This window comes from Oryctolagus cuniculus, chromosome 1, assembly GCF_051225735.1.
Source record: "Oryctolagus cuniculus isolate XC-2025 breed Fujian yellow rabbit chromosome 1, ASM5122573v1, whole genome shotgun sequence".
Classification (NCBI taxonomy): Eukaryota; Metazoa; Chordata; class Mammalia; order Lagomorpha; family Leporidae; genus Oryctolagus; species Oryctolagus cuniculus.
This window is the reverse complement of record NC_142867.1, coordinates 209,076,473-209,139,763: the sequence shown is the minus strand read 5'-3', so window position 1 is coordinate 209,139,763 and position 63,291 is coordinate 209,076,473. Positions and strand designations below refer to the sequence as shown.

General features: G+C 43.2%; 1 long non-coding RNA gene across 1 annotated transcript; it reads right to left on the bottom strand.

Moving 5' to 3' along the window:
• Positions 1-2,693: 2,693 nt before the first annotated feature.
• Positions 2,694-37,855, bottom strand: LOC138847438 (uncharacterized). Its single transcript, XR_011385268.2, has 2 exons — positions 37,491-37,855; positions 2,694-3,044 (listed from the first exon to the last, which is right to left on the bottom strand). It is a non-coding gene; the product is annotated as an uncharacterized LOC138847438 (long non-coding RNA).
• Between the last annotated feature and the right edge of the window lie 25,436 nt (positions 37,856-63,291).

The window sequence follows — 63,291 nt, the reverse complement described above, 5'->3', positions numbered from 1 at the left end:
CGGGTCTCACTGCCTCCTGTGGGGACTGAGACTGAGTTCTCGGCTCCTGGTTTCAGGCTGCTCCATCCCTGGCTGTTGCAGACAACTGGGGAGTGAACCTGTGGACCGGAGATACCTCTGTCTGTCTCTCTGCCTTTCAAACAAATAATCCTCATCAAAGAAAAAAGAAGTGACCACAGCTCAAAACTATTTTATTTCCCATTGCGGAGTATCCCATAGAAAATAGACTGTCCTATAACTTCCTCTTGTTCTTGTTCAACGCTAGGAGGAAAGAGGTTCACAGAACTGGTTTCTTTGGGCTCCGTGGAGAACACAAAACAAGATCCTCTCCCAAGGCTGAGATGCTAAACGGCGTGGGTGTGGGGCTGCACTGCTGCAGCCAAGGTGTTTTCCTCAGGGACAGGGAGGGGCTCTTTCTCATTGGGCTTCAGCCTTTGCTCTCTGCCATTTTTTTTTTTTTTTTAAACTTAACTTTGATTTGTTTTCCTGGAGGGAAAAAGAAAACCTCCCCAAACCAGACTTTTCTTACACCAAGGACTGGAGGCTGGGCTGCCAGGAGGGAAGTTCAGTGACCAGATTTTTCAGAACAAGTGTTAGCATTAATGGAGCCCCAGTCCTCCCTGTGGATTTGTAAGCCAACCTCTGACATCCATTCAGCAAAACAACTTCACCTTTCACCTCCTTTCTTTGTTTCCCAGCTGTTTGGTCCATGCTCTTTGGGCATGTGAGCGATTCTTGATTGTTTGCTTATACCTTACAACAGTTCTTCCTCTTCACAGAGAAGTAACAGAGGCTCTTGATGAGCCTGTAGAAGCCAGAGGACAAAATGTGTTGCTGTTGGAAGGGACCCCAAAGGGAATTAGAGATTGTGACCCAGTGTCAGATGGCAGCCCCGGCTTCATACAAAGCCCCTTCATTTCACAGATGAAAAAACAAGCTAGGGAAGGAGATCTTTTTAATGATTTCAATTATAATTCAGAATCTTAACAATTATATATCCCACCTCAAGCAGATACTTGAATTCTGGTCTCTGTGTCCTTGGACAGTGGCCATATGACCACGACTGGCCTCCTTGGGTAATGGGGAGATCAACACTGTCCCACCCACGGGGATTCCCTTGGTGATTTTTCATGAATGTTGAATATGTTTGGACCAGAAAGTGTTTTGAACTCTGCTTTTGAATACATTAATTTCAGCTAGAATTATACAAATATTGGTGAATTTCCTGGAGCTAAGTTCACTTACATTTGTCAATTATAGACCACCTGGACATTTTTAATTTACAAAGGGACAGCAGTCTTTCCTAAACATAACCCTCTTATTTGGGTCAGAATATTTTATAACTGGAACTGCTTTATACAACAAATTTAGGAAAATGCTAATTTGAGCTATGGAATAAAATTCTAAAAAAGGTATGTGGAAAATTTAGGCTTTCTGTGAGCCAAATACTGTAAATGTAATAGGAGGCATTTGCCACTCAAGAGCAACCAAAGAGAAATATGCTAGGGCAGTATTTATGTGGTATGAATCAATTTTTGGTGTTAATATGTATTATAAATCATTCTGGAATGATGTATAGAAATAGCTTATATGTTAAACTTGGGGGGAAATTTAACTTTTTGTATTTTTAAATTTTCTGTATTGAACACAACTGATTTTTTTAAAGTTTTTTTTTATTTAAAATTTTTTATTTATTTATTTGAAAGTCAGAGTTACACAGAGAGAGGAGAGGCAGAGAGAGAGGTCTTCCATCTGATGGTTCACTCCCCAGTTGGCTGCAATGGCTGGAACTGCACCAATCTGAAGCCAGGAGCCAGGAGCTTCTTCCGGGTCTCCCAAGTGGGTGCAGGGACCCAAGGACTTGGGCCATCTTCCACTGCTTTCCAACTCCACAGCAGAGAGCTGGATCGGAAGAGGAGCAGCCAGGACTAGAACTGGCACCTATTTAGGATGCCGGCACTTCAGGCCAGGACGTTAACCCACTGAGCCACAGCTCAGGCCCCTGGTTTTTTTTTTTTTTTTTTTTTTTTAACAAAGATTTATTTTATTTGAAAGGCAGAGTTACAGAGGGAAAGGGAGAGACAGAGAGAGTGAGATCTTTCACCAACTGGTTCACTCCCCGAATGACCAGAAGAGCCATGTCTAGGCCAGGGCAAAGCCGGGAGCCAGGAGCTTCCTCCAGGTCTCTGACATCAGTGGTAAGGCCCAAGCACTTGGACCATCTTCAGCTGCTTTCCCAGGTATATTAGCAGGGAGCTGGATTGGAAGTACAGTAGCTGGGACTCGAAACAGAGCCATTATGGGATGCTGGCATTGAGGATGTCAGCTTAATCCACTGCACCACATCACTGTCCCTGAACACAACTGATGATTTTTTAAAAAAGATTTCTTTATATATTTGAAAGGCAGAGTTACAGAGGGGCAGAAGTAGAAAGAGGGAGAGAGAGATCTTTCATCCGCTGGTTCACTCCCTACATGGCCAACTTGTAGCCAGGAGCTTCTTCCAGCTCTCTTATGTAGGTGCAAGGGCCCAAGGACTTGGGCCATCTTCCCCTGCTTTCCCAGACCATAACAGGGAGCTGGATTGGAAGATGAGCAGCTGGAACTTGAACCAGTGCCCATATGGGATGCTGTCACTGTAGGCAGCAGCTTTACCCACTACGCCACAGCATCAGCCCCACAACTGATTATTATTTTTTTAAAGATTTATTTATTTATTTGAAAGAGTTACACAGAGAGAGAGGAGAGGCAGAGAGAAAGAAAGAGTCTTCCACCCGATGGTTCACTCCCCAGTTGGCTGCAATGGCTGGAGCTGTGCCGATCTGAAGCCAGGAGCCAGGAGCCAGGAGCTTCTTCTGGGTCTCCCACACAGGTGCAGGGGCCCAAGGACTTGGGTCATCTTCTGCTTTCCCAGGCCAGAGCTTAGAGCTGGATCGGAAGTGGAGCAGCCAGGTCTTGAACCAGCGCCCATATGGGATGCCAGGGCATTAATCCACTGTGCTACTGCACCAGCCCCACAACTGATTATTTTTAAAGCAGCATCGCTAAAAACAAAAATATTCAAGCAGTTAATGACAAATCCTCTAGGAAAATGAAGATTGGTTTTGGCAGAGAAAATAAGCATTATCTCTTGTGTAATCCAGAGAGATACTTTCTTTGTCTCTCATCTTCTGTAAGAAGCATATAGCTAAAATATTACTTTCTTTTTTTTTAAAGATTTATTTTATTTATTTGAAAGACAGAATTACAGAAGAGGCAGAGCCAGAGAGGGAGAGAGGTCTTCAATTCACTGATTCACTCCCCAGATGGCCACATCAGCCGGAGCTGGGACGATCTGAAGCCAGGAGCCAGGAGTTTCTCCAGGTCTCCAATGTGGGTGGCAGGGGCCCAAGGACCTGGATCATCTTCCACTGCTTTCCCAGGCCATTAGCAAGGAGTTGGATTGGAAGTGGAGCAGCTGGGTCTTGAATGGGCATCCATATGGGATGCCAGTGTTGCAGGCCAGGGCTTTAACCCGCTGCACCATAGTGCTGGCCCCTAAAATATTACTTCCTAATGTCATTGCTCTGCTCAGTCACCTATCATGACAGCAGCCTATATATCAGTATAACCTCCTCTGCCTGATAGTTAAGACCCTGTGAAATCTGATTCCATTTTATTGCTCATCTTTACCTTATGCTGCTCCCTTTCTGACAACACTGTAGCCTAGCCTGGATTATTTCTTGTTTCCAGTCTTCTTGTCTATGCTTTTTTCTGCTTCAGTGTTTTTGTCTATTCCTTTTTCTTTCTTTTTTTCTGGTTGGAATGTCCTTTCTGTTTCTCCAAATTCATGACCATTTCTTCCCCCACATTAATTTTGTCTCTTTTTTTTTTTTTTGACAGGCAGAGTGGACAGTGAGAGAGAGAGACAGAGAGAAAGGTCTTCCTTTGCCGTTGGTTCACCCTCCAATGGCTGCTGCGGCTGGCGTGCTGTGGCCGGCGCACCGCGCTGATCCGATGGCAGGAGCCAGGTACTTATCCTGGTCTCCCATGGGGTGCAGGGCCCAAGTACTTGGGCCATCCTCCACTGCACTCCCTGGCCACAGCAGAGAGCTGGCCTGGAAGAGGGGTAACCGGGACAGAATCCGGCGCCCTGACCGGGACTGGAACCCGGTATGCTGGCGCCGCAAGGCGGAGGATTAGCCTAGTGAGCTGCGGTGCCGGCATTAATTTTGTCTTTTTCAGTGCTCCTGTGAGTGTTCTAGATGATCCCAAACCATTTAAGACTTACTGACTCACTGTGTTTACCAGGCTTGGTCCTGGATGCTGACAAGCAGAGACAAGCTTAGGTTGCTGGCTAGAAGATTTGAACACCTGGAAGATAAGCTAAAAGGAGAGAAATAGCCTGGAGTGGAGCAGTGAGTTGGAATCTAGAGAGAGAGAGAGAGAGAGACAGACAGACAGACACACCATGTAGACACGAGTTGGAGTGGCCAAACAAATGAGAAGCCAGAGATGCTGGAGCCAGCAGAGAGGCAGGAAGGTGGGGATAAAGATGGAGAAGGAGGTGACTGTTCCTTTCTTGCTGGACTTGGTGTGCTGGGGACAGACTGCACCTGGCACTTTCCTTTAGTGTGCCCTGACAACGAGAGCAAAGCTGGGAGTTCTCTGAGGGCATTCTGTAGAACTCTGCTTTTTCCCATACCATCGGTTAGTCAGTAGCATCAGAGGTAGAGGAGAAACTAGACACCAGGTTAATACTTAAGCTGGAAGCAACTTAAATAACACCTATAGTACTGATAGTACTTCCTCACAGAATCCAATAAACAACTGAGTAACCAAATTGCAGGAAGTATGCCTGCAGCTTGGCTTCAGGCACAACCGGATTCTTGACTTGGAAGCTGCCAAGACTCTTTTTCACCTCAGTAACACCTGGTACTATGTCTACCTTCATCTTCTCTAACTGCCGCTTTCCTAATTTTTCCAGCTGGTTGTTTATACAGCAACTAAAAGCTCTTTTCAACTTTTTCAACTTCTACCATCAAAGAGAGACTGATTCTCTAATTTCACTTGGAAGGATCCCAAGGAAGGGCCTTGATTGGCTCACCATGGGTCCACTGCCAACCTTGACCCAACAATCATGGTGGGAGAAGACAAGGCCACCAAAGAACATACCTGTCAGGTGGAGGGTGCAGGGTGAGTTGTTCTCAGGAAGAGGGAGTTCTGGGTAAGCAGTTAATGGACATGCAACATAGTTGCACAGCAGCACCTGTGTCCCAGGTGTCCCAGGTAATACTCAGGACTTGCCTGTCAATGGTTATGCTGGAAACCAGGAAGGAAGAACTAAATCTAACATACTACTCTTCCTATTGTCAGAAAAAAAATCATTGAGTCTTTGAGCGTTACTCCTGGGGACATGATAATGATTGGAATAGCCTGCAACTCTGTCAACTGTTAGTTTTCCCTGCTATGTAAACCGTAAGACTTCCAGTTTCACTCAGACACCCAACAACCTTGACATCTCTCTGCAAGAACTGTTGACTACTTGTGCTGCTATCTTTGCCTTTGTGACTGCTGAGATATTTCTTAGAGGAAGAATGGTGAAGTCACCAACACCAGCAGATTGTGGATGGTAGTTTTCTGGGGGGAAATTTGAATATGAATAGGAAGCTGACACCATTCCTTGTAGAGGAATGCCATGAGCTCATTCTGGAAAGGTCAGGTGGCAGGCAGGGGGAGGGGATAGGAGAACATTGGTGTAAACATTGGCAGCATCTTTTCACTCCTAGGGGGTGTCAGTGTCAGTAGGTTCAAGTTTATGAAATTGTTGGAAATAAGATGATGGATGAAGCTATGAGGGGTGGAGAAGGCCATGTGGCCTAAAGACCCAAACAAACCTGCCTGGATCCCCTCCTTCCATTTCTGCTTGCTTGCTTCTGGCTTCTGCTGGCTGACCTGGGCTTGCCAGCTGCTTACCATTCCATTTCTAAGCCACTTGGCCTTTTCTCTGGCTTTCTTCAGGACGTAGCCTTTGCCTCTCGTCACATTGAGGTGTGTTGGGCACACCAGGTGTTTGCTTTGTCACCTACTCCAGAGGGTGGTTCATCCAGGTGGTGGTAGGCAGCCTGAGCCCCACATCCTTCCCTGACACCTGGCTCCAAGCTTACAGGTGCAGCTCCCAGGATGAGCCTTAACAGTGCTCTACAGGGCTTAATCCAGACTGCATTAGCATGGCCTGGTTACTCACAACTGCCCACCCACTTCAGACCCAGTCTGGCTCATCTCCGTACCACAGCCTCCAGCACCAAGCCTGGCAGCGAGAGAGCTCAGTCATGTCTGCCACAGGATCGGGCATGTTCACAATGCTGTTGTCTGACTATGGCCTGACACCTGCTTTTCTCTGCTGGCTTTTGGGTTTGCAAGCAGCTTATCACCACACTCCTTCCTACTGTCCTTCCTCTACTGGTCTGTGGTTAAGCACATGATGGTCAGGCAATCTGTTTTTAAATCCTGGCCTGGCTACTTGGTAGCTGTGGGTCTTGGCAAGTCCCTTCACTGCTCTGTATCTCAGTTTCCCCATCTGCCAACTGGAAAGACTATAGCCAACTTCACAGAGCCGCTGGGAGGATTAAGCGTGTTGGTGTATGAGACATGCTTGGAACGTGTGGAACACAGCAGATGTTCTGGAGGCCTCAGCTGCTATTGTTGTGTCCTCTGACTTTGTTTCCTCATGTATCTCTGGGCTAACCGCTGACTTATCTTCTCCTTGTATTCTACTTGAGCCCCAACCTCGTCCTCTGGTCCACCCAGGCAAATATTCACAAATAGACATTTCTAATTGGTAACTTTGAGAGTCCCAGCTTCACTCCTTCTGTGTCAGTGTCACCTCACCTACTCCTGCTTCTTTCCTCGAGCCAAGTCCTATCTCACACTTGGCCCATTAAATGGCCAATTAGGGTGGCTGTACAGAAGTAAGGTCTATCCAGTTTGATAGAGCAATAGTAAGCAAATTTTTTCCTGTGGTAACCATCCAGAGAGTAAATATTTTAGGCTTTGTGACCATATGTGGTCTCTGTAACTTCTTCCTCTTCTCCTATTTTCTCCACATCTCTTTCTTCCCCTTCTTCCTTCCTTCCTTTCTTCTTCTTTACAACCCTTTAAAAATATAAAAACCACCCTTAATTTGAGTGCTGTACTAAAGGCAGTCATGAACTACATTTAGACCACAGGCCGTAATTTTTGGACTCCTGTATTAGTACGTTCTGTAAAGGCAAGAATAAGTCTGCTCATCTCTATTGTCCACCGGCTCACCTGGCACCAAAAGGCCCTCTATTAGTACTTGTTAAACGAACGAATACATGAATTCAAATGAGTCTCTGGCTTCCAAATGTAAAAGAAAGATCTCTACATAATTTCTATAGTGAATAAAAGAACCCCAGGGAAGGGTTCTGTTAAGTTTGGTTCTTTGCTGTATGTGCAGTTGCCCAATTGTGCAGGTGTCTTTCCACACAGTATGACTCAGCCTAACTGCCTACCTGTCATTCCAGTCCCTTCTTTCAGCCAAGAACAGAGTCTCCCTGCAACCTCGGTTCTATAATAAACTATACCAGTGGTAAGCTGGTAAGGGTTTAACAACCAGCTGCTTAATGAACAAGGAAACAATCCCTGATTTATGACATTTGCCAATTTCCAGGGTGTAAATAGTTCCACTACAGACAACTTCAAGCTATAAACATGGGACCACTAAACCTGAAACTTGGAAGAGACATGTACCATCAGCTCGCTCTCTCTCTCTCTCTGTAGCATATTTCTGTGCTCACTTATGCAGCCCTAAGGACCACACACCTGGGAAACAACATGAAAGGAACGTTAGGCCCCTCTCTGTGTTGTGGTGCATGGGTACCATTATCTTGCTCACTCAGACTTCCTGGACTTCAGTCTTTGCCTGCTTTGATCCTCAACCCCCAACTGCTCCTCTGACCCCCTGGCTCTGTGAGCTTCTGGCAGAACACAGATGGCCACACATCTCCTGATCCGCCCTTGCTTCCTGGCAGTCAGGTGGCTGACATGCTTCTGAGCACAAAGAATAGACATCTTCCTCCTGCAGCGTCTTCTGTTTTCCAAGCTATGGCCTACTTGGCCCTCTCCCAGTTCTCACAGCACCCCTCTCTGGACTTCCAGGAGGTCAACGCCTATGCGGCATTGGTGGGAACTTGAGCTTCCAGCTCACTTCTGTTTTTCCTGTCCTTTACTCCTAGCTAAGTAGCATCATCTGTCTGCTAAACCTGTACATAGCTACATACTCACTGATTCACACAAACAATGATTATTGAGTATTTTCTATAGGCCAGGCTGTCTAGGCACAGGGGATATATCAGTAAACAAAAGAAATAAGGATTCCCTCGGGGGAATTTACACTAAAGTGTGAGGAACTTCAAAAAGTTCATAAACATTGAGTTAAAAGATAAGCTTATTTTGGTGCAAAAATTTTTGAAATCCATGCATATGAGGGATCCTGAAAAAGTTCTGATGGTATGTGTTATAAAAAAATCCATGGATTTAAAAAATTTTTGCACCAAAATAAGTTTTTAAAATATTTATTTGTTTGAAAGGCAGAGTTACAGATAGAGGAAGATGGAGAGAGAGGAGAGATCTTCTATCCACTGGTTCACCCCCCAAGTGGCCACAGCATCTGTGGCTGGGCCAGGCCAAAGCCTGGAACCCAGAACTCCATCTGGGTCTTCGATTTGGGTGCAGGGGCCCTAGTATTTGGGCCATCTCCCACTGCTTTCCCAGGTGCCTTAGCAGGGATCTGGATTGGAATGAAGTAGCGGAAACTTGAATTGGTACCCATATAGAATGCTGGCATTGAAGGTGATGGCTTAACCCACTATACCCCAATGCCGGCCCCCAGATTATTTACTTATTATTTTTTCCACAAACCTTTTGACATATACTTGTACTAAACAATAGACACAATAATATTTTAGTACAAAAAAAAAAAATGAGCAGGGTAAGATGAGTTTACTGTGCTGATAGGGAGGCAGGTGGTTAGAGTGACCTTAGTGAAAAAGTGACATTGAAGAAAAGTCTTGGGGCCAATGCTGTGGCATAGTAGGTTAAACCTCTGCCTGCAGTGCCACCATCCCATCTGGGCACCTGTTGGAATCCAAGTTGCTCCTCCTCTGCTTCTTCCTCTTCCTCTTCTTTTAGATTTATTTTATTTATTTGAAAGACAGAGTTACAGAAAGAGGTAGAGACAGGGAGGTACCCATCCGCTGGTTCACTCCCCAGATGACTGCAACAGCCACAGCTGCACCAATTCAGAGCCAGAGCTTTTTCCGGGTCTCCCACGTGGGTGTAGGGGCTTAAGGACTTGGGCCATCTTCCACCGCTTTCCAGGGCTCCACTTCTGACCCAGCTCCCTACTAATGTGTCTGGGAAAGCGGTGGAAGATGGTCCAAGTACTTGGGCCCCTGCATGCATGTGGAAGACCCACAGGAAGCTCCTAGCTCTTTGCTTTGGCCTGGCCCAGCCCTGGCTGTTACGGCCATCTGGGGAGTGAACCAGTGGATAGAAGATTCTCTCTCTTTCCTTCTTTGTTTGTAGTTCTTCCTTTCAAATAAAGAAGTCTTTATGAAGAAAAGTCTTAGGTTCCATGAGTCCAGTACTCTGATTCTTAGCATCTATACCTATGTACAACATCTGCTCAACATCAATACCTAGTCATACAGGCAGGCAGCTTGACCTCAGCCTGAGAACTTCCAAGACTTTATGTTGCTCAAGAGCGACTAATTTCCAGAAAGAGTGGGGTAGAAAGTATTGTGTTTAAGCTTTGGCATAGGAAACATGAGTTTGAATCGGCTCTATGGCAGCAAAAGAGGCCTGTGGGTTGCCTAATCTTGGCAATAGGCTTCTGGAGGACGGGGACTGGGTCTGTCTTGTTCACCACTATAACTAGTGCCATGCTAGTGATGTAACTCTAGTGTGTGATAGGGGCTCTGTTAATGTAAGACTTGCTAAGAGGATGAGTTCAAATTTATATCTTTGATTTATTTGTTCTCCCCATTGTCCTACTTTTCTGAGCTCTTAATTCCTTGTATGTAAATTGGTATGTTAATCGTGGCAATACTGGTACCCATGTCGTGGGATTGCTGTGTGGATTAAATTGTAATAATTTGTGGTGCATGTAGAGGACTTGGCATGGTAACTAGAATACAGTGAGTGCTCACTCAGTAATTGTTGGAGGTGGTCACTGTTGTAATTAAAGTCAGTATGCAGAGTCTCTAACTTGAAGAGACACTATTTGGAACAATTCCTTCTTTCCTGAATAACTAGGTCCTGCCCAGTGCTTATGGTGACCTCTGGGGGAGTGAGAGGTGTGTGCGAGGATAGATAGGTAAAGTGGGGGCTGGAGGAACATGGGGCACAGGAGAAAGCCCAGGTATCAGGACTAAGAGAGCCTCTGAGAACCATAGCCTTGGGAAGAGGCAGTTGTATAAACAGCCAGGGTTGAGAGGTGAAGTTGCAGCATCCAGGTAATACAGGGTAAGGGCCAAATGGCACACTTAACTGGGGTCAAGGAGAACAGCTGTTATTAAGAGGTGGGGATCCCTGGGTGGGGGGGCAGTCCAGAGACAAGACCCAGATCCTGTATCCAATGGCAGGATCTTTCTCCATCTTAAAGTGTCTCTATTTTTTCTGATGATTCCAAAAGCCAGTACCTGGCATTTTTCAGCCAAGGCCCTTCTGGCTGCAGAGCAGTCTGTGTCTTTTCTCTCTTGACTGCCAAACCAAGCTGTGCTATCTTCCTGAATCCCCTGGTCTCCTTAGAAATCAAGTTTCACCTGAATCTGCCATTGTAGGCTGAGCTCATGCCAGGAAGCCTCTCAGTCCAAATCCCCTGGCTTTCCCAGCAGTCTTTGGTGTCTTCAGAACCGACTCCCTGGCCTGTTTTGCTCTCATGAAGTAGTCTACAGGCATGGCAAGGAATGTCACTTGCTAACGCCTTAGGAATACAATGTTTGTTGTTCATAGTGAGTGTAGATAGCTGTTGAATGCTGTTACACAAAGGGCAGCATCCTGACCAAACATGCCCAAGGGATAGAAGCTTCTCTTCCTACCAGGCTCCTGGCTGGAGGCAGACATTTTATGGGAGTTAATTGCCTTACAGATCGTTGGCAATAATTATTTTGGACCCATTGTGTTGTCAGTCTCTGTGATGAAGGAGACAGAATTTCAATGCAGACAAGACAACTATCTTCACCAGAGTCTGGTTATTTCATGAGAGTTGATTCCTAGAAGTGGCTTTATTTTCCAATAAGTAAGAGCACTTAATGCTTTTGAGATACATTGTCTTCCAGAAAACCCATACCAATTCACATGTCCCCTCCTTACATTTCATTGTGCGCGCTCTCTCTCTCTCTCTCTCTCTCAAGATTTATTTATTTATGTGAAAGGCAGAGTTAAAGGGAGGGAGAGACAGACCTTCTGTCCATTGGTTCACTCCTTTAATGGCCACAATGGTCAGAGCTGGGCTGATCCAAAGCCAGGCCCAGGAACTTCTTTTGGATCTCCCACATGGGTGCAGGGGCCCAAGCTCTTGGGCCATCTTCTGTTCCTTTCCCAGGTGCCTTAGCAGGGAGCTGGATGGGAAATGGAGCAGCCAGGACTCAAACCTGCACTATATGGAATGCTGGTGTTGCAGATGGTTGCTTTACCTCTTATGCCACAATGCTGACCCCAGTTGTGATCACTTTATCATGCCTTTCTCAACACTGGGTACTACTGAAACAAGTAAACAAAACTCATACAAACACAAATAATGGAGAGGCAGTTGTTTGATTAAATTATCATTTTTTAGTGGAGGTTTTTAACATTTAAAAATATTTGGTGTGGGAATAATAGCATATTTTCTCTAGGTGTGCATTTGGAGGAATGCTGACTAAATTTTGGGGACTAAGTTTTATTTTAAATTTCAATACAGTAGGCCAGCTCCATGGCTCACTAGCCTAATCCTCTGCCTGTGGCACTGGCACCCCGGGTTCTAGTCCCAGTCAGGGTGCCAGATTCTGTCCCGGTTGCTCCTCTTCCAGTCCAGCTCTCTGCTGTGGCCCGGGAGTGCAGTGGAGGATGGCCCAAGTGCTTGGGCCCTGCACCCGCATGGGAGACCAGGAGGAAGCACCTGGCTCCTGGCTTCGGATTGGCAAAGCACGCCGGCCGCAACATGCCGGTTGTAGCGGCCACTTTGGGGGTGAACCAATGGAAAAAGGAAGACCTTTCTTTCTGTCTCTCTCGCACTAACTCTGCCTGTCAAAAAAAAAAAAAAATCAATACAGTAAAATTTCTTTTTTCTGTTGTATAGTTTTGTGATTTTGACACATACATATAGGATGGTATAACTACTAATAAAATCAGAATAGAAATAGTGCTGTCATTCCATCAAATTCCCTTTTGCTACTTTTTTGTAGTCAAACCCTCTGCCAACTCTTAATCCTGGCAAATTTTGATCTATTCTATGTCACTCTATTTTTATCTTTTCCCAAATGATATAATAGAGTATAAATTTTAAACTTTGTCTAATTTATCTATATTTTCTTTTATATTTTGTTTTTGTTGGCCTATTAAGAACAATCAAAGATTGTAATTATTTTCTCCTAAAAGTTTTCTAATTTTTCTTTTTACACTTAATTCTATAATCTATTTTGTTACATTTTGTATAAGTGTCAGTTCTAAGTGAAAGTTTATGTTTTTGCATATGGATGTCCATTTGTTTCAATACCACTTACAAACAAGTCTACCTTTTTTTCCGTTTAATTTTTTGAACTTTGATAAGAATTGATGTATTAACTTTATCAAATTTTTCTATCTATGAATGTGGTGTATCTTTCCATTTACCTAACTCTTAAAATTTCTTTCGCCAGTATTTTATGAGTTTTAGCTTCTAAGTATTTCATGTTTTAGAACTATTAGTGGTACTTTTAAAAACATTTCCGTTTCAAATTATTCATTGCTGACATGAAGAGGTGCAGCTGATTCTTTGCCTATTGACCTGATGCTGTTTTACCCGATAGCATCACCTGCTATGTCAGACTTTCCTAGTAGAGAGACTACGTGGAGAGGGGTCCTGGAGAATGAGAAGCTCTGTGGCAGAGAACTGAGGTGTCCTTGCCATAGCCAGTACCAACTGCCAGACTTGTGAGTGGAATCGTCTTTGATGTTCTAGTCTAGCTGACGCCTAGCTGAATGTAGCCTTATGAGTGGACCCAGCTGGCCTTACATGGACCTGAAAAATTGCCTATGTCAGCTCAGCAAACCTAAAAAACTGTGAGAAATAGTACAACTTGGTTGTTCTAAACCTCCAAGCTTTGGGGTGGTTTGTCTTAGAACAACAGACAACTGGTCCAGGGCTTAGCAGTGTTCACTTACCCAGCCATGAGTTGGGTCATGAGTCCTGGGCTCTAATATTTCTTCCTGAGGCTCCTTGTGGCTTGTCAGACTCAGGCCTTGTGCTCCCAGGGACTGCCAAGGCAGAACTTTCCCTCTTCCCCACTTGTTCCACTGTGGTATAGTTCAAATAGCTTGCATCTCTGCTGGAATACACACTTGGCCTTTGAGCCTCTGCAGCCCTGTTTATGCTGACCACCAGCTCTGGGCTACTTGCTCCCTGGGCTGACAATTGCCTGTCTTCCTGCTCGCTGGGGCCCCACCACAATACCCTCTGTCTGCCCTGATTGAAAGTGCCAGGAAAGACTGTTTCTAGCTTCTCTTTCCCACCTCCTGCTAGGAGATTGTATTTTCCCTGGGGCCTGTTTCACAGGACTATGAGTGAACCAATATTTCTCAGGTCTGAAAACCCAGTTACAGTTCAAGCATTGATAAGTCTTTAAACTTTTCTTGGAACCTGTAGAATGATTTGATTTTATTACTGTTCAGTAAGAAGACTCAGAACTCTGGGACTTTATAACTTGGTTTAAAAAGAAGTTAATCTAGACAAACACTTCTCCTCCTCCTCCCCCTCCCCCTCCCCCTCCCCCTCCCCCTCCTCCTCCTCCTCCTTCTTCTTCTTCTTCTTTTTTTTTTTTTTTTTTTTTTTTTTTTTAAGATTTATTTACTTGAAAGGTAGAGTTACAGGGAGGCAGGGAGGCAGGGAGGCAGGGAGGCAGGGAGGCAGGGAGGCAGGGAGGCAGGGAGAGATTGGTCTTCCATCTGCTGGTTCACTCCCCAAATGGCTACAAAGGTCAGAGCTGGGCTGATCCAAAGCCAGTAGCCTGGAGCATCTTCCGGGTCTCTCACTCGGATGCAGGGGCCCAAGGTCTTGGACCATCTTCTGCTTTCCCAGGCCAGAGCTGGATTGGAAGTGGAGTAGCTAGGACTTAAACCGACACCCATATGGGATGCTGGCACTGCAGACCTGCTGAGCCACAGCACTGGCCCCATGGACAAACACTTCTTCATCTGCCTTTTCTGGCTGGGCAATCTGGGACAAGTTCCTAAGATGCCATAAGGCTCATTTTCTCATAAAACAAGAATAATAATATTTGTAAAATAATGCATGTGCATTGCTGAGCAACGTGCCTATGCATAACAACTACCTAATAGTCAGAATTAATATTGAGAATCAGAAGTGGGAGGGATCCTCAGAGATTATTTAACCCAAGACCTGCTGTTTTCAGTGGAGGAAAGGGAGGCCAGATAGACTGAGTGACTTGCCCAAGGTCACACAGAGTTGAATCAGGAATAGAACATTACTTTCCCAGCCTCTAATCTCATGCCTTTCCCACTGCACCACAATTCTTTGGCTTAAGAGGCCTTGGAGAAAGGAAGGGAAAGGAAGGAGCTACTAACTACTAAGTGTTTATTTTGTTGTTGCTTTACAAACATCATGTCATTGTGTTCCCATAATAATGCTATTATCTATATTTTATAGGGGTAATGTACTGGGACTCAGCAAAGTTAAAAATCTTGCCTAAAGGCCCCTTGAGTAGTACAATGGGGCCTCCAACCCAGGCCGGCCCAAGTCCAAAGCCAGCCCACGCTCCTGCTCCATCTCATGCCCTTCCTGGGTCAGGCCGGGGAGCCTGAGAACCCCAGGGAGGAAGCTTTTCTGCAGAACTTGGCACCACCCTGGCTGCATTTCTTCCTAGACCTCAGAGGCAGTAGCTGGGCTGTACGCAAGGGCCTTTTATCCTTCCTTCCACACAATCCTTTTAACTGAAACCGAGTGGCCAAAGCTTAACTGTAATTCTGCAGAACTGGCAGCCAGAGGCCTGGCTGGGGCCTGGGCTGTTCACCCCAAACGTGATGTGCACAGAGAGTGGGGCAGACATTGTTCAGCTCCCTGCTCAGCAGTGCCCAGCCAAGCCTCCTGATCTAAATTGAGCCCTTAATCGTTTTCCTGGCATTTACTCAGACAGGATTTTATTTTCTAGTAATAAAAGATCCTACATTGTGGAAAAAAAAATCTGCTTTTTTTTTTTTCTAGCTTCTGTGAATACTTTGTCACCTGTCCTCTTTCCCCCTTGTTTTTGTGCTTGGTGCTGAGCCAGGTTGTTTTGTGCCTGCTGTCAATTTATGGGGAGCTCTGAGTGGGCAGAGAAATGCATCACATGGACTGTGCCTCTTTGCTCATGACCGGCAGCCTCCTATCTCATGGGACTGGAAGTTTAATCCTATAGCCTTGACTTCAGGGACTGCAGGTAGCATGAAGTTGGTTCCTGGGAAGCAGGAATTGAAGTGAGTCACCAAGGGCCTTTCTACTTCAGCAGCCCTCAATAGCTCACACATAGTTTTTTAGGTCTTCTCAAGAATTTTCAGTGGCTTTCCAGTACCTGCAGAAAGTACACAGAAAGTATTTGTAGATACCTCTTTTTCCTCTTTTCTTTTTGTTGGAAAAAAATCATAGATACATAGAAATTGTAGATAGAAAAAAATCATAGATACATAAAGAGTAAAAATAAAACTCACTAAAATCTTCACCATTATAACCAATGCTAGTATATTGATATGTTATCTTTCCAGACCTATGAGTCTATATATATATATATATATATATATAAACTTTTGATGTCTTCTCAATGTTGACTTACCTTTCTAGCCTTATCTTTTGACAACTGTCACAATACATTCCTATATTTATGTGGAATTTACATTCTGTCCATATACCATAACATGTACAAGTCTAAGACTGTACCTGTTCTTATCTCTCCATGAAACACCACTCACACACTCACACACTGCCTGGCACACAGTAAGCACTAACAAAATTACTATTCCTTTTTATTTCCTTTTCTGCCTGGTGAGCTCCTACTTCCTATTTTTTTTTTAATTTTTAAAGATGTATTTATTTATTTGAAAGGCAGAGTTACAGGGAGGCAGAGGCAGAGAGAAAGAGAAGCTTTCCATCCACAGGTTCTCTCCCCAAATGGCTGCAAGGGCTGGAGCTGGGCAGATCTGAAGCCAGGAGCCTGGAGCTTCTTCCAGGTCTCCCACACGGGTCCAGGGGCTGCTTTCCCAGGCCCTAACAGAGAGCTGGGTCAGAGTGGAGCAGCTGGGCTTGAACCAGCGATAGGATACCAGCAGTGAGGCAGCTTTACCAGCTACCACAGCACTGGCTTCTGCCTCCTTCCTGTTCAAACTCCACTGAAATCACTCCGCCTCTAGGATGCGGCACCCTCTCCCCAGACCCATACCTGCTCGCTCACTGCGGACTATGGGACTCACGGCTCTATTGTCCTTCCACCCCAGCTGATTCTAAGACTGAGCTCTTCCACAGCAGTCAGGGCCAAGTCTCTTTCCCTCGGAGCCATGATTGGAAGGCAGTATGGGCTAAGAAACGGGTGTTCAGACTCTGTCAGAGGCAGAATTTGCCAGGTGAAGCTGACTTGAGGATATGCAAGGGCCCGGGGCACTGTTAGGCTGGATGGAGCGGTCTGAGAGCTGGCATTTGTGCACAGATTTCAGATCGCCCAGGAGACCCAGACCCCTGTTTCTTGCTGGACTCCGCCCTGTCTGGCAAAAGCCAACCTTCAACCTCTGAGAGCATCAGAGGGCCAGAAAGCTGTCTTGGCAGAGCTTGGATGAATTATTTCCTCTCTCCTTGTTGAGTGAGTGCAGGCGTCTGTGTGGCATGTCCAATGCTGGGCACGTCCACAGCTTTTCTCAAGATGCCTCGGCCAGAATTCTAGACTTAACAGCAGTGGGCTGAGAGAAAGGAAAAATCTGACATTCTCACCATTGGCCAGACCTCCTGCTATATCTTTGGAGGTGGGAGGGGTGTGCATTTTCTTCTCACTGCCTCATCTTTGCCTCACCTCCAATTAAAAGGGCCATTTTGCATTTTCTTGGTGTACAGATGTTGGGCCTCTCCTGCTTCCCTGCCTCACCATGTTGCTCCTATATCGTAACCTTGCACATCCTTCTCTTCACCCCTCCCTCCCCCTCCAGGCTTGGAAAACACCGAGAGAGATGAGAGCCAAGAGAGTGAGTTTACTGGCCACTGCTGCTCATTTGAGCAGCCTTTGTTGAAATCTCGTGTCAGGTGCTTTCCAATGCCTCCACTCGCCTCTGGGTGGTCTTTGTCAAGAGGAGGACTTTTGCCTTGTGGGGTGACAGAGTTCCCTTCTCAGACTTGCTGAGAACATGAAGCAACTGAAGCAAATGGAAATAGCAACTAATGGCGTCTGGACTCACACGACATCTGAAACTCACCCTGATTTCATAATAATGCGACTTGAGTTTGTCCAGGCGTCCCCCACACCACCCCCACTGCTGGACTCACGTGAGGAGCAATGACCAGTCACTGCTATCACGTGCCCTTGAGACTTGGCCCCAGGAGCGTTTCCCATCCACTCTGTCTCACACTCCATACTGACAGAGTCTCCAGGCCCCCTGGCCTGCTGAGGGTGAGGTGCAGCAGGCACCTCCTGTGGTTGTGCCTGCACAAAGAACACTTTCCCCCAGATTAGGAACTTTGCTCTGGAGTTCCGCCTGTTCTGGGAAGAGCATGTGCCTTTCTGCATCCTAGTTTCTCATCAGGCAACTAAAGTGGCAATGCCATGTCCCCTTCTGCTCCCTCAGCTTGTGTGTGGAGCCTCTCTCTCTGCTTAGTTCTGACTCCCAGCAGGGGGTCTGGGTGGGGCACGGACACAGACATCTGAAGCTTCCCACATGCTTCCCACTGGTCTTTGTCTCTTTTTCTGGCACATGAGCACAACGACTCCCTCATCCTCACATGGACTGACTCCCAGAGGCCCCTGTACCAGCTTGTCACACACACCCAGGTATAGCTGAAAGCAACAATTTGAACTCACATTGGGACTCCATGAAAATAATGTCTTTCCAACTCTTGAAAGTTTATACCCCCGATTTATGTACATTACTTCATTTAGTCCCTGAAACAGCCCTGTGAAGTATGCTTTGACTTTATTCTCATCTTATGGTGAGTAAAATGGAAGTGCATTCAAGGTCAGAAAATGTCTGTGTGCCTACTTATTGAGTGACTAACAGACCTAGGGACTTTCAGTCCTGGCCTGTGAAATCCTAGGCTAACTCTGTTATATTACACACAACACTCAAGACAGAGAGTTGAGGGAAGGGTCACCGGCTCCAGTGCCAGCATCCCATATGGGCACCAGTTCAAGTCCTGGCTGCTCAACTTCAGATCGAGCTCTCTGCTAAGGCCTGAAAAAGCAGTAGAAGTTCTTGGGCCCCTGCACCCACATGGGAGACCTGGAAGAAGCCGCTGGCTCCTGGCTTCGGATCACCCCAGCTCTAACCTCTTTCTCTCTCTCTCTCTCTCTCTCTCGCCTCTGCCTCTGCCCCTGCCTCTCTATAACTCTGACTTTCAAATACATAAATCTTTAAAAAAATAAAAAGAGAGAGTTGAGGGAGATGTGGATAAACTAACAATGGCTGTTGTGCCAGACCTGGAGTTGAAGCAGGTGGTGCCACACGGAAGTGGTTAAGTCTCTGATAATGGTGTCTAGGTAGAAAATGGCTGTGGTCTCTTCTCAAAAAATGATGCTGAAATTCATATGGAGACACAGGAGACCTCAAATAGCTAAAGCAATCTTGTACAACAAAAACAAAGCTGGAGGCATCACAATACCAGATTTCAGGACATACTACAGGGCAGTTGTAATCAAAACAGCATGGTACTGGTACAGAAACAGATGGATAGACCAATGGAACAGAATTGAAACACCAGAAATCAACCCAAACATCTACAGCCAACTCATATTTGATCAAGGATACAAAACCAATCCCTGGAGTAAAGAGAGTCTATTCAATAAATGGTGCTGGGAAAACTGGATTTCCACATGCAGAATCATGAAGCAAGACCCCTACCTTTCACCTTACACAAAAATTCACTCAACATGGATTAAAGACTTAAATCTACGACCCGACACTATCAAATGATTAGAGAGCATTGGAAAAACCCTGCAAGATATAGGTACCGGCAATGACTTCTTGGAAAAGACCCCAGAAGCACAGGCAGTCAAAGCCAAAATCAACTATTGGGATTGCATCAAATTGAGAAGTTTCTGTACTGCAAAAGAAACAGCCAGGAAAGTGAAGAGGCAACCAACAGAATGGGAAAAAATATTTGCAAACTATGCAACTGATAAAGGGTTGATAACCAGAATCTACAAAGAAATCATGAAACTCCACAACATCAAAACCAACAACCCACTTAAGAGATGGGCCAAGGACCTCAATAGACATTTTTCAAAAGAGGAAATCCAAATGGCCAACAGACACATGAAAAAATGTTCAAGATCACTAGCAATCAGGGAAATGCAAATCAAAACCACAATGAGGTTTCACCTCACGCCAGTTATAATGGCTCACATTCAGAAATCTACTAACAATAGATGTTGGAGAGGATGTGGGGGAAAAGGGACACTAACCCACTGTTGGTGGGAATGCAAACTGGTCAAGCCACTATGGAAGTCAGTCTGGAGATTCCTCAGAAGCCTGAATATAACCCTACCATTCAACCCAGCCATCCCACTCCTTGGAATTTACCCAAAGGAAATGAAATTGGCAAACAAAAAAGCTGTCTGCACATTAATGTTTATTGCAGCTCAATTCACAATAGCTAAGACCTGGAACCAACCCAAATGCCCATCAACAGTAGACTGGATAAAGAAATTATGGGACATGTACTCTATAGAATACTATACAGCAGTCAAAAACAGCAAAACCCGGTCATTTGCAACAAGATGGAGGAATGTGGAAAACATCATGCTGAGTGAATTAAGCCAGTCCCAAAGGGACAAATATCATATGTTCTCCCTGATCAGCGACAACTAACTGAGCACCAAAGGGGAAACTTGTTGAAGTGAAATGGACACTATGAGAAACAGTGACTTGATCAGCTCTTGTCCTGACGGTTGATGTACAATGTAATACTTTATCCATTTTAGTACTTTTTTTTTGTTCTAGTACCATTGATTGAACTCTGTAATTAACACACAATTATTCTTAGGTATTTAAATTTTAACTGAAAAGTGATCCCTGTTAGGAATTTGGAAAACAATATGCTGAGTGAAATAAGCCAATCCCAAAGGGACAAATACCACTTGTTCTCCTTGATAGGTGACAACTAACTGAGCACCAAAAAGGAAACCTGTTAAAGTGAAATGAACACTATGAGAAACGGTGACTTGATCAGCCCTCACCCTGACTGTTGATGAGCAATTAATATGTTATCCCTCTTAGTATTTCTTTTGTTTGTTCTACTTAATACTTTTGGTTGAATACTGTAATCAATACACAATTCTTCTTAAGTGCTGAAACTTAACTGAAAAGTGATCGCTGTTAAATATAAGAGTGGGAATAAGAGAGGGGAGAGATGTGCAATTCGGGACATGCTCAAGCTGACTTACCTCAAATGGTAGAGTTAGAAACATACCAGGGATTCCAATTCAATCCCATCAAGGTGGCATGTACCAATGCCATCTCACTAGTCCCAGTGATCAATTTCTGTTCACAATTGATCATAATGATAGGACTAAGAACCAAAGGGAGCACATAAACAAGGATAGTGTCTGCAAATACTAGCTGATAGAATAAAAAAGGGAAAGAATGATCCAACATGGGAAGTGAGATACACAGCAGACCCATAGAATGGCAGATGTCCTAAACAGCACTCTGGCCTCAGAATCAGCCCTTAAGGCATGCGGATCCGGCTGAAAAGCCCATGAGACTATTTCAGGCATGGAAAGCCAAGACACTCTGGGGAAAAAAAAAAAAAACCTAAATGAAAGATCTCCGCAAGTGAGATCCCAGTGGAAAGAACGGGTCATCAAAGAAGGAGGTACCTTTCCCCGAAGGGAGGAGAGAACTTCCACTTTGACCATGGTCTTGTCTAAATATGATCAGAGTCGGTGAACTCAGGGGGCTTCCATAGCCTTGGCAGCTCATGACAAGAGCCTAGGGTGATTACTGATGCCATAAACAAGAGTGTCAATTTGTTAAGTCAACAACAGGAGTCACTGTGCACTTACTCCTCATGTAGGATCTTTGTCCTTAGTGTGCTGTACATTGTGATTTAATGCTATAACTAGTACTCAAACAGTATTTTTCACTTTATGTTTCTGTGTGGGAGCAAACTGTTGAAATCTTTACTTAATGTATGCTAAACTGATCTTCTGTATATAAATAGAATCGAAAATGAATCTTGATGTGAATGGAAGGGGCGAGGGAGTGGGAAAGGGGAGGGTTGCGGGTGGGAGGGACGTTATGGGGGGGAAGCCATTGTAATCCATAAGCTGTGCTTTGGAAATTTATATTCATTAAATAAAAGCTAAAAAAAATAAAAATAAATAAAGTCTTTGTTTTTAAAGTTCTTTAAAAAGATGTATTTATTTATTTATTTGAAAGGCAGAATTACAGAGAGACAGGGAGAGACAGAAATCTTCCATCTGCTTGTTTACTCCCCAAATGGCCTCAGTGCTCAGGGCTGGGCCAGACAGAAGTCACGGGCCAGGAGCTTCATCCAGGTCTCCCACGTGAGTGGTCTGGGCCCAAACACCTGGGCCATCTTCCATTGCCTTTCCCAGGCCTTTAGCAGGGAGCTAGTTTGAAGTGGAGCAGCCAGAACATGAACCGGTAGCCATATGGGGTGCTGGCATGAATGTCAGGTGACAACTTTACCTGCTATGCCACAACACCAGCCCTTCTTCTCAAAAACCTTCCGAGACTTTTTTGTTCTTCATTTATCCTCTCCGCTCCACTGCATTTGACTGGGCTTTCTCACAGTTATTTGTGAGTCTCCCATCATGCTTGTTCCACTGCAGAATACTTGAAGGCAGAGACTATGATGAATTTGGCATCTTAGTATGCTCCAAAGCAAGAGCTAGGAACACACCAAGTGCTCCATAAATGTTGATAGAATGCAAGACTGTTTCTTAACATTACCCCCTTAGACCTCCAACCTGGCAATTCTGCTATAACTATGTCTTCTTCATGAGCATCTATATCAGAGGAGGACATAGTGCACAGGCAAGCACAACAATTTAGACCTATTGGCCTGCTCCCTCAGTTCCCATGGCTTTATGTTGCCCAGATACTCTCCTTTGGACACCTGACTTTCAGTTGCCCTCTCACTCATGCCCTGGGTTTCTGAGTCAAAACCAAGTCAGCAAGGAAGTAGATCAATTACCTTAATGCCACTGGTGAAGCTTGGTGGCCAGTCATCCGCCTGCATTTATGGTTTTATTTAGTGTCATGCTGTGACACTGTTTCTCAAGTGACGTCTGCTCTCTCCCTTGGCCACTGTTAGCACAACTCATAGATCTGACTTTAGGGCTGTACTCAGCCTGGTACCAGGCCCTGTTCCTATGTGGCAATTGCCAGCACATCTCCCTAAGACAGAAAGCTGGATCTTTGTTCTAGTCCATTGCTGCCTATGGACACTTGTCTACAAATAACTTCCTACCTGTCTGCTGGCCAGTTCGCCTGATGGGAGGGAAATGAGATGCTTGGATTCTTCTCTATTGTGCTCCACTCATTTGATTGGGACAGTTGGGTCAACCATGCATGGGCTTGCTTTGTCCTTTGGCCATACCTCGCCCATGTGCCTACCAGTCTGATATTTGCCAGCATAGCCAGGCTTATTTTCCTGCTGCTGAAAATACAGCTGTGTACATAAAGGGTCAGGATTTTGTTTTGTCCTCTCTGTCTGCTCTGTACAACTGTGAGATGCCTATGGTGCCTTGTGCATGCCTAAACTGAAAATCCATTTGATTTTATCTTAATGTACTCTGTTTACGTCTCTCCATCTTCATTGCCACTACTATGGTTTAGGCCACCATTATCTGTCACTTAGGTTAGTACAATGGCCTTTCATTGTTCTCTAGTCTCGACTCTCTCCCAGAATACATGATGTGATCACATTATTTTCTACTGGAAACCTTTCAGTCGTGTCCCATTGCCTGTGGGTATGTTCTCCTTCTTGATATATACCTGAAGGAGGACATTCATATTATGGGCATATCACACGGTACTTGGTTTCCTGTGTGATAGCTGTCACTCCACCTCCTTTTTCCCATCATTATAAGGTAGATGAGAAAATGATGTGATTTGTAGGCATATAATAGGATATAATCTAATTTAGATTAATCAAATGACTGCAGAGTGATGGGACACTCTTTGGAGATGGCATTGGAGGGCTGCTGGTCTACAAGACAAATGCCATCCTTAGTATGCCAATAAAGTCCCTCCTGACCTATTCCTTGTATATTTGCACAGCCTCACTTCTTGTCGTGACCACTACCGCCACTTGGATTCTACAGTGGTCCCCAGATAGCAGCACGATTTCTTTGACATCCAGGCTGCAACAAATGTTGTCCCTCTGTTTGGAGTTGTCTTTCCTGTGCATCCAACTTCACCATCGGGGTCTTAGATTGGAGGCCACTTCTCCAGCAAGGATTTCTTTGATTTCCCAGGTTGAGATAAGGGTCTCCTATCTGAATCTCCGTGTTTCTAAATTCTTTTACCACACTAAGCTTCAAGTATCTGTCTCCCACACTAGACCATGATTCTCTAACTGCAAGGACTAGGATTGCCGGTAAATACAAATGTGTCAAACACAGGGAAGATTCTCAGTGAATGAATGAATGAGGTTTAGTGTTTTATGGATTGATGTGTGTCCCCTCAGAAAGATATGTTGAAGTCTTAAGCTCTGCTACCCATGATAGTGATCTTACTTGGAAATAAAGTCTTTGCAAATATAATGAGTTTAAACGGAGGTCATATTGGACTAGGGCAGGCCCTAAGTCTGATGACTGGCATTGTAAGATGGGGAGATTTGGATGCAGACACACAGAGAAGAAAATGCCATGTAAGGACACAAACACACAGGGGAGAAGGGCAAAGAATCCCCTCCTGGGAACTTCAAAGAGAGTGTTGTACTGTTAACACCTTGATTTTGGATTTAGAACTTCCTGAACTGACAGAGAATAAATTCCTGTTGTCTTAAGCCACAAAGTTTATGGTGTTTTGTTGTAGTAGCCCTAGGCAATGAACACAGATGTGGCAACATATGTCAGATATAACACAGTCATAGGGTCCGGTTTCCTTTGAGGGGTGTCATGATTCATTTAGCAGAAATTCCTGCACAGTCTGGGAAAACACACCTTTGTAATCATCATTTGTGGATTCTTTTTAATATAAATTTTGGAAAATATTTAACCTTTGTTTTCTTAAAAAATATCGAAGTACAGTAGCATCTTTTTTTAAAGAGTGGTAAATATTGCCTGAAATAAATTAATATTCTTATCTGAGAAAACAAGTGAAGGGATTCAAAGTGAATCATGTCACAGTTTCAGAATAGAACAAGGTAAGGACCTCACTTTTCAGGGAAAAATAAAACACTGGATTTGACAGATACTGGTATAATTAAATGTTATTGCTTTGAAGAGAGGCCCAGGGACTGGAGAGCTCAATACTTCTGAAAATCCCCTTAATTTTAGGAGCTATCTCACTTGGTTTTCTAATAGATATTTTAGGGGTGGTGCCATGGCTCACTTGGTTAATCCTTCGCCTGCAGCGCCGGCATCCCATTTGGGCGCCAGGTTCTAGTCCCAGCTGCTCCTCTTCCTGTCCAGCTCTGTGCTGTGGCCCGGAAAGGCAGTGGAGGATGGCCCAGGTGCTTGGGTGCCTGCGCCTGCATGGGAGACCAGGAAGAAGCACCTGGCTCGGGATCGGTGCAGCGCTGGCTGTAGCAGCCATTTGGGGAGTGAACCAATGAAAGGAACACCTTTTTCTGTGTCTCTCGCTCACTGTCTATAACTCTGTCAAATAAAATAAAAAAAAAATAGATATTTTAAATTCAACTTGCCCTCATCCGAGCTTCTGATCATCACAAGTCTTTGAGCCATCATCTATTCTCTCTCAGATACATTAGCAGGAAACTGAATCAGAAGCACAGAGTAACAGGGACTTGAACCAGACACTTCAATATAGGATGCAGGTGTCCCAGGAGGCAGCTTAACCCAATGCATGACAATACAAACCCCAATAATTTAACATATACACTGCTTATTAGAAAGCTTTTAGCACAAGCGTTGTTTGAGAGTAAGTTCTTTTTAAAAGTCTGAGAGGTAGAGAGAGAGCAAGAGCGAGAGCAAGCGAGCTCCCATCTACTGTGCACCACCCAAATGCCTGCAACAGCTGGGGCTGAGCCAGGAAACAGTGGGGGAGCTAGGAATTCAGTCTGAGTCTCTAGGTGGGTTAGAGGTACCTAACTACTTGATCCCTTCAATACCATCTCTCAGGGTCTGCATTAGCCAGAAATTATAATCAGGAGATGAGTCAGGACTTGAGCTCAGGCACTCTGATAAGGGACATGGGTGTTCCCAGTGACGTCTTAACTGAGAGGCCAAACACCAACCCACAGCATAGATTTTTAACAAGTTAATTCCTATTTTTACCAGAGATGATGACTTTGAAAAAAAAAATCTATGATTTAGATTGGCTTTGCAATAGGTACAACTTTTTTAAATACCACTTTCTTAAAGTCATTATTACTGGAGTGAGATTCACATAACTGAAAATAGACCATTTAAAGCAAATAATTTAGTGGCATTTAGTACAATCACAGTGTTCTGCAGCATCTATTTTTGGTCACATGTTTATGTATTGTGTAGCTACTTCCAAAATACATTTAAATTTGCTGTACCACTTAAACATAATCTTCCAGCAATTTCTGTTGCCCTTCAAATTTAAAGACAAAAAAACTGAATCCACGGTGACAGTCATCTGAGCTCTATTTTGCAAAAGTGAAATCTCAAACCAGGCAGCATAGATATGGAGTTAAAAATAAATCCCTCTCTGTTTATAGGTCTTAGAAACACACACCAGCTTCCTGTGAAGTTCAGTGATTTTTTTAATTGTTTCAAGATGTTTTAAAGGATGCTGTGAAAGTTCTACATGATGACAAAACAAAACTCATTAGCTAGTACTTCCCTAGTGGGATTTTACTTAAAATATAAAATGTAAAAGCTCATAGGGAGGGAATCTTACAACTGCAAGTTTAAACCCAGTATAGTGAGGAAAGAAGGAAAAATAGACATAATATTGCTACATCTTTGCCTTTCTGAGTTAGATCTAAGAATAATACATCTCATGAGCTTTGTTCTCTCCTTGTTCCTTTAGAGTGCTCTCAAGTTAACTTAAGAAAATTCCTGGAAGGGGACACGGAAGAAACTGTTCGCATTTTTTTCCTCAGCAGAGGAGTTCTGGGGGTGGTAGAAAGATGACAGATTTTATAATTACGTAACACACGTTCTGTGTGCTGTTTACTTTTTTACCCTAGATATATATTACAATTAACAACAACATCAACAACTAACTCCTAAACTTTTGTTGAATTATCCCTCCAAGTCTCCCATAGTTCTGGTCATGTATTAGACCTCTCCAAAGTGATGGAGACTCGATTTAAACTAGCAGCTTTAGTGGATCCCAGAGCAGGGAGGGAGTAGTCCACAGAACAGGGCTGCAGCACTCTAAGTGAGGCCTTCCTACAACCAGGAGACACTTTCTCCTGCTCTTGTGGTCATCTCTGCGTGTGTTTGTTTCTCTTTGCATTCTCTCCTACTTCTCCATATAGACTGATGGTACTGATAGTTCTAGGGAAAGTAACTCAGAGAACAGAAACAACACCTTTCTCCTTGAGTGTCTATTACAATCCTGAATAATTCTAGTTGTCTTTGTATTATGTGCTGCATCTTGTGCCCTTGCTATTGCTGAGAGAATTGGCCAGGCCTAAATCATTTGCCTGAATCTCTTAATGAAAGGAAGATGTGAAAGCTTCCTGGGAGGGAAAATCAATTACTATAGTCAATCCTTGGTTCAAACACAAACTTTTTCTCCCAATAAGTATTCTAAGAAAATTCGACACCAAAATAGCATAGCCATCATACAGATCCCTAAAAGAGACTCATCTCCTTCCCAAAGTCATACAATTTGGAATCTTTTTTAAAGATTTATTGACTTTAAAGGAAGAGTTGAGGGGAGGGGAGGGGAGAGAGAGAAAGAGAGAGATCTTCCATCTACTGGTTCACTCCTGAAATGGTGCAAACAGCCAGGGTGGGGCCAGGCTGAAGCCAGGAGCTGAGAGCTTCATCTGGGTCTCCCACTTGAGTGCAGAACCCAAGCACTTGGGCCGTCTTCCACTGCTTTCCCAGGGGCATTACCAGGGAGCTGAACTGGAAGTGGGGCAGTTTGGACACGAACCATCACCCATATGGGATGCTGGCACTGCAGGTGGTGGCTTAACCTTCTGTGCCACAGCGCTGGCCCCTGGAATCCTTACTAGCAGATTCAGCTCCAAGTCCAAATCTCTGAGGCATCTTCCTCTTTCTTACACTGCTTTGAATGAGATTTCTCTTGGCTTAGCAACTCATGTCCAATTGAGGAATGTAATAATCACAATGAAAAACTCCAATTTTGAGAGGATATGTGGTCATTTTGAAAGGATAATTATTGCTTCCTGCTGCAGAAGGATAGCAAAGATTCATCTGTGTGGCAAAGGATTAAGTTCTTTAGACCCAGAACGTGGGAACTGTAGGTTCTCCCTGTTAGAAGGAATAGTACCCAATTGAAGTTATGCAGTTCCTAGGGGTCAACCTTCTAAGTCCCTCTGGTTCCTTTCAGGTATCCCCATTCCAACACCTAGATTCTGATTGTTTTTCAATGAAAGCACTCATGTTAAGTGGACTTAAAGCATTATCTGCAGGCTGGAAGAGTTTTGCGATAAAGTTATATATTTTTTATTTGCTTAATCTGTAACTTATGTTAGAATGGAAACCGAAGACTGCTTGCCTTTACTGGTTTGAATTAGAAGGAACCATTTAACGCATTTTAGAGCAATGGACACCTTCCTGAAAATAGAAGTCATACTGTGGGTTGAATATGTACTTCCAAAATTCACATACTGACACTGAGTGGGCAATGTGATAGTATTGATGGGTGGCCTTTAAGCGATGATTGCATCACGAAGGCTCCTTTCTTTATGAATGAGATTCAGACCCTTATAAAAGAGGCTTCAGATAGCATCTGTCTTGCTTTCCTTTCTGCCATAAGAGGGCACAGCATTTTTCCATATGAGAGGATGTAGCAACACGGTGCCGTCTTTAAGCAGGCAACATTCTTCATCAGACAACTGCCATAAACTACCAGAGGCTTGATCTTGGACTTCTGAATCTCCAGGACTATGGTAGGTAAATTCCTGTCCTTTATAAATTACTCAGTCTGGGGTATTTTGTTACAGCAGTACAAAATGTACTAAGACAAACTCCATCATCATCATCATCATCTATTTAATCATCTTTCTAATCTCCATTCCCTTTCAGGAAGTGTAGATTTAAGCATAAGTATTTTAAAAACTATTGTTTCTTTTTTTTAACTTTTATTTAATGAATATAAATTTCCAAAGTACAGCTTATGGATTACAATGGCTTCCCCCCCATAATGTCCCTCCCACCCGCAACCCTTCCCTCTCCCACTCCCTCTCCCCTTCCATTCACATCAAGATTCATTTTTGATTCTCTTTATATACAGAAGATCAGTTTAGCATACATTAAGTAAAGATTTCAACAGTTTGCTCCCACACAGAAACATAAAGTGAAAAATAATAGATGATTTTTTAAATGATGATGAAATCAGATCAGACCTATTGTCATGTTTAATCCCAGTGAGAGTCAAGTTGGGAATTGATAATTTCTTCTTCTTCTTCTTCTTCTTCTTTTTTTTTTTTTTTTCAGAAGATCAGTTTAGTATACATTAAGTAAAGCTTTCAACAGTTTGCACCCACATAGAAACACAAAGTGAAATATACTGTTTGAGTACTCATTATAGCATTAAGTCTCAATGTACAGCACATTAAGGACAGAGATCCTACATGAGGAGTAAGTGCACAGTGACTCCTGTTGTTGACTTTACAAATTGACACTCTTGTTTATGGCCTCAGTAATCTCCCCATGCTCCAGTCATGAGTTTCCAAGGCTATGGAAGCCCCTTGAATTCTCCGACTCTTATCTTGTTTAGACAAGGTCATAGTCAAAGTGGAGGTTCTCTCCTCCCTTCAGAGAAAGGTACCTCCTTTAAAGACTATTGTTTCAAAAGTGCTTTAACACATTTGAAAAATAGGCACCATTTTATGGATTGTGTGCCTTTCTTCTTATCATGTTTTGGTTTTTCATTGACCATATAAAGAGTCTTTCTCATGATCCTGAGTCCATTCGTTAAGGACTTGGTTGGTGAGGAGAAAAAATAAAATCTCATGTATGAAAGGATAAAGGGGGCCACCTCTGTGGCGCAGCAGGTTAACGCCCTGGCCTGAAGTGCTGGCATCCCATATAGGTGCCGGTTTGAGACCTGGCTGCTCCACTTCCGATCCAGCTCTCTGCTATGGCCTGGGAAAGCAGTAGAAGATGGCCCAAGTCCTTGGGCCCCTGCACCTGCATGGGAGACCCGGAAGAAACTCCTGGCTCCTGGCTTATACCATCAGCGCAGCTCCAGCCATTGTGGCCATTTAGGGAGTGAATCAGTGGATGGAAGACCTCTCTCTCTCTCTCTCTCTCTCTCCTCTCTCTGTGTAACTCTGACTTTCAAATAAATAAATAAATAAATACAAATTAAAATAATAAAAATTATTTATTAAATTAAAAAAGAAAGGATAAAGGGATATTGTGAAGAAATTATCAGAGCCCTTGGCTCACAGTCAAAGGGATTCAAGATAGAGCCCCTACCTGAAAAATCTGGGCAAGCAAGTTGAGAGGTCATCTATGATAGGCCCTGTCTTTGAGACCTGGAGACATGTTGATTCAGAAAACTTTCCAGCTGATTCTGCAGTTTTCATAAGGTTGAAAACCTCACCTTAACTCTTCCTAGGGCTTCTGAAAAGAAAGTGTGCATTCTTCATGAAACCTTGCTTATTTTATATCAGGTGTTCCAATAGCTTTCCTCCTGGTAGAAGTAATGCACACCTTATACCATAAGTTTATTTCTGACATTGGCCAACTATTCCTTACAGATTTCTACAAAAGTTGTTAGACTAAAGAGAATGCCTAGACCCTCAAGGCAAAAATAGGTATGAGTTTCTACACCTCTACCTAGATAAGATTAGCTAAACTCCCCAGAACCCCTGAGCTGGAATAGCAATAAGTAGATGTTATCAGTCCAGAGTATTCTTCTTTTTCTCTATCTGTTTCAAGACAGGCAACTGGGAAGCGTTTTTTTCTCTTCTCCTTCTCATAATACTTTGCTTACATTTTCTTGGAGATGGAGACTTAAGGTAGAATTTAACCAGCTAATTCTCTACATATCTGACACCTCTAGCTTCTCATCTTGGTGGAGGCTGACGATGGGAAGTTAGGAGAGTGTCATGGTTTTTCTGCAATAATCATTCCTAATTTTCTCTGGTGTTTGTTGCTAGCAACTCTGTTTTCTGGTGCCAAATTATTCTTGGTTAGGGACTGATTGGTTGTAGGGAAGAGAATTCACTTAGATCAGCTCAAGTAAAATTATAATGCTTATGATGTAGCTCCAATAACCAATTCCTGGACAGTGAAGCAATGTAATAGACATTGTGGGAGAAAAGAATGAAGCATAGTAGGGCCTTACAGAATTTGTAAAGGGGAAGTGGAAAGTAAAGAAATAAAACAGCTCTTTTTCTTATACCATTTTCCCTTTTATCTCTGTTTTTGTGCCTTCTGGATTTCTCTCTGTGGAGCATGTGTTTCTTTTTATTCATGGTATCTTTGACCCTACTTTTTCACCTTGGTTCATTATCTCACAATGAGGCAGTCCATGTCTGACCAACTTGGATTCATTTTTCTAACACTCATAGCATCTGATATTTTATGTGTGTGTGTGTGTGTGTGTATTTGTGTCAACAGAATAATTCTCACCTCGCTTTTTCCAAGTATTGTGTGTATGTTTTTAAGTGACAGCATTGTTGTATAGTACATTGGTCTCCAAAGTAGATTATACAAGATAATCCACCAGGGTATAAAATGAATATATGATTTATATAATGTGTGTATCTAAAAAAACAAGAAAATCTAAGTATTATGCATTTACATGATAGAGATTGATCATTGATCTTTTTGCCTTCATGTGGATCGAATGTCAAGAGTAGTTCACAGGTGTTTTGAAGGAAAGGGGGGCTTCCACAACATGGGGTATAGGCAAGTTGCTTTCTGTGGATGTTGGCTTTCAGCATATGGTGGAATATCGCAGTTTATATGGGCTTATGTAGATTCTCATAATATATTATCTAGTTTGAACTAAAGTAATCCTCACAAAATAAACAAAAGGCTTAAAAAGATACCCAGAATGTAATTGTAAATTCCAGATAATGCCTATAATGCAAGCACAAGGAATGAAGAGAAGATGGCAGAGCAAACATCTCTACTCCTGTTATGAGCTCTTTGCAACATTAAGAGAAAAAACTCTGATGATGTAGTTGGATCTGACAGGAAGTGATCCACAAGATAAGACATTTTCATGGAGACTTTAGGAACTACGGGTTTTAGTCTAAGACTGCTGACAATGAACATAGCCCCAGAGTGTGCCCTGTGCTTGGATTTTGTTCATGGAGCTGTCATGGCTATCCTGACATTTAGAAATGAAGCTGTCACAGTACGAAGGCAAATTTTTATAACTTTTTAAATAGTAACATTTCAGTCAGGGAATGCTCAATTTTACTTAACATAATTTCACTAACTTTATAATTTTTTGCTTAAGAACAGAGGTTAAAATCTACATTCCATTAAGGAAACACTGTTCTTTTGCCATGGTAAAAGTTAGCTAAAATCATAAGCAAGAATGTGTGCCCTTGTCAGCAGATGTCAGTTATGAAGCTGTCGTTGAATATCTGAAGAACCAAGCATTAGGATAGATTTGACATTGCTGACATGATTGGGTGAAAATACAGATGCTTCTGACTTGTCTCAGTTTATGGAATTTGTTAGATTCTGTTACTATAATGAAATACAGGAAAAACAATTCTCTTTATCCCTCTCCACTAAGAAAAAGATATGCTGGAAGGGCTATGTTAATTATAAAGGTATTAATAATTTCTTAAACAAAAGAAGGGGTAAGAAGAGAGGGAGAGAAGCATGAGTGAAATTTTCTCTCTACCTAATTTATATGCAGTTATTGCAGCAAAGAAATCAAAGCCATAATAGTTAAAATTCCAGGAATACAAGTATGGTGAATTTTGTGAAAATGGAATATTTAGTATTAAAATCTTTATCTGGAGCAGTGACTGGCAACCTTCTTCAGTACACAGGAACATAGTCAATTTTTTAGGCTTTGCAGGCCATATGGTCTCTATCTCAACTACTCAACTCCCCTAATAGGGTGAAAGCAGGCATTAGATAATAGGTAAGTGACTGTGTTCCAATGAAACTTTGTTATAAAACAGGAGGGGAATATATTTGATTCAAGGGCCATTGGTTTGCCAACCTGTGCTTTATGAGATAGGGGTAGCCATGAACATACAGGTTGACTGTTTTTCTTGTGTCAAAGAACTCAAAAATGTCACTGAAGTTAAGGACAAATCTCTAATTTATTGATCTCCCATGTAATGGCAAGTGGGTGTCACAGTATGCCATCTAACAGATAAATTAAAAAGCACAGATTAAATAGCTTGTTCTTCAAGGTAAAAGTGACATTTAATAATGAGAAACAAACTGCCTTTTGAAAGAAACCTATAGGACAATTTTGAAAATAGCTCTTAGGGAATGTTTCTCTTCTCATATTGTTTACCTGTGGAAATGGTATACGTTGTCACCTGCATACTTAATAAACTTAGAAAAAGAAGTTCCGAGGCAGAAAAGGATGGCAGTCGAATAGGACTCTGCATAGAGACACCAAGATGAATTCACACACCAGTCTACCTTACAAGAGCTGGGGAAGCCAAGCCAAAGACCACAGTGCCTGGTTTTAGTGTTATAATGACAAAAGATGCATTGAAGAAGACAGGAAAGAGTTGCCCAGGTACCCCTCCCCCAACTCCAAGCACCACAGTGTGGACACAGATGCTTCCTGCTTGAGGGAGGGAGAAGGAATTAATTCCAGGCCTCAGTTATGAGGCCTGCCAAGGTGAAAAAGCAGTGCTGGGCAGAGGCCAAGGTCCCTTCTCCAAGCCACTACTTGCAGACTGAGCCTCTGGAATTGCATCAGCCCATTGCCACGTGACTCCTCCAGAACCCCTCCTCCAACCTAGAGCAGTGCAGGGGGAAGACAACACGCACTGGGGCATGAAACAGGAAAGCGAGCACTGGGCAACACTTTCCCGAGCAAGGAGATGCATGTGGTCTGATAAAGAAGGAACCTAAGCACAAGCATTTGCTGCTCGCTTAAGCTCATCCCTGAGGCAAGAGGGTTTAGTGAGACAAGGGTAAGCAGGAAGTCCTGGCAACCCCCCACTCAGGCCCCACGTGTCTGAGGCATTTATCACAGTTGAGCACTGGGGCCCTTCCAGGCCCAGAGCCCAGTTTGGGAAGCTGCTGTGTTGTCAGCTGCTGCATTGCCCTTGAGAAAGAGTCCAGCTCATGCTGTGCCCAGTCCCACCCAGGATCTTGTTGTCTGGAGCCATCTTGAGGCCCCTCCCACTCTGAGGTTCTATGAAATAGCTGTCACTACCTTGGAAAAACTTGGGTGGCGCATACTTTCTTTTAAAGCTCTATTTATTTATGTGTTTATTTGAAGGCAGAGAGAGAGAGAGAGAGAGAGAGAGTCTTCCATTCACTGTTTTACTCCGCAAATGTCCACGACAGCTGGGGCTGGGCTGGGAGGAAGCCAGGAGCCAGGAGCTTCATCTGAGTCTCCTACACAGGTGCCCAAGCACTTGGGCCATCCTCCACTGCTTTTCCAGGCATAGTAGCAGAGAGCTGGATCAGAAGTGGAGCATCCAGGACTCGATCTGGCACCCATATGGGATGCTGGCACTGAAGGTGGAAGCATAACGTTCTACACTACAGTGCCAGCCCCTATTTAAAATTTTTTATTAACATGTATAAGGCAATCTTTCAACACATGTACACATGTAAACCAATCAAATCAGACAACTAGCTTTTCCATTACCTTTCTTCGTGTTTGGAGTCTACTACTTCCTCTCTTTCAATCCTTAAAATTTTTATTTATTTATTTATTTGAAAGGCAGAGAGGGAGGTAGATCTGGGGCTAGTGCTGTGGCGTAGCGGGTAAAACTGTTGCTTGCAGGGCCAGCATCCCAAATGGGTGCCAGTTTGAATCCCAGCTGCTCCACTTCCAATCCAGCTCTCTGCTATGGCCTGGGAAAGCAGTGGAGGATGGCCCAAGTCCTTGGACCCCTGCACCTGCATGGGAGACCCGGAAAAACTCCAGGATTCTGGCTTCGGATCGGCCCAGCTCTGGCCATTGTGACCATTTGGGGGAGTGAAACAGCAGATAGAAGACCTCTCTCTCTCTCTCTCTCTCTCTCTCTCTGCCCTTGCCTCTCTGTAAGTCTGCTTTTCAAATAAATAAAGAAGTCTTCAAAAAAATTAAAAAGGAATGAAATTTTGTTAAAAAAAAGTCTCAACAGAAAAATTGAGCAAGCAGAAAAAAGAATTCCTGAGCTTGAAGACAGATTGTAGGAAATAACTCAGGCAAAAAAGGAAAAAAAAAAACAAACCTGGCTAGAACAGAGAAAGCCTTTGAGACTTATAGGATACCATTAAGTAAGCAAACGTTTGCAAAAAGGATATTCCAGAAGGGGGAAGAGAAGGAAAACGATATAGAAAATGCATTCAACAAAATAATTGCTGACAACTTTCTAAATTATGGGAAAGATTGGGGTATTCAGATTCAGGAAGCCCAAAGACCCTTATTGCACTGTTGACAATAGCCAAGATATGGAATCAGCATCAGTATCCATCAGCAGATGCATGGATAAAGAAAATGTGGTATGTTTACAAAATGGAGTACTATTACTTATCAGCCATAAAAATAGGTCAAGATCCTGTCATTTGTAACATTAGAGATGAACCTACATGACATTATGTTAGGTGAAATAAACCACACACTCAAAGACAAACACCACGTGATTTCACTCATATATGTTTCCTAGAAAAGTGGCTCCTATAGAAGTTGAGAGTAGAATTGTGGTTTTCAAAGGGGGAGGTAATAGGAAGAGGTTAGTCAAGGGGTACAATGTTATAATTAGATAGGAAAAACATGTCCTGGTGTTCTTCTATATAGCAGGATGTATTGTAGCCAGGAGAGGATTAAAATAGCCAGGAGAGAATTTTTAATGTTCTTGCCACAAAGAAGTGATAAGTGTTTGCAGTAATGGATATGCTAATTACTCTAATTTGATCATTACAAAATGTATACCTGTACAGAAACATCACATTTTACCCTATAAATAAATATGAGTGTATAATTATGTGTCAATCAAAAATTAAAAGACATTTCTAATATGTTTAGTAACCTCCTACAGAATTTAAATGGATTTCAGATCTATTTGTTAACAGATATAAATAGGCAATCTCTTCTAAGTTGTTGGCAGGTATAATATTTTGGCATCAAGAATGATGGAAATTTCGGGGCTGGCACTGTGGCACAGTGGATTAAGTGCCACCTGTGAAGCCAGCATCGTGTGTGGGCGCTGGGTTGGGTTCCAGTTGCCCCACTTCCAATCCAACTGCTTGCTAGTGTACCTGGGAAAAAGCAGCAGAAGATGGCCTAGGTACTTGGGTCCCTGCCATCCCTCTAGGAGACCCAGGTGAAGCTCCTGGTTCCTGGCTTCCACCTGGCGCAGCCCCAGCCATTGCAGGCATTTGGGGAGTGAACCAGAACCAGCAGATGGAAGATCTCTCTCTCTCTCTCTCTCTGCCTCTCTCTAACTTTTGAATAAATACATGACTGAATCTTTAAAAAAAAATGATGGGGATTTCAACAAACTTCAGCAAAATCCTCTGTATAAACAGTGGGTATAATTATAAAAATGGTATAATTATTTAATGAGTGCAGCCAAGTGAAAGACTTTTTCCATTTGATCTCATTTTGGAACTTCTATGTGAGGTCCTTTTTCTAGACGCACAACAATTAAGTGTTGATTTAAGCTGTCATGCAGGCCCTCAAGTTGTTGTGACAAAAAATTAAGCCAAGATTATAAAAACAGTAATGAAGCATATTTGAACACATTACTTGCAGTTTTTTTGGTGTTCTAGAAATTAATGAACTAAATTGAACTCTAGTCTCCCAGACTCTAAAAAACATTTAAGAGGATTCTGTGCCATTCGCTGGGCAGAAGGAAATTAATCCATAAAATCGCCTCTTAACATACTATTACAGTTAACCCTCCTTTATTTGGAGATGACTCATTGTAATCATGTGCAGGCTGGACCTGAGAAACATTGATGTTTCTAGCGAGGCTGAGCTTTGGGAGGCACCAGAGTTAAGTCTCCATGTGCAGAGTGGCGCAGGTGACATCTCATCCTGCCCCTGAGAGTAGAGGCTGTTAGATCTGAATTCATCTTTGCTGCCTCATTACTGACCCTGCAGGCTGGAGAGGCCCACCCCTCTGACATTTGCTGCACATTTTTTTTTTTAGATTTATTTTTAATTATTTGAAAGGCAGAGGGACAGACAGAAACATATCTTCCATCCTCTGCTTTTGTCCCCAAATGGCTGCAACAGCCAGAACTGGACCAGGTCAAAGCCAGGAGCCTGGAGCTCCATCCGGGTCTCCCACATGAGTGGCAGGGGCCCAAGCACTTGGGCCAGCTTCCACTGCCTTCTCAGGAGTGTTAGCAGGGAGCGGAAACGGGAGCACAGCAGCAGGGACTTGAGTCACTGCTGTGATATGGGATTGCGAGCAGCAGCTTATCCCACCCTGCCGCAATGCTAGCCCACTGCTACTGCACTTGGACCGTTGCTGATGGATGTGAATAAGAGTGTGAGCCAAGCATGACCATTTTATAGGTGAGAAAACTAAGGCTCAGAAAGATGAAGTACTCACTTACTGATGGCAAGCTGTGACAGAGCTGGGATTGGAGACCAGGGCTGATTTCAAAGGCTCTGTGTCTTCCACTGCTCTCCACAACTTAGCTTGTAGGGTTTGGTCCTCAGCTACTGTGACCAGGATATTTTTGGATGGAGGCTCTTCTTGGCTCTCAAAACAGTGTGTCAGCAGATGCCGATTCTGCTTATTCCAAAGGATACTTCTATGCTTCCTTTTCTGAACTTTGCTGAGAGTCATATGGGACATTGAAAAGCATGCATTCCAAAGCTCTCATTTTACAATGAACAAAATTAATACCTAGACAGATAAAGTAACTTTCCCTAGCTCCCCATGGTAATTAGTGATGGCTATAAACCTGCCCTGCCTGAACTTTTGAACTCCTCACGTGTTGGAAAAATAGATCCCAGATTATAAATGTGTGTGGCAGAGCTTGAGTTTTCTAACATCCATAATTGGGCACCAGAGTTATAATTTTCTGTCGCTCCCCCTCTTCGTGGAGGAACGACACAGGACCCTGCGCTGTTCTTTCGTCTGCTCGGCCCTCCCCGGGTTTGCTGCTGGTTCTTCCCGGGTTGGCTACTATCCCTTCCACCTCCGTGGAAGGGCAGTTCCCCCTGGCCGCATTCCCCACTTCCGCAGGGGAGCGGCACACCGCCGGCCGGCTTTCTCGGGGGCTGCACGGGTGTTCCTTCAGCTAGATGTTCCCCATAGATGTTACCCCGTGCATGCCGTTTCTCTCCTCCTTTATAGTCCTTCTCTGCCAATCCCAACTCGGCTGAGTACGCTGCTCTCCAATCAGGAGCAAGTCCTACAGTTAATTGGTTGAACTGGAGGCAGCTGTGCGGAAGCTGTTTACTTCTCTCCCAACGCCATATTGTGGGAGAGCAGATGCATAGAATAAGTCCTAATTCGAGTAACTTAGTCTAGTCCGGATTGCTCCCCACAGATCCCCCTTTCTTTTTATTTTTTAGCGTTGATACGCGCCTGTCTTCGGTGTCCCGCGGCACACTCTGCTCTACTTGCTAGAGTTGCCACAGGCTCTTACAAGTCCTATCAGGCAAACCGAATCCGGGTCCTCTCTTCGCCATGTTGTGAGGAGGTTTTTAGGCGCTGATGCGTGCCTGTGTTCGGTGCCCTGCAGCGCATGCTCTGCTCTGCTAGAACTGCCTGCAGGTGTTTACAAAACCTATCAGGCAAACCGAATCCAAGCCTTCTCATTGCCTTTTTGTGGGGAGGCCTTACTGATGTTAATTCGTGCCTGTCTTCGGTGACCTGCGGCTCATACTCTGGTCGAGCTTTGCTGGCGCTTACCGCCTTAAATCAGGCAGACCGAATCCAAACCTCCTAATTGTTGCATTGTGGGGAAGCTTTACTGATGTTAATTCGTGACCTGCGGCTAGCCGCCCAGGTGCTCATCGCCTCACTAATCGGGCAGACCGAATCCAAGCCTTCTAATTGGCATGTTGAGGGGAGGCCTTATTTTTCTCTATTTCTCTATCTCCGGGCATTCCTACCTCTCCCATTTCACTTCTATCTTCCAGCATTCCCATTTCTCTTTTACTTCACTTCCAAACTTCTGTTTCTCTTATCCCCGCAGCTTTCCGGCACCTCGCCCCGCCGGCGGGTTCCCGGCTCTGCGCCGCTTCAGCCCGCGCGCCTCTCTCATCTGCGCAGCTTCCCGGCTTTGCGCGGCTTCCCGGCTTCGCGCGCTCCGCGGTCTCCACGCTTAACCCTTTCGCGTCTGAACCACGGCCTACGCCAGCGTTCCCTATCTATTCACGCCCCGTGCTCTCTCTGCACGCGGCGGCTTCCGCGAGTAACACAGCGTAGCTTGCGTCTCCGCCACTAGGATTCAATCTAAGTTCCCCGGGCTAGCCTGGCGAATTCAACCCAGCGTACGTCTCCGCCCACGATTTGGCTTCCCGTCCTTTGCTCCCCGGGCTAATCAGACGGATCCCAACCTGGCTTGCGTCTCAGCTTCTGGTTTTAACTTTTCGCCCCCTATTCCCGGGCTAACTTGAGAATCCCAAAGTGGCTTTCGTTTCCGCCTTGGCCTGCCCCCCGCGGCTTCAATTTCCCTAACAGTTTTCTCTACCCGGTATGTTTCCCTAAGTTTTCTTCCAACAATATTCCTCCCTCATTTCTCCTGGCCTCTCCCCACAGTCCGCGTCCGTCCGAGTCTGTTTGTTCTAGCTTTCACTTTCACTTTCGACCTTAGAGATTTCTCCCAGCTTCCCCCGTAGTCCGTATCCGAATCTATGCCTAGGCTTTCAATAGCTTCTTCCGGCACCCTTTTCGTCCGGCTTTTCCCTAGGCTGTTTGCTAGTCTCTCTCTCCGGTATTTTCCCTAGGCTGTTTGCTAGTCTCTCTCTCCGATATTTTCCCAATTCTTCCCGTTTCTTCCCTCCTAAGTTTGCTATCTGTCCTAGGTTTCCTATCCAAGCTAGGTTTCCTATCCGAGTCACGGCACCATTATGTCGCTCCCCCTCTTCGTGGAGGAACGACACAGGACCCTGCGCTGTTCTTTCGTCTGCTCGGCCCTCCCCGGGTTTGCTGCTGGTTCTTCCCGGGTTGGCTACTATCCCTTCCACCTCCGTGGAAGGGCAGTTCCCCCTGGCCGCATTCCCCACTTCCGCAGGGGAGCGGCACACCGCCGGCCGGCTTTCTCGGGGGCTGCACGGGTGTTCCTTCAGCTAGATGTTCCCCATAGATGTTACCCCGTGCATGCCGTTTCTCTCCTCCTTTATAGTCCTTCTCTGCCAATCCCAACTCGGCTGAGTACGCTGCTCTCCAATCAGGAGCAAGTCCTACAGTTAATTGGTTGAACTGGAGGCAGCTGTGCGGAAGCTGTTTACTTCTCTCCCAACGCCATATTGTGGGAGAGCAGATGCATAGAATAAGTCCTAATTCGAGTAACTTAGTCTAGTCCGGATTGCTCCCCACAATTTTCTCTCTCAAATAATAGGCTAAAGCATGGTTTTCCTCTGAACTTGGCTGAAACTTCAAGCCTTTTTGGGGGGCGTCAGTTATAGTATACTACACTTGGATTTGTTCATGTTCTTATTTGTGTTGACTTAAAAAGATGATCTGCATGATTCCCAAGAGTGTGGAGCCTTTCTGATGCTTTCAACAAAACAGCATATAGAGAGTCTATTTTAAGAATTTTTCGGGTCACAAGGCAGTGAGTAACCATCCTAAACTCTTTTTTATTTCTATCTGAGATTGAATTCCTACAAATCTGATTAGTTTTTGTAGCTTGCACCTGAGGCTGTCGAGTTGCACCAGGCCTCTAACTAACTTGGTCATTTTTTTTTTTTTTTTGGTCATAAACAATGAGTGACTTTATTAAGTATTGGCTAAAAACACAACAAAGAATTTTTTGTTTTTATTCATTCATTCAAATAATAAAAATATGTTGAATATGTGCTACATGTCAGATCCTGTTCTCATCCTTGTCCTTGTCTACTAGGCTCATGGCCTAGTAGAGGAGACACATCCAGAAAGACATATGGTATCTGAATGACACATGATGACTTTGTTGTAGAAGTGTGTGGGCACTGGGAAGCTTCTGTTTATCCAGGGGACTGGGGAAGGCATGGGAGGAAGTGACATTTGATTTGATTACTAGATGATGAATAAAAATTTATCAGGTGGGGAAGAGGGAAAGGCTATTCCAGATAAAGTGTAACACAAGCAAAGGTAGAGAAGAATAGATCCCTTTGGGTGGTAAGCATGGTGGCTGGTGATGTACATGGCAATAACTGGTATTTCAACACATGGGGTCCATGAAGACTGACTTTAAGACCTATTTTTTTTTTTCGAAATTAGTCTTTAAAGTGAGGTTGTAATTTAATTAATTGTTTGGCTTTCTGGCTGTCATTTGTTGGGCATCTATTCCATGCACTTAACTGTGTTATGTATTTTAAATATTTAATATCCACAAAACTTCTATGACGTAGCTACCAAGTAGGAAGCCTCAGGAAATTTAAATGCTTTGCTAAGATCTCAAAGTAGTAAGAGGTCAAGCAAGATTTCTACTCTTTGATAATATTTGCAGTATTAAAGTCATTTTTAAAAGCTGAAATGATAGTTTCTACTATAAAGTATAAAATAGTTTTGGGCTTTGTGGTGTAGCAGGTTAAGATGTCACTTGTAATACTGGCATCCTATATCAGAGTGCTAGTTTTTGAGACCTGGCTGCTCTGCTTTAGATCCACTTTCCTGCTAATGTGTGTCTGGGAAAACACTGAATGATAGCCCAAATGCTTGGGTCCCTGCTACCCGCATGGGAGACCCAGATGGAGTACTTGGCTCCTGGCTTCAGCCACCATTTGGGGAGTGAACCAGCAGATGGAAGATCTCTGTCTCTTCATCTCTCTGTGTCACTCTTCCTTTCAAATTAAATCTTTGTTTTAAAAATGAATGACTTACTAAAGGAATGTTAAAGTATTTTGTAAGAGAATTTAAAAGCAGCTTAGCTAGCCTAAGGTCTGGAGGTGAAGGTCAAAAAGTCATCTAGAGAGGTTAGGTGATGTACCCATGTCACAGCAGTTGGAACAGCAGCTGATATTTGATCCTCTGCTTCTTTAGACACTGCTCTTGTCCTTCTGCACTGAATGTCAGTTGTGTACCTGAGATACATAAGAGTGAATAAAAAAATAGTGCCTGCTGAAAAGCTCAATAGCTTGCCCAAAGTCACTGAGCATGTGAGGAGTAGAGCTGGCTTCAGGGTTTGTGCTCTTAGCTGTTCTTGCAAAAGAGTACAAATGGTAGTGGGCAGAATGGCCTCACTTTAATTCTGCCATTACTTGCGTAGAGACCTAGCAAAGAAATTTCTTAACATATTTAGTGTTTCAGGGCTTCCCATTAGTAGTCACAGTTGTCCAACATGTCACCATTTTTAAGGTACATTAATGAACTCGACTTTGATGGCATTTCGGACAATTCTGGGAGGTATGGGCAAGACAGGTTGTGTTATGTTTGTTTATAAATGAGAAATGAGGCTCCTAAAGGCCAAATGAGTTTTTCAGTTTTATGTATCTCTATACAGGGATGGGATTAAAATCCATAAAAAAAGGTTAGTAGTCACTGGCCCCCAGATGCTTCTAAGATAAACAGAGGCAAAATCACATCTGCAAATGAAAAGCAAAATGTGTTGTGTTCTCTGGGAGGTACAGGGCAGGATGATTGGAGGTTTAGAATAGTAAATTCATGGCCCATTGGGTTTCTGTTGAAGAGGGCTATGGGCTGGATTAAAGATACAGGAAAGATTCGGACAGGTGTTACAGGGAGGAAGGCATCCCAGAGAGAAGTGTGAGTTGAGATTTGGTGTGTGAGTCTCTGTTTTAGCCCCAGTTCTTGATGGCTAACTGGTTCATGACTGCATCTGAAGCCTCAACCTGTCCAGGTAGCTTGTCTTCTCCCCTTTCAGATTCAGAAGTTTCCAGGATGTTCCTAGGCCCCCACAGTACTCCTGAAGCCAAGGCCTTTTGCTTTGCTTTCTTCTGTCCTGGTTATATAACAGCCCCATAACTGGAGGCTTCCTGCTCCCCACTCCAAAACCTGTGGCCTTGCTGTCCCATGAATACTTTTGGATGACGTATCCTGTCATCACCACTGAACTCTATCCATGTCCCCTCAGCTGACCCCATACAGTTAATTACTCAGACAGCTCTGAGCTACAGCTTACCTTCTGCTCTTGCTCTTTCAAAACGCCCTCTAAACCTGATTTCATTTGCCTGAGAGCTTGACAGAGAGAAAGGAAAGGAGTTCAGAATGACTGGAATACTAGCCACACTTCCTGAACTATCAGCTCTCTTGGGGTAGATTATGTTTTACTGTTTCCTGAGTCCTCTAATTAACCCAGTGTGAGAAATGTAACAGTTCTCCCTGTGCACAAATAAATGAAAAGAACAATGGGACATAATCTACAAGAGGAGGTTAAAGTTGAGGAGGAATTATTTCAGAAGTGGTTCGGATAACACTTCTCAGAAAGCAGAGACCTTGTTCACAGCAGGAGTTGACAGTTGGGAAGCAAGGATGCTAGTAAGGAAGATAATGAATGGAACTGACTGATGGCTCTTTACCTGATAACAGGTATCATCTGTTATTTATTTCCATACCTGACATTATGGCTCAAGAAACGAAGCCCTCAATTAAGTAAGTGATTTGTTTAAACCACAGTCAGGATTAGAGCCAAAATTTGAGCTGAACCTGTCTGATTTGACCAGTTTTTGGTCCTGTCAGCCAAAGTAGAAAATATCATAATTCATGGATTGCAAAATATTGTACTGGCCCCATGCAACAGGCTTCAAAAGAATCAAAATATTTCCAGATAATTTAATGACATCCTAGAATGAAGCTCAAGATCATTTCTGGGACTGAGAATACTCATTGTTCAACAAAGTAAAATTCACAATGCCTGGCATCCAGTAAAAAATTATCAAACTTGTAACAAAACAGGAAATATTGCCCATAGTGTGAAAGAAATCAACTGGTCAAAACTGACTCACATCACTAAATCATCAGAGAAATTCAATCAAAACCACTAGGAAGGCCGGCGCCGCGGCTCACTAGGCTAATCCTCCGCCTAGCGGCGCCGGCACACCGGGTTCTAGTCCTGGTTGGGGTGCCGGATTCTGTCCTGGTTGCCCCTCTTCCAGGCCAGCTCTCTGCTGTGGCCAGGGAGTGCAGTGGAGGATGGCCCAGGTGCTTGGGCCCTGCACCCCATGGGAGACCAGAAAAAGTACCTGGCTCCTGCTCCTGCCATCGGATCAGCGCGGTGCGCCGGCCGCAGCGCGCTGGCCGCGGCAGCCATTGGAGGGTGAACCAACGGCAAAGGAAGACCTTTCTCTCTGTCTCTCTCTCTCACTGTCCACTCTGCCTGTCAAAAAAAAAAAAAAAAAAAAAAAAAAAAAAAAAAAAAAAAAAAAAAACCAAAAAAAACCACTAGGAGACACCATCTCATATTGTCAGTATAACTATTATGAAAAAGGCAAGCGATAACAAGTATTCTTGAGGATATGGAAAAAAATGGAACCCTTGTACACTGTTGGTAAAAATGTATATTGGTGCAGTCATTATAGAAACCTACATGAAAGTTTCTAAAAAAATTAAAAATAGAACTACCTTATGATCCATCAGTCCCTCTTCTAGGAATATACACAAAGGAATGGAATCACCACCTTGTAAAGATAACTGTGCTCCTATGTCCACTGAAATATTATCCATACATAGTCAATATATGGACATGGATGAATAAAGAAAATGGGAAATATATATAATGCAATATATATATATATATTATTTATGAAGATCCTGGCATTTGCTACAAGATTGATGGATCTGGAGGACATTATGATAAGTGAAATAATCCAGATGCAGAAAGAAAAATATTGCATGGTCTCATTTACATGTGGAACCTAAAAAAAACAATTAAAATATATAGAGATATGGAATAAAACAATACTATGATACTAAGGATGGTGTAGGAAGAATATGAAGAGATATAGGTTAAATGATACAAGGTAGCAATACATAGGATGAACGAGTAGAAAGATTTAATGTATAACATGAGGACAATAGTTATGGTGTATATATTCAGGATTTTTGCTAAATAAGTAGACTATAGCTATTCTTGTGGGAGAAAGGAATGGGTAACTTGATGGATGTGTTAATTTAGTCCACTGTAGTAACCATTTTATTATATACATGTATATTATAACATCAGGTTGTAGATCTTAAAATGAACAAAAAGTGATTCAGAAATGGCTCAATTGATAAATTTTTAGACATGGCTATCGAATCAATTATTGTAACTGTTTAAAGAATTTCAGTAAAAACTGATCATGTTAAGTAGACATTGAAGATGTAAAAATTACCCACATGGAATTTCTAAAGATTAACACTAGATGAAACATACACTTGATGGGATTAACAGCATAAAGTTATACATTGAAATAAATTAGTGATGGTAAAGGCAGAACAATACAGCTCTTTGAGGATGGAGGTCCTGTATGGGAAGTTAGTGCACAGTGAATCCTGTTGTTACATTTAACAATTAACACTCTTGTATGATGTCAATAAACACCCAAGGCTCTTGACATGAGCTGCCAAGGCTATGGAAGCCTTTTGAATCTACAAACTCCTTCAGTATTTAGACAAGGCCATAAGCAAAGTAGAAGTTCTCTCCTCCCATCAGAGAAAAGTACATCCTTCTTTGATGACCAATTCTTTCCACTGGGGTCTTGCCCACAGAGGTCCTTCGTGTAGGACACCTTTTGCCACAATGTCTAGGTTTTCCATGCCTGAAATGCTCTCATGCGCTTTTCAGGCAGACCAGAATGCCTTAAGGGCTGATTCTGAGGTCAGAATGCTACTTAAAGCAATTGTCATTCCATGGGTCTGCTCTATGGACTATATCCATGTTGGAGCATTCACTCCTTTTTAATTATATCTGTTATTATTGCCAAACACTTAATCCTATTTAAATGATCATGTTAACACTTAATTATATCTATATTATCACTTTACCATTTAAAATGCTATTTTTACCACTCATTGTAAGGGGATTTGGGGTCCCTTGGCAAGTTTTTAAACTGTACCCTTAGAAGAAAGTCTGCAGGAATGTATGCAAAACTATACAGCTCTACAGTTACAAGCTTCATACATTTTATAATTACATTTTTAGGAACATGGTGATTCTTCTCACTGTGCCTGCCCTCCTATCCCTCTTCTTCCTCCCTCTCTCATTCCCACTCTAATTTTTTAAGGATCTATTTTCAATTAACTTTTTTAAAAATGATTTATTTATTTATTTGAAAGTCAGAGTTACACAGAGAGGGAAGGAAAGGCAGAGAGAGAGGGAGAGAGGTCTTCCATCTGATGGTTCACTCCCTGGTTGGCCACAAAGGCCAGAACTGTCCAATCCAAAGCCAGGAGCCAGGAGCTTCTTCTGGGTCTCCCACATGGGTGCAGGGGCCCAAGGACTTGGGCCATCTTCTACAGCTTTCCCAGGCCATAGTAGAGAGCTGGATCAAAAATGGAACAGCTGGGACTGGAACTGGTGCCCATATGGGATGCCAGCACTGCAGACGGCAGCTTTACCCCCATGCCACCATGCCCCTAATTAACTTCATATACATATGATTAACTCTATGTTAAATAAAGATTTCAACAAATAGTCTGAAAAAAATAAAGCTGTTCCTCAATAGGCAAGACAAGGGCAATTCAAAGTCATTGCTTCTCAAAATGAAAATTTCACTTCTACAGATTGCCTTTTAGGTGCTCTATTAGTTATCACAGGTCAGGGAGAACATATGGTATTTTTTCCTTTGGGACTGGTTTAATTCACTAAGTATGATGTTTTCCAGCCTCATCCATTTTGTTGCAAACAACTGGATTTTGTTATTTTTTTCTGCTATATAATATTCCATGGAGTCTGTATCCCATAATTTCTTTCTCCAGTCTTCAGTTGATGGGTTGATTCCATGTATTAGCTATTGTGAATTGAGCTGCAATAAACATGGATGTACAGATAAATATTTCATTTGCTGACTTCATTTCCCTTGGGTAAATTCCCAGGAGTGGGATGGCTGGATCATGATAAGTCTATATTAAGATTTCTGAGGTATCTGCACACTGTCTTCCATAGTGACTTTATCAGTTTACATTCCCACCAACAGTGGATTTGGGTACCTTTTCCCCCACATTCTTGCCAGCATTTGTTGTTTGTTGATTTCTGTAGGAGTGCCATTCTAATAGGGATGAAGTGAAACTTCATTATGGTTTTGACTTGCATTTCCCTGATGGATAGTGATCTTGAGCATTTTTTCATGTGTCTATTGGCCATTTGGATTTCCTCTTCTGAAAAATATCTGTTTAAGTCCTTGTCCCATTTCTTAACTAGATTGTTTATTTTGTTGCTGTTGAGTTTCTTGATCTCTTTATATATTTTGGTTATTAATCATTTATCAGTTACATAGTTTGCAAATAATTTCTCTCGTTCTTTCAGTTGTCTCTTCATTTTCCTGAGTATTTCTTTTGTGCAGAAGCTTCTCAATTTGATGTAATCCCATTTGTCAATTTTGGCTTTGATTACCTGTGCTTCTGGCATCTTTTCCAAGAAGTCTTTGCCTTTACCAATGTTTTGCAGGATTTCCCCAATGTTCTCTAATAATTTGATGGTGTTGGGTCATAGACTTAGGTCTTTAATCCATTTTGAGTGGATTTTTCGGTAAGGTGTAAGGTTGGGGCCTTATTTCATGCTTCTGCATGTGGAGATCCAGTTTTCCCAGCACTATTTATTGAAGAGACTTCCATATTCCAGGGATTGATTTTAGCTCCTTTGTCAAAGATAAGTTGGTTGGAGATGCTTCAATTGATTTCTGATGTTTCTATTCTGTTCTGTTGTTCTATCCATCTGTTTTTGTACCAGTACCAGGCTGTTTTGATTATAACTGCCCTGTAGTATGTCTTGAAGTCTGGTATTATGATGCCTCCAGCTTTGTTTTTGTTGTATAAGATTGCTTTAGCTATTCTGGGTCTCCTGTGTTTCCATATGAATTTCAGCATTTTTTCTATATCTGAGAAGAATGTCCTTGGTATTTTGATTGGTATCACATTGAATCTGTAAATTGCTTTTGATAGTATGGATATTTTGATGATACTGATTCTTCCAATCCATGAACATGGAAGATTTTTCCAAATTTTGTATCATCTTTTATTTCTTTAATGTTTTGTAATTCTCATCATAGAGACTTTTTTTTTAAAAGATTTATTTATTTTACTTTAAAGTCAGTGTTACACAGAGAGAGAGAGAGAGAGGTTTTCCATCCTCTGGTTCACTCTCCAACTGTCTGCAATGGCTGGAGCCACGCTGATACGAAGCTAGGAGCCAGGAGTTTCTTCCAGGTCTCCAATACGGGTGCAGGGGCCCAAGGGCTTGGGCCATCTTCCACTGCCTTCCCAGGCCATAGCAGAGAGCTGGATCAGAAGTGGAGCAACGGGACTTGAACTGGCACCCACATGGGATGCTGGCACTACAGGCAGTGGCCTCACCCACTACGCCACAGCGCCAGCCCCCATAGAGATGTTGACATCCTTATAAATTTATTCCAAGGTATTTGATGTTTTTAGTAGCTACTATGAATGGGATTGCTCTTAGAAGTTCTTTCTCAGCTGTGGCATTGTCTGTGTATACAAAGGCTATTGATTTCTGTGTGTAGATTTTATAACCTGCTACTTTACCAAACTTTTCTATGAGTTCCAATAGTCTCTTAATGGAGTCTTTACATTCTTCTTATAGAATCATTTCATCTGCAGATAAGGGTAGTTTTACTTCCTCCTTCCCAATTTGTATCCCTTTGGTTTTTTTTTTCTTGCCTAACGGCTCTGGCTAAAACTTCCAGGACTATATTAAATGGTAATGGTGAGAATTGGGCATCCTTGTCTGGTTCCAGTTCTCAGTGGGAAGGCTTCCAACTTTTTCCTGTTCAATAAGACGCTGGCCATTGGTTTGTCAAAAATTGCCTTGATTGTGTTAAGGAATGTTCCTTCTAAACCCAATTTGTTTAGGGTTTTCATCATGAAACAGTGTGGTATTTTATCAAATGCTTTCTCTGTGTCTATTGAGATAATCATATGGTTTTTGTTCAACAGTTTATTAATGTGATGTATCACATTAAATGTTTTTAAAAAGATTTATTTATTTATTTGAAAGGCAGAGTGAGAGAGAGAGAGAGAGAGAGAAGTCTTCCATCTGATGGTTCACTCCCTAATTGGCTGCAATGGCCAGAGCTGCACCAATCTGAAGCCAGGAGCCAGGAGCTTCTTCCGGGTCTCCCACACAGGTGCAAGGAACCGAGGACTTGGGCCATCTTCTACTGCTTTCCCAGGCCATAGCAGAGATCTGGATCAGAAGTGGAGCAGCCAGGTCTCAAACCAGTGCCCGTATGGGATGCCGGTGCTTCAGGCCAGGGCTTTAACCCACTGCACCACAGTGCTGGCCCCAACAGTTTGTTAATGTGATGTATCACATTGATTTATTTGCAAATGTTGAACCATCCGTGCATACCAGGGATAAATTCCTCTTGGTCTGGGTGAATGAGATTTCCGGTGTGTTGTTGGATTTGATTGGCTAGTATTTTGTTGAGGATTTTTTTCCTCTGTGTTCATCAGGGAAATTGGTCTGTAGTTCTATTTCTCAGTTGCTTCTTCTTCAGGTTTAGGAGTTAAGGTGATGCTGGCTTCATATAAACAATTTCGGAGGATTCCCTCTCTTTCAGTTGTTTTGAATAGCCTGAGAAGAATTGGAGTTAGTTCTTTAAATGCCTGATAGAATTTAGTAGTGAAGCCATCTGGTCCTGAGCTTTTCTTTGTTGGGGAGGTCTTTATTACTGAATCAATTTCTATCTTGGTTATTGGTCTATTTAGGTTTTCTGTATCTTCATGGCTCAATTTAGGTAGGTTGTATGTTTCCAGGAATCTGTCCATTTCTTCTAGGTTTTCCAGTTTGTTGGCATATAGCTTTTTGAAGTAATTTCTGATGATTCTTTTTATTTCTGTGGTGGTGTTGTTACCTTTCCTTTTTCATATCTAATATTAATTTGAGTCTCCTCTCTCCTTTTTGTTGGTTAGTTGGGCCCAATTATATGTCAATTTTATTTTTTTCAAAAAACCAGCTCTTCGTCTTGCTGATCTTTTGTATTTTTTTGTTTTGATTTTGTTTATTCTCCAATTTTAATTATTTCTTTTCTCCTACTATTTTTGGGTTTGGTTTGCTTTTGTTTTTCTAGGCCCTTGAGATGCATTGAAAGCTCATTTATTTGGTGCCTTTCCAATTTCTTGATGGAGGTGCCAGTTGCTACAAACTTTCCTCTTAGCACTGCTTTTGCTATATCCAATAAATTTTGCTGTGTTTTATTGTCATCTTCATTCATTTACAGAAATTTTTTGATTTGTCTTTTAATTTCTTCAATTACCCACTGGTCATTCAGGTCAGAAATTTTGTGTTCACTGCATCCCTCTCAGGATCCTCGATTCTCTCTGAGTTGTGGGTCTTGGTGATTGATACCAGCTTTCTCAGGATGCTAGCTCAACTTTGAGGGAAACATGTCAGTATCTTCACTGTCTTTAGGATAAAAGTTCTAGTTCCTTTACCTAGCCTATAAGGCTTTTCATGATCTCCCATTAATAGACATGTGAAGTGCTTAATAAATATTCGTTGAATAAATACATATGTGAAAACATCCAAAAAGAGGACAAATAAAAATTGCCCTTTTCTCATCTGTATACTTTCTCTCTCACCATCCCCATTCCCACCTCAAATGCTATATTCTGGCTATACTCAACCTTTCCTTTTTCTTTTTTTAATATTTATTTGAAATACAGAGTTACAGAGAAGTAGAAACAGAGAGTGAGATCTTCCATCCACTGGTTCACTCCCTAGTTGGCTGCAACGGTGGAGCTGCACTGATCTGAAGCCAGGAGCCAGGAGCTTCTTCTGGGTCTCCCACATGTGTACAGGGGCCCAAGGACTTGGGCCATCTTGTACTGCTTTCCCAGGCCATAGCAGAGAGTTGGATTGGAAGTGGAGCAGCAAGGACTAGAACTGGTGCCCATATGGGATACTGGTGCTTCAGGCCAGAGCTTTTACCCACTGTGCCACAGTGCCAGCCCCACCTTTCCTTTTTCTTAAAATCTCTGTGCTTCCTTGATTTTGACCCACATGCCATTTTCTCTTCTTAAAACATTTTTTTTCTGGGGCCAGCGCTGTGGTGCAGTGAGTTCTCTATGGCCTGAGAAAGCAGTAGAAGATGGCCCAAGTCCTTGGGCCCCCGTACCCACATGGGAGACCTGGAAGAAGCTCCTAGCTCCTGGCTTCAGAGTGATACAGCTGCAGCTGTTGTGGCTAATTGGGGAGGGAGTGAACCATCAGATGGAAGACCTCTCTCTCTCTCTGCCTCTCCTCTTTCTGTAACTCTTTCAAATAAAATAAATCTTTAAAAAAAAACATTTTTTCTTGCTACACACACACACACACACACACACCCAGAGGCACCTCAGAAAGTTTGTGGAAAATTTAATTAAAAGATAAGCTTATTTTGGGGCAAAAATTTGAAATCCATGCAAGCAAGGGATCTTTATAAAGTACATGGAAAATATGTATTATTAAAAAAATTTATTGGTGGGCTGCTTCTACTTCTCTCTGTGTGTAACTCTTTTCTTAAAACTTTTATTTAATAAATATAAATTTCCAAAGTACAGTTTATGGATTACAATGGCTTCCCCCCCCCATAACTTCCCTCCCACCTGCAACCCTCCCCTTTCCTTTTCCCTCTCCCCTTCCATTCACATCAAGATTCATTTTCAATTCTATTTATATACAGAAGATCAGTTTAGCATATATTAAGTAAAGATTTCAACAGTTTGCACCCACATAGAAACACAAAGTGAAAACTACTGTTTGAGTACTAGTTATAGCATTAAATCACAATGTACAGCATATTAAGGACAGAGATCCTACATGAGGAGTAAGTGCACAGTGACTCCTGTTGTTGACTTAACAAATTGACACTCTTGTTTATGGCATCAGTAATCACCCTAGGCTCTTGTCATGAATTGCCAAGGCTATGGAAGCCTTTTGAGTTCACCGACTCTGATGATATTTAGACAAGGCCATGGTCAAAATGGAAGTTCTTTCCTCCCTTCAGAGAAAGGTACCTCCTTCTTTGATGACCTGTTCTTTCCAATGGGATCTCACTCACGGAGATCTTTTATTTAGGTGTTTGTTTGTTTTGCCAGAGTGTCTTGGCTTTCCATGCCTGAAATACTCTCATGGGCATTTCAGCCAGATCTGCGTGCCTTAAGGGCTGATTCTGAGGCCAGAGTGCTGTTTAGGACATCTGCCATTCTATGGGTCTGCTGTGTATCTCACTTCCCATGCTGGATCGTTCTCTCCCTTTTTTATTCTATCAGCTAGTATTTGCAGACACTAGTCTTGTTTATGTGCTCCCTTTGACTCTTAGTCCTATCATTATGATCAATTGTGAACAGAAATTGATCACTGGGACTAGTGAGATGGCATTGGTACATGCCACCTTGATGGGATTGAATTGGAATCCCCTGGTATGTTTCTAACTCTACCGTTTGGGGTAAGTCAGCTTGAGCATGTCCCGAATTGCACATCTCTCCCCTCTCTTATTCCCACTCTTATATTTAACAGCGATCACTTTTCAGTTAAGTTTCAACACTTAAGAATAACTGTATTGATTACAGTATTCAAGCAAAAGTATTAAGTAGAACAAACAAAAAAACTACTAAGAGGGATAACGTATTAAGTTGTTCATCAACAGTCAGGGCAAGGGCTGATCAAGTCACCGTTTCTCATAGTGTTCATTTCACTTTAACAGGTTTCCTTTTTGGTGCTCAGGTAGTTGTCACTGATCAAGGAGAACATATGATATTTGTCTCTTTGGGACTGGCTTATTTCACTCAACATGATGTTTTCCAAATTCCTAACAGGGATCACTTTTCAGTTAAAATTTAAATACCTAAGAATAATTGTGTGTTAATTACAGAGTTCAACCAATAGTACTAGAACAAAAAAAAATACTAAAATGGATAAAGTATTACATTGTACATCAACAGTCAGGACAAGAGCTGATCAAGTCACTGCATTTCTCATAGTGTCCATTTCACATCAACAAGTTTCCTCTTTGGTGCTCAGTTAGTTGTCGCCGATCAGGGAGAACATATGATATTTATTTATTCAGGTTTCTGAGGAATCTCCAGACTGACTTCCATAGTGGCTTAACCAGTTTGCATTCCCACCAACAGTGGGTTAGTGTCCCTATTTCCCCACATCCTCTCCAGCATCTATTGTTGGTACATTTCTGAATGTGAGCCATTCAGGACATACTACAGGGCAGTTATTATCAAAACAGCATGGTACTGGTACAGAAACAGATGGATAAACCAATGGAACAGAATTGAAACACCAGAAAATCAATCCAAACATCTACAGCCAACTTATATTTGATCAAGGATCCAAAACCAATCCCTTGAGCAAGGACGGTCTATTCAATAAATGGTGCTGGGAAAATTGGATTTCCACATGCAGATTCATGAAGCAAGACCCCTACCTTTCACCTTACACAAAAATTCACTCAACATGGATTAAAGACTTAAATCTACGACCCGACACTATCAAATGATTAGAGAGCATTGGAAAAACCCTGCAAGATATAGGTACCAGCAAAGACTTCTTGGAAAAGACCCCAGAAGCACAGGCAGTCAAAGCCAAAATCAACATTTGGGATTGCATCAAATTTAGAAGTTTCTGTACTTCAAAAGAAACAGTCAGGGAAGTGAAGAGGCAACCGACAGAATGGGAAAAAATATTTGCAAACTATGTAACAGATAAAGGGTTGATAACCAGAATATACAAAGAAATCATGAAACTCCACAACATCAAACAAACAACCCACTTAAGAGATGGGCCAAGGACCTCAATAGACATTTTTCAAAAGAGGAAATCCAAATGGCCAACAGACACATGAAAAAATATTCAAGATCTGTGTGTAACTCTTTCAAGTAAATAAATAAATCTTTAGAAATTTGAAATTCACACATAATTTTTTAAAATTATTTATTTTATTTATTTGAAACATATGTATATAGAGAGACAGATCTCTCAACCACTGGCTCAGTGCCCAGATGCCTGCAATAGCTAGGCAAGGCTGAAACCAGGACCTGAGAACTCAATTCCAGTTTCCCACATGGATCAGAGACCCAACTACTTGAATCATTACCCACTGCCTCCTGGGGTACACATTAACAGGAAGCTGGAATTGGGAGTAGAGCTGAGACTGGAATCCAGGCACTGTGATATGGAATGTTGGCGATCCAAGTAGTGTCTTAACTGCTGTGTCAAACACTCTCCTGGATTTCAAAATCTTTTGCATAAAAATAAACTTGTATTACAAATATATTTGTTCATTAGAGAGAAAGTGACACACACACACACACACACACACACAGAGAGAGAGAGAGAGAGAGAGAGTATCCCTGTCTGCTGATTCACTTCTCAAATACCTGAAATGGCCAGAGCTGAAGCTGGAACCTGGAAATGAAACCCAGGTCTCCCTCATGGATGGCAGGAACCCAATTACTTAAGGCATCACTGCTGCCTCCTAGGGTATGCGTTAGCAGGAAGCTGGAGTCAGGATCTGGAGCAAGGAACTGAACCTCTGATATGGGATATGTAAGAATCAACTGCCAGGCTAAACGCCTGCTCCTAAATTATCCTTTACTTACACTTTTTTGAGAAACAGAGTCAAACGCACATATATACACAAAACACCCACATTTCCAGAGAAAAAGAGAGGGAAAGAGAGTGAGCTCCCATCTGCTGGTTCACTGGCCAAATGCCCACTGTGGGAAGGGCTGGACTGGGCCATGTCTTCCATGTGCATAGCGTTTGAGCTCTCATCAATGCCTCCAGCAGGATCCACATTAGAGGGATGGTGGAATCAGGAGCTGGAGCTGGAGACCAGATCCAGGTGCTCTGATGTGGTATGTGGGAGTTCTGACTGGCATCTTAACGGCCTGACCAAGCTCTCACTCCCCAAGTTTGTCTTTTAACTCTGTTTTCCCTTTTGCCTTTTTAACTCTGTACCCTTGTCCACTCCCACCTCCCACTCCCACCTTCACTTACTTAAGTAACTCCCACTTATTCTTCAAGATTCACATTAAAGGACACTTTCGGAAGCTTTTCCATCCCTTTAGAGTTGGTGGCCTTCCTATGAGCTTCCATTATTTCCTGTTTATAATAATTATTTTGTTATAATTATTTAATGCCTTCCCTATTAGATTGAAACAAAGGCTTAATAAATTATTTTTCTAAATTAATAAATTAATGATGGAAGCTTCTAGACACAGAATGGAAGAAAAGGCTGCCCCCCTGCTACTCATAGATGTCCCGGCTGTGCAGAGATGGGAGGAGCTCAGCCCTGATCTGGAGCTGGTTTGGGGCAGCTGGGTACATGCGTATGCAGCATCAGGTGGTTCCTCTCCAGTGACTTAGCACTTTCAGGAATATGTAGAGAGGAGCTGTCACTTTCCAAAGGGCCACCTGCCTTGGAGGGAACTAATAAAAAGTTCCTTCGAGGTGTGGTGGGCTGAGACTTGGCTGATGGAGCTGATGAGAAGTGACACAGAGCTGACATGATAGAAGCACACTTGAAAAATGTCTTCATTAAGAGCTTGCAGGTTCACTAACTAAGAATTCAGCATGCTTTCCTGAACACCCTGTCTTTGGACCCCACCATAGCCCTATGGAGCAGGAAGGGAATACTCAGGGGGATAAAGTGATGTGCCTGTAACTTTGAAGTACTACAAGAGAGGTTTCTGTGATTTCTTAAAATTATAGACACAGTAGAAGTGAATTTATTCCTTGTCTGAATGCAGGACCTGCTGTTTGCAGGTACAAACAGGTCATGAGTCTCCCCCCATTTATTGGAAAAAAATGTTTTTGTTTACAAGATTCAAAGTACTATATAGTAGAAAGTACACTCCACTTGTAATTCAGAGCCCTGAAGTCAAATCTGAGCACTTATTATGATTAGGCAAGCTACTTAAAGAAGAGCACAGAAGTAGAAAAACACCATTAACATTTGCCTGTGCCCAGTGGTGAATTATCCACTAATTTAATTCTTTTCTACGAGATATACATTATTATTCTCATTTTACTTTAATTATAGAAACTGACTGTGGTGAAAATCCTTTTTTGAATGGAAGAAGAAATGAACACTAGAAGGTTTTTTTCTACCCAGCACCTAACATAATCACAGTAATGAGTTTCTTGGATGGCCTTCTAGAAATGTTCTGTTTATAAAATTTTTTGGAGGGAATATCAAGGAAAAGATTGAAACTTGAAAATTTCTGGAGAGCAGGTGGACAAATCTACTAAAGGAACACATGGGCCTTTGGGAAGGCAAAAGATTCAGAGCCTATCTAAGGAGTTAAGATTTCTGAGAGGGGCCAGCGGGTAAAGCTGCTGCAGCATCCCATATGGGCGCCAGTTTGAGTCCCGGCTGCTCTACTTCCGATCCAGCTTTCTGCTATGGCCTGGGAAAGCAGTAGAAAATGGCCCAAGTTCTTGGGCCCCTGCACCCATGTGGAGGCCCTGAAGAAGCTCCTAGCTCCTGGCCTCAGATCGGCGCAGCTCCAGCCGTTACGGCAGCCATCTGGGGAGTGAACTAGCGGATGAAAGACCTCTCTCTCTCTTTCTGCCTCTGCCTCTCTGTAATTCCGCCTTTCAAATAAATAAATCTTTAAAAAAATATTGTTGGGAGCTGTTGAGTTGTACCAGATTGGCAGGAAGGACAATTTGTGGCTGACAGTCTGAAAGTCACCCAGTGGACCACAGGGGTAAGTCCTGGAGTCCAAAGGCCAGCAGTTGACGTCTAAGCAGGAATTGAATGTGTTCCAACTCTCAGAGAGGGACCAAATCACCTTTGTTTAGTCTTCCCAGACCTCCAGCCAATTGATGGTACCTGCTCACACTGAGCCTTGTTCTTCCTACCTTGCACACTCAATGCATATGCTAATTTTGTTTGGGAACAGCTGCACAGACACAGGTTTGGCCCAGGTTCTCTCTCTCCTGAGCTCATGACATGGATGTGCCTCCACAACCAGCATAATTGGCCACCACCAGATACTGGACTGTGGGGCCACCTGATCCTGCAACCTCAACTGTAAGCTGAAGGAAACCTTTTCTTCCCCCAAAGAAGCTCCTCTTAGGTGTTTTAGTTAAAGTAGCAAAAAGCGGACTAATATAATACTCAAATGGCCTGTCCATTCTCATGTCCAGCGAATTGGTACTGGCTATTGCCTGGAACAAAGCTGGAGCAGTCAGCCAGGTGCTTGATTTTCTTCCAGAGGGCGTATTCATATGAGTGGCTTAGATTTCTACATAGCATGGGGGTCTTCATGGCATAGAATAGTTGGAATTCTAAGAAGGTGGCTTCTCCCCAAATGCATTTTCTGAAGAAAGCAGGGAGAAACTGCATTCCTTACATTTCTTTTTCTTTTTTTAAAGATTTATTTATTTATTTGAAAGGCAGAGTTACAAAGAGGCAAAGAGAGAGAGAAAACTCTTCCATCCACTGGGAGTGTGGGTTCCACTCCCCAAATGGCCACCATAGTTGGAGCTGGGCCAATCCGAAGCCAGGAGCCAGGAGCCAGGAGCTTCTTCCAGGTCTCCCACACGGGTGCAGGGGCCCAAGGACCTGAGCCATCTTACGCTGCTTTCCCAGGCCATAGCAGAGAGCTGGATTGGAAGTGGAGCAGCCAGGACTCGAACCAGCAGCCATATGGGATGTCAGCATAGTAGGCAGTAGCTTTACCCGCTACACCACAGTGCCGGCCCCTCCTTACATTTCTTATAACCCAGCCTTGTAAGACTTGCAGTATCACTTCAGGCACAGCTATTGGCCAAAAGTTAGTTCTTTGTCTGCAGACACTTAAGAGAGTAAATGCTCACATCCAGGGATTATTGGGATGCCGCCTTTGGGGACTACTGTACGCTCCTGGGTGGTTATTCCAGACCCACTAATGGCAACAACAAAGATTAAGGCATCTCTTCTGAATACAAATGTTTCTTCTGTAGATAACACCAGGGCCCTGAGAGCAAATACAAGTTCGTTTTATCCACCTGTCTGTAAGCCAATGAACACTTGGAAAATCAGGAAGAAGAGTAGACAGGCAGTCTTGCGAATCTAGGAGCTTACATGTTCAACTTTGGGACACATGGCTGTGGGGAGGCATATAAATGAGTAAACTGAGGTTTAGAGAGACTAAATAAATTCTCGTGTTGAGATTCAAATCTCGGTCTGATTATGGCCCCAAATTCTTAACACTAAGCAAGGGTAGATTGGTCAAATTGTCGATGAATCCAGACAGCCTCCATAAATGCATCAAACTAGAGTAAGACACCTGGCAAGAGATAGCTTATATTGCAACCAGGCTGAATACCTGCCTAAGAAAGCTGCCTTTTCACAGACAAGACTGAACTTAAACAAAACTCAGCCTGAGGACAGTGCCGTAAGTGGTACTCGTGCACAGTGGAGATTTATGTGCCTTTCCCTCTGTCAGTGCGACTAGACTTTGCAAAGATTCATATTTTTTGCCATTTTCTTCCAAAATGGCACATAGTGATGTAAGAAGTACCCTGTTCAAACTCCTTCCTACACCCCTGCCCAAAGCTTGTTAATATACAACTTCTGTACTGCATTTCGCTGTTAACTTCCTGCAAGTACATGTTTCATTTACTCTTCACACAGCCTTGTAAGGCGAGTATTATCTCCATCTCACTGATAAGGAGCTGCTTGCAGACAAGTTGTTCAGTTGGTGCAAGATCCCAGTGTTAGAGCCAGAATTCAAAGCCAAGTTTACATGCTTCAAAGTTCCTGATTTTTCCTCTATTCCCATGCTGTCTTCATTGCTTAGCTTGCTTTGCTAGGTGACAACAGGATTGTGAAGATGAATAAAAAATCGATATTAAAATGTGGGTCAAAGACTCTTGTTATTTGTAAAGTGCTAAACACAAGTGTGCTATTGTGGATGTATAGTTTATGTAATGAAAAAATACACTGATAACTTACTATGTGGCATGCACTTGTCTACATGCTGGAATACTGCAGTGAACAAAGTAGAGGAGATAGCACGCACGTGTGAAGCTGACATTACCTTCCAGTGTCTGGACAATAAACTAAAACTATGTAAATTGTATAACGTTTTTAGAAAATGATGTTAGAGAAATGAAGCAAGCAGGGAGACTGAGAATAGTAAGAGACAAGCTACGCATAAGCAGGGGTCAGGGAAGGCCTGTCAGAAGGTGTCACGGTACAGCCCACTCACTGGCTGTATCTGCTGTGGCCTTCTATGCAAAGTAACAAAGAACACTTTCTTTCCATTTTCAAAATTTTGTAAAAGAAACAAAGAGTATATGACAGAGACTATTTCTAACCTGCAGGACATTTACCATTTAACCTTTAACAGAGAATTTTCAGACTTGGTCTGCTTTGGTGCCATTGCTTTGATAATCAGCTTTGCATCGGTGTGACCTGCCAGTGTCTGTCCTTAGAGGCAGTGAGCATCTCTTTTTTCCCCCACCCCCACCCCACCTCCACCCCCACCTCCACCCTCACCCATGGAAGTCGTCCTGGTAGTGCAGCCTGGAGGTGGGAATTACGTAACATCCTATGGGGCAACCCTTGAGGATGGGGAGTGGGAGCTGATGGGTAAATACCCCCTGCCCTCATTCCTCTCTCAGGCAGATAATTCTGTGTTACAGTCTGTATGCCGCCTCAGAAGGTCTTGGTAGTGTCAAGCCCTGATTACTCAAAGTGATGACCAACTTGATAATACATTGACTTGTCTTTTTGCTTTCTTTCCCTCCAGTTCCTCACTGCTCTTCTCTGACATCTCTTGTTTTATGCTCTGTTTAAAGAGGAGCCCAGCCTAAGACAATTGGTACCAAGAATGGTCTTAGAAAGCAGACTCCCAGGCTGGACTCTGGAACTGGTTCACTTGCCAGTCACCCCACAGCTGATGGTAAGGGTGGTGGTGCTCATGTGGCATGCTGGTGCATCTCACTGGTGGTAGATTATGGTGCAGTACAGGTGGGAGATGAAGCACTGGGTTATGAGCTAGCTAAGGCACATGAATGGCATAGAGGTAATGAGATTGTTTTCCATTTTATGGATTGTGGCATTAGCTGACTTTCATTACTTTCTTTAGAAGCCATAAAGAAGATAAATGACTGACCCTAGTCAGCTACGATCAATTAAATTTATGTTGTAAAAATCTAAAAGACCCTACAGCAGCTTTGAGAACCTCAGCTCCTGCAGCTTCAGGAAGACAGTGCTGAAACTCAGGCCCAGGATCTAAGAGTAGCAGAGCTATAAAGAAGACAGAATGTAAAGCCTCACCAGGTTCACACACAGAGCCCTGATAGGAAGAGTAGGAATCAGCACTTGGGATGGAGACATCTGAGGACATCAGTGTAAGAATCGTTCATCTCCAAATTCCTCGGAATGCTGAAGTTGGCAGAATCAATCCCTTTACCCTTGTCAGAGGAAAGCAGTGTCCCCTAGACTGGAGCCCTGCAATGAACTCTTTTTTAAGAGGGTCCCTTACAAGATGATACTTATACTTCTTGCCTCATTGCCTTCAGTCCAATAACTAGGGAAAAGTTCCACTGGAACCTAAGTGAAAAAATACAGTCCCTACTCCAAAAGGAATTAAGATACAAACAAAAGCAGCACAGGAATTGGCCAACTGGAGCCAAGGCAACAAATATGGAGTGGGTCTTAGGGGATATAGAGTCAGAGAGAGGTGGGATATAAGGGTGGGGAGGGGATAATGTATTGATATGGGAACACAGTCTCATGACGTGTGGTGAATGTCCTGAAAAAGGACTCCTGGAACTGGCCAAACTATACCATTGGGGTGTTTCCTTGATGACATCATAGAGTAATGATGGAGAAGGCAGAACTTCCTTTGCAAAGAGCTTAGGAAGGGGCCCAAATCCCCCAAGGTATGCACGTTAGAAGCAGTTTGTTGTGTGAAACTGACCAGCTGACTAGGTTCTCTGGCAGGACCTGGATGACACCTATATCACTAAGGTGTTACAAAAGAGTTGTTAGCGGCCGGCGCCATGGCTCAATAGGCTAATCCTCCACCTTGCGGCGCCAGCACACCGGGTTCTAGTCCTGGTCGGGGCGCCGGATTCTGTCCCGGTTGCCCCTCTTCCAGGCCAGCTCTCTGCTATGGCCCGGGAGTGCAGTGGAGGATGGCCCAAGTGCTTGGGCCCTGCACCCCATGGGAGACCAGGAGAAGCACCTGGCTCCTGGCTTCGGATCAGCGCGGTGCGCCGGCCTCAGCACGCTGGCTGCAGTGGCCATTGGAGGGTGAACCAATGGTAAAAAGGAAGACCTTTCTCTCTGTCTCTCTCTCTCTCTCACTATCCACTCTGCCTGTAAAAAAAAAAAAAAAAAAGAGTTGTTAGCACTGTCGGAAATCTGAGTGGCAGGGGTCCTTTGTGCCTGAGGTTAAAGTAGGAGATGCTGCCATAGACTGGGATTCCTAGACGCAGTTGGGTTCAGGGCACACTGGAATGTTGGAAGTCAGGCAGCTTCACTTAATCATTTCAGGCAAGGGAGGTATAGTAAACTTAATGGGCTACAGTCCCATCCAGGGACCTTAGCCTACAGAGATATTACAGTATGTGTATTAATCATCTTCCCATTACTACAATGACCATTACTACAAACACCCTGGGGACCAGGCCTTTACCACATGGACCTTTAGAAGACACCAGTAGTAACATCCAAACCATGGCTGATAAACCAGAGACTACTAAGGAAAGATAGGAAATTAGTACCCACGTATTGTTTGTTTTCCATAACAAGAAATTAAAAACTCAAGCCCTGGCAAGTAGAAGACTCACACCAATGATTGAATGGAAAATTTTTATCTTGGAGCCAACTTTGTGGTGCAGTGGGCTAAGTGCAGCTTGTAATGTCAGCTTCCTATTTAGGAGTGCCGTTTTATATCCCAGGTACTCTGCTTCCAACCCAGTGTCCTACTGATGTGCCTGGGAGGCTGATGCTGATGGCCCAAGTGCTTAGGCCCCTGCCACCCATGAGGACCTGGGTGGAGTTCCTGGCCCCTGGCTTTGGCCTGGCCCAGATCTGCCTGTTGTAGCCATCTGGGGAGTGAACCAGTAGATGGAGGATATCCCTCTGACTCTCTCTCTTTCAAATAAATAAATATATCTCTTAAAAAAAAGAAGAAATTGTTATCTCTCACCCATTCTTATATTTAAGTCAGAACCTATTGGCTAAGGAATAGCTCTACTGTCACTCTAAAAATATACAATAAATATTCCATCCAGTTACCCCATGGAGACTATGTGAGCATTTACCAGACTCTGATGCACGGATAAAAAGGTGGCTATCTAGACATTTTGAGAATTTTTAGATAGGGGATTTGAGCTAATTCTGTCACCCTGAGACCTGACTGGTAAAGGGGTCTGAGATTCTGTAGTACTAAGACTCTGAGGTCTAATGGTAACAACACAGGCTGATATTTGGAGAGAGAATTCTAGGTGGAGAAAACACATTGTAGAGGGCAGAGGTGAGAGTGTATCTGGCATGTATGAATAGCAGTCAGAACTCAAGCTTGGCTGGAGCCAGGTACCACACTGGTCAGCGAGACCAGGAAATGAATTCACAGAGGTAAAGGAGGGAAAAATCGAAAAGGGATTTGAAGGTCATGGTAAGGACTTGGCTTTATCTTCTGTGTGAATTGATAAGCTATTGAAGTTTTTTCAACAGGCCTAGCAAGCAGGGATAATGATGATTTATGAGACTTGGGCAGGCAGTGGCCAGTACTCTTTGCTCCTGGCAGGACGGGTAAAAAGATAAAGAAAAAAGTAGAACCTTCTCCCAAGGCTGTGCCTTTCTTGATTTCAGTACGCAGACCCAATTTCACTAAACAGGACAAGAATAATTTCACTGTCCCACATCAGCTGACAAAAGAAGGGAGCTGTGAACTTTCTGGTCTCCAGCAATTGGCCACTTAGGACTTCTAAGGAATTTCTGTGACCATGGCAACAGGTGGTAGCTGAGAAATCTGAGAATGAGATTGGCTGTGGCAGTCTGGCCTTGCTGTAAGGATCCAGAACCTAAATTAGTAGCCTCAAGATAGGTGTCCCAAGGTCCCAAGGCTTCCCT